General features: G+C 40.0%; 3 protein-coding genes, 1 long non-coding RNA gene and 1 pseudogene across 6 annotated transcripts in view; 2 read left to right on the top strand and 3 right to left on the bottom strand.

Annotated features, from left to right (window-relative positions):
* The window catches only part of LOC147850222 (nuclear transport factor 2-like), an 8,090-nt gene extending 1,814 nt beyond the window's left edge, over positions 1-6,276 (bottom strand). Inside the window, exons 1-7 of one of the 2 annotated variants that reach the window (XM_087336485.1) lie at positions 6,091-6,276; positions 2,909-3,006; positions 2,677-2,820; positions 2,049-2,349; positions 1,510-1,811; positions 709-919; positions 468-589 (exon numbers count right to left, since the gene is read on the bottom strand). In XM_087336485.1, the coding sequence (XP_087192611.1) occupies positions 468-589; positions 709-919; positions 1,510-1,811; positions 2,049-2,349; positions 2,677-2,820; positions 2,909-2,962 (1,134 nt within the window). In that variant the 5' untranslated portion in view covers positions 2,963-3,006; positions 6,091-6,276. Of the gene's footprint in view, positions 1-467; positions 590-708; positions 920-1,509; positions 1,812-2,048; positions 2,350-2,676; positions 2,821-2,908; positions 3,007-5,910; positions 5,935-6,090 lie in introns of those variants that run through there. The other variant, XM_087336484.1, reaches the window with a different exon arrangement.
* A 6,413-nt stretch (positions 6,277-12,689) lies between these two features.
* LOC147850221 (KRR1 family protein) lies at positions 12,690-15,619 on the bottom strand. The gene has a single exon (XM_087336343.1). The coding sequence runs from the start codon at positions 15,550-15,552 to the stop codon at positions 12,991-12,993; it is 2,562 nt and encodes an 853-aa protein (XP_087192469.1). The 5' UTR covers positions 15,553-15,619; the 3' UTR covers positions 12,690-12,990.
* Positions 15,620-35,941: 20,322 nt separating this feature from the next.
* Positions 35,942-37,095, top strand: LOC147850220 (uncharacterized). Its single transcript, XM_087336114.1, has one exon. The coding sequence runs from the start codon at positions 36,102-36,104 to the stop codon at positions 36,843-36,845; it is 744 nt and encodes a 247-aa protein (XP_087192240.1). The 5' UTR covers positions 35,942-36,101; the 3' UTR covers positions 36,846-37,095.
* Positions 37,096-48,773: 11,678 nt separating this feature from the next.
* Positions 48,774-57,780, bottom strand: LOC147850218 (uncharacterized; annotated as a pseudogene). The gene is made up of 9 exons (XR_015531684.1): positions 57,618-57,780; positions 57,442-57,472; positions 56,047-56,195; positions 55,766-55,857; positions 52,692-52,777; positions 52,428-52,604; positions 51,168-51,263; positions 50,864-50,986; positions 48,774-49,069 (listed from the first exon to the last, which is right to left on the bottom strand). The product of XR_015531684.1 is annotated as an uncharacterized LOC147850218 (transcript).
* On the top strand, positions 55,352-55,594 carry LOC147850219 (uncharacterized). The gene is made up of 2 exons (XR_015531685.1): positions 55,352-55,471; positions 55,511-55,594. It is a non-coding gene; the product is annotated as an uncharacterized LOC147850219 (long non-coding RNA).
* Positions 57,781-72,089: the final 14,309 nt, after the last annotated feature.

Raw genomic sequence — 72,089 nt, 5'->3', positions numbered from 1 at the left:
AAACAAATGTCGAGCATCAGACGAAAAGGCAATAGCTATTTTAATGGGGAAACCTACAGAAAAGCCAACTAGAAATGAACGTGGATGGGGTTCATGGGGAGAATTAAGCAATTCCTTAAAAAGGAGCACATTATGGAAAATCTAGCCGAAATGAATATGGAAACAAATTTCTAAACAAAACTGCAAATGACTTGAAAGCCAATCCAGATATGAATGTGGGTAAGAGGAAAAATCACAATTTCTAAAAAATGGAGCAAAAAGCAATCAGTCATAAATTTGAACTAGAAGAGAAGCCAATTCCTAAAGAGGGCAAGGGAAAGGCGATTCCTAAAAAATGGAAAAATAGGAAAAAGTACAAACCAAAACATGAATGAGGATATAGGAGAAAGGAAATTTCTACAATACTATCTGCCTGGTATGAAAATAATGGCTTCAAGAGCAAATCAAGAAAAGAGGAGTTTTCTTACCCTCTGGTTGCGGAGGTTGATACCGCCAGATTTAATGGTTCCAAACTTATTGAATTCAATATCAAGCTCTGATACAGTGATATTCAAAGGGAGATTTTTTACATAGATTGAGTTTCCATCACCTACAAAAGAAAATTACGCACCCGAGATTTTGTTTTATAACCTTTAGCAACAACAAACATTAGCAACTTCCACAACATTAAACAAAGATTTTCATGACGAAAAGAAAGGGAAATATAACCTTCATTTTCAGAAATAGCATCTCCTTGTACTCCTTCAGTTGAAGTTATACTTGTTGCATACTCTGACGTTACACTCGGTGCAATGGCAGGAGTGGGTTGTATCGCCAGTGATGATGATGATGATGGTGACAATGATTTCTGCTGAGCTTGAATATGTTTAGCCTTTACTCCAGACGTTGATGATCCTGATGCACCACTACGAACTCGAAGCTGATATAAACATAATATAACCAAATTTGTATGAGAACTACAACACAATATGACCTTCAGAAAAAGTGGAAGCAATATATCGTAGTATTTAGAGAGAGAAGCACCAAATATAACTAACATGGACATTTACACATAATTCCTTCAGATTTTCAAAACATTAACAAAAATACCATGTTTTTAAGAAATTACCAGAATACTCTAAGTTTACAAAAAGTACCAGAATACCCCTGTAAAAGTAGCATTTGTTACACTCCGATATTCTTGCAAACTTTTAAAACTTAGGGTTATTGAGACAATTTGCAGTTTTTCCCTAGTACTAAAAAGCAGCTATATTCCAGCATTGAGAATGGATGAGACTCAGGTAAAAATACCATACCATCCTGGAATGTTAATCACTCATATAAAAAAGTTTTAGGACTTGAACCAGGAGAAAGCAAACTAATATATTCTAGTCATTCTTACATATATTCACTGATAGCACCTTTGTTTGTGTGAACCAAAAACCGAAACAAGCCCCATTGTTGGAGTGAACCAAAAACTGAAACAAGGAACAATAAAACAAAAAGGCTCTAGAATGAGACAATACATACTATGGAGGCATATGATTTTTTTGGTGCATCTTCTTGATTTTGTTCTTCAACAGAATGCAAAACCTCCTCATCTCGAGGTACAGATATATCAACCTCTTCATGAGATACTGCAACAACACCTGCTTCTTCCTTGACCCCTTCATTGATCCCGGTATGCTCTTCTTCCTCTTCAAGATTCTTCGGGCCCTCTCGCTCTTCCAAAATATGCCCTTCAGATATCGTTGCTGGTATGGTCTCTCCAGCAGCAGGGTCAGAATATTCCCTTGCTTGTTGTTGAGGAGGCACTTGCAAATCTATGTCCCCTAATAACAATATTCAGGCATATGCTAGTTAGTCATGAATATCTTTTCAGAATATTTTCCTGGTGACTAGCTAGCCACTCATCCACTAGCCACTCAGGTATTTACAGGAATACACCCAAAAAGTCTCTAAATTATAGGATTATACTAACTGGTAGTTTTTTTAAACCAAGGAGTATTCCAGTAAACATACAAAAAGTCCATCCAGTATTTTTGGTGCTTATTACCAAGAAATGCTACCTTGTAATGGTTGTGGAAGCTGTTGTCCTATGGTTCCATTTGTGGCCACAGCCACAGGTGGTTGGAGAGGCTCTGGCTCACCATCCAAGTATCTGAACATGTCATTCAAGACAAAGTAACCCACCTCTTGTGGAGCTAAGAAGAAGGTCTGGACAAAATTCCTCTTCGCATGTCCTCGTGTCGATAGTGCACCAGTTACCATTACTAACACACTACCATTCAAGGACTCTAAAGAGTCCACCGTCTTTATCTCAGCTCTAAAGTCTCTATAATCCAAAGACATTATCTTCTGGTTGATTCCCTGTGAGTAAAGACAAAGGATTACAACATTGCAGGCCTAGAGTTATGATAACACACATTCTTCATTATGTCTAATCTTATATCTTGAAGACCTCATCCATGTCAAAATGATATATCAATTACGATGTATATGCTCATAACAATGTCACAGAGATGTCATCCATGCAGAAACAAAATGGAAATCTGCATATATATTTGAGTTGTGCCATCTTCCCTTATAAAAATATGTCACAGAAAAATCAGACATGCCAGAAACAAAACTAAACACCTACATAGATCCAGGTCATGGATTCTTGAATATATGAATATATGTTTCAAAATTAATTACCTCCTGGGTAACAGTGATGTCAATCCTGCCACTTGGCCCAGTTTCTGCTCTCGACAGAATGCTGCGATTGGTATAGAATCGATGAACCATCTCAGGAGACAGGTGAAGGACATTATAATACTTGTTCACAAAGGTATTCCCAACCTAGAGAGTGGAAGGAAAAGGATCAGATAAAAACACTTAGGAATAGAATGGCATTATTGTTTTGAATGGTGTACTTTCAGTTACTTACAATATTAGCCGTAGCTCGCATGGCCGGGGCAGCACTAACTGATTCAGTTGTCATCGCTTTGAAGAAGACGTGGAAGGAGTATTCAAGAAGAAGATGTCCTAATCACATGATTGAAATAAATTAGTCAAAATTTGGTATTAGATAAAGCAGATAAATTGGTACCAAAGTTCAAATTCATCAATCCTTTTAACCAAGACCAATCACCATACGGGAGTCCAACACTCTTCCCCTGTTAAAATCTAACCCTAGGGAAGAGTAGTACATGAAGATGTATTGATTCTACAGCCAACGCATGAACGTGAATCCAATCATGTACTGAAAGGGTGCACTAAACTAGTTAGCTATAATATAAGACTGTACTCTAGGAATTGCACATAGACCATGGCCATGTCCAGATCGTAGTGATTATTTTCGGAATGATGCACTAAACTAGTTAGCTATAATATAAGACTGTACTCTAGGAATTGCACATAGACCATGGCCATGTCCAGATCGTAGTGATTATTTTCGGAATGATGCATGTCCAATTTCTAGATTCCAGGGCAAAGCCATCATCCTAGCAATTGTGCATGAAAAATATCAGCACATCTGTGTTCACACCATAACTATCTATACTGCAGACAGCATGAATATTGTTTAGCCTATCTAAACGGATCCATTCATGTCGTGAGTTGGGAAGAAGAAGCTGTGCACAAGGGTAGATTGCCCTTTTCTAAATGTTAGTGTCTCTCACATGGACAATGTCAGCATCCAGACGACCGACTCCAGATGTCCATGAATGCATATCGACCTATTTTTTCATTGATCTGTGCATTCATTCATACACTGATGGAGAGAAAATGTCATGTAGAAGTGTAAGTAGCACTTTGTTATAAATCTTCACCCTGCCAATTATGCCTGGACAATGTCTGTTCAGAATAACCTCAGAACATGGTAATTAGCATTCTATTATAACTCTTAAACGTGCCAATAATGCCCAGACAATGTATGTTGAGATTAGCCTCAGGAGTAAATAATTAAGATCTGAAACACCTCATTACAATACTAGAAAGAGCTGAAGTGAAGCAGCAAGTGTATATCAGATGTTCAAGTTTACACAATATATAAGATGTTTCCGAAGAAAAATAAAAAATAGAAACAAATGCTCATTATATATAGATAGATAAAGATTATTTTGAAATTTCTGGAAAGGAAACAGCATATTATATGTTTTTATTTGGAAAAGTTGGAGAGTTAAAAAGTTAAGGATAGACTACATAAAAAGTTTGTAACTAAAATAAAATATTGGTAATTTGCTGTCATATCCATTTTAGGAGTGAAGTTTAAAATGCGTCTGAAATATTCCAATCCAGTTCAAAAGTTTCGCATTTCAGCCTGCCTTGAGTGTGTTTCACAGCAACTTAGCTTTAAACAGAACTTGCCCAAGTGTGCATCTCAACATAAAAAAAGAACGAGTGATGATTGATCTATCTTCTGTATCCATTCATGAGGCATGAGGCACTGCACAATAATACCTGGCCCTTGATACAACTTTAAACTCTAGGAGCTCTACATGGACAAGATCTATGACCATACCATATGGCATATGGATGCTACTAATGGCCATAAGGTTGTTCAGATGTGGTTTATCTATGCTGAGCCTGCCTTCATAGTTCGATTATTGCACATGGGACACCCAAGTCTTGCATTTAACTCTAAACATAGGAACTGTATACAGATAGGCCCTATGACCATACTATACCTATCCAGACCCCAAACTGGACATATGAACACCTGATTTCCCTATCCCAAACCTACATTTGTAGATCCATCTGTGCATAAGTGATACCACATCCTTGTGCATGGGCAGGTCCTATGACCATACATTATCTATCCAGACTCCAACCGACCACAGGAACACAAGATTGGTCTATCTCAAGCCTACATTCGTAGATCCATAGGTATATAAGGTTGTAAGGAAAAACACAGCCTTGTATATAACTCTAAATCCTAGAAACTGTGAACAGCAGGTCCTATGTCCATACTATATACCTATTCAGACTACAACTGGCCATAAAAATACCTGATTGGCCTAGAAAAAAAGTATTCATTCATGTATAGAAGAAGTTGGATCTTTAGGTGAAGAAGGGTCCCTAAACTACTGGTTCCCCCTAAACTACACTAATCTATCCTGGGCCTTTATTTATAAATAAATTCACATATTGAAGAAGTTGGATGTGTGGATTCACAAGGGGGGGTAACCAACACCGTATATAAATCTAAACCCAAGGAATTGTCTACAAACAAGTTTTGTATCCAAAACATAGCTATCTGGACACCAAACAGATATATAACGAACACTTAAGTCTATCTCTAACCTTGATTTAAGGATCCATTTACATAAAGAAGAAGCTCAATCCATGGGTGCAAAAAGGGTATGGAGCCTGTATATGCCTGCAAACCCTGTGAAATAGTGCACGAACAAGTTCCACATCCAGACTCCCGATTAACCACAGGAACACCCGTTTGGTCTATCTCTGACCCTAGTTTAGGGATCCTCTACATATAGAATACATAATCCAAAGACGCACAAGGGTATCTAGCCCAATAACTAACCCTCTAAACAATAAGAATGTTACATTCCAAGGCATAGCGATCCACACAGCAAGTGGGAATAAAGAGGCATGATTCGCCTATCTCTAGCCTTGATTTACAGATCCATCCACATATAGTGGGGGTCGTGCAAAAGAGTAGCTACTAGCTCTTAATATAACCATGGACAATGTCAGTGTCCATATCATAGCCATCCATACTCCAAAAAATAGTCCTAAAGGTCACCCGACCAAAATGCGGATTGGCTTATTTCAATTCAAATCTTTGAGAATGGTAGCCCTAGCTACGGATAGGGACATATATCTCATTTAGTTTGTTTTTTCTTTACTCCGACTGGCATCTTAAAGTGCATACAGACATTGCGTTTGCTATTAAAACCAAATAAAACAGAAAAAGGAAAGACAACGAACTGAATTTTCAAAAGATCTGACTGAAACCCTCAAAAAAAAGAGAAGTTCGGAATTCTTTGGGAGGAGAAGGAGGTGAGAACCCCTATACCAAAAAATAAAAGGAAAGAAAAATCTAAGAAAAAGAAAGAGAAAATATAAAACAAAGAAGCAGAAGTAAGATACTAAAACGATGAGTCCTACCTGATGAAACCGAATCGTGAAGAGACGGCGAAGAAGACAAGAACAGCAGGTGAGCCTTCTTCTCCTTCTGTGATGAAGAGAAAAAAGAGAAGCGAAAGAAGCAAGAAATGTCGATGCCGATGGAGAGCTCTCTTCTTCTTTCTTTCAGGATTCTCTCTCTCTCTCTCTTCTCTTTCTCTCTTCTCTCTTCTCTTTCTCTGCAGGCAGGAGGAGGGGGAGGAGAAAAGACGGAAGAGCAGAAGAAAGAGAAAAAGAAATTAAGTTTTATTTACTTATTTATTTATTTATTTACTTATTTATTTATTTATTTGTTTGTTTATTTATTATGCATTCATAAACACATTTACTTACATTTTTATTTAGCTATTTATTTATGTATGTTTTTTTATCTATTTATTTATTTATTTTACTTTGTTTGTTTGCTTGCTTTGTTTACTTTTTTATCTATTTATCTCTCTGTTTACTTATTTACTTTAAATAATAGACTCATATTTTAGGAAATTTACTTATTTGACCTTCTTCCAAATTCCTTCTAAAAAAATTTACCCAACACAAACACACTCATCGGGGTGGGGTGGGCTCCAAGCCCTACAAAATGTCCTCCTCCATATTTTGTCACTTACATCCAAAAAAACCTTTACTATATAAATGCCGCTATAGACTCTCAGGTTGAACGCTCGCTCGGCATGGCCTGTTTCTGCTCTCTGTTGTACAACTTCACCAACTAAGCTTCGACTCGAGACTTTTGCTCTCTCTCATGGGCCAATTTTGGTCTTAGAAGACGTTAATATATCTTTCTTTCTTGGACTTCTACGAATGTCCCTTCGTTTTTTCAAAGTCCTCACATATCCCTCGTTCTCTCATACATTTCCCACCCCACCCCCCACCCCACGTCTTTCTCGTCTCTTCTCTATATCATTCATTTTTTATTTTTGTATTTTGTTTTTTTGAAGATGTTATGCTATAATAGTATGCTACCATACAAAGCATGATGATCTTTCCAACTTGAAGACTTGCCGCCACGTGAAGTGTAGACTTTTGGCAGTTGTGAAGCAATGCCAATAACCCTCACATGTGTGGATAACTGAAAGGGGGCTACATTGAACATAATCCATGGGTTGACATTGGGTCTACTAACCTACTGTGTATAAATGAGCCTCACAATGTATTCTAGGATTAGATCTCACTTCACCCGCTAAGTTAAATATATATATATATATATATATATATACTCTTAAAAGCATGTAAGCAAGAGCTCCCAATTGTATCAACCCCACTACGATAATCACACATGAACGTTATGCAAATAAAATATTTAACGTTGTTTTCTCTTTATTGTGTACTCTATGTCCCAAGTAATTGTGTGCACATCCTCTCATTTTCTATAAAATCATATAGACTCCACAAATGTTGCACAATCAACGCCAATGTATCACCGCTTGGAAATATGTTAAGATCCTGCTTCATAGCATACTATACCTATGTTGTTCCAATCAACAAAATATATTTTCTTCTCCATATGACCATATGGGCAAATGAGATTCAAAGATATCAAAGGTGGCAATTGTACTAGTAACAATAGATGCACAACAACATACGAGAATTTTCTCTCACACACAAACTTTACAATGATCAACACCCTGCAACCCCTAAGGTTCCTTTAATTTACTTAGATTTGGAGGGGTTCACACGTGTTTGTCCCAATTGAGCTTTTCCCACTAGTGTTTTATATCTAACCATCTCCCACCAAAAGGCCAACAATTGACCACGAGTTTAAAATGTCTATTTGCATCCTTGTGTCATAGATATACAACCTCACACACATGTAGGCATCTACATGTTGGTTGTGTTTGCCTCGTGAACATTCACCTCCATGTGTTTGCCTCATGAACGTTCCCCGGGGAAGCTGAAGTCCTCCACGGTCCAACTTGAGTAAAAACGCGCATTTACGCAACATCATAGCAAAATAGGGTGGCAAAAAATGTGGTAGAAAAGTGAAATAATTAACATATTGCATAACTAATCTACATTATGATCGACAAAAAGAATAGACCACATTCATATTTTGCAGGTTAGATGCCTATGTCAATCAACTTGATGAATAATGTCTTAACAATATATGGTAACAAACGATATGATCCCCATGCAAGAAACGTTGTGGGAGTATGAAGATGACTACCAACACTCCAATGTAGAAGAAGCATGCTCCATCGATTCATTTTGGGTGTTCAAAGGTTTTGGAGGCTTTTAGGTTCTAAGTTTAGGGTTTTGTCTCCTCTTTTTTCTTACTTGGAGTTTAGTGTTGGAAGAGTGTTGAATGTGAGAGTGGAGTTTCAACCACCTCTTCTTCATCTTCTTCTATTTTTGTTTTGGGATCTTCTTCTCCTTCACCGAGCTATTATAACATGCTATGCCAACGTGTAGGGAAGAAGTTGGAAGACGATTTAGTTCATCAATTGAGGAAGGAAGCTCGAAGTGGCACAAGGTACCCCACATCAACAAGAGGTGACATAGTCGTTGATCATAGTTGGGCCCATCGAAGACCATGAAATTGGGATCCTCATTGTTAGCTCAACCGTTGGCATACTAACAATATTAACCGGCCTAACTCTTGTAATAAACATTGTAATCACTCTTTGTAATTGCGTTGAAACCCTATTTTGAAAGGGATATTCTTGTAAAACTAACGTTTGGTTTTAATCTAGGGTCTATTATTAATACTAGTCAAGTTGATTAGCCCTAATCCATGTTAATCACTTAAGCATCAGTTCAACAAGAGAGACGGGGGGGGGGGGGGGGGTCGGGCTAGATGGATGTAGCTCAATTGGTAAGGTTGCCCAATGGAGACCAAGTGATCATGGGTTCAATCCCTACATTCCATAGTGGCATCTAGTGAAATAAGAGATATCTATAGAGTAATAGACAGGTGAGAAAATTGGGTTTCGAACCCAAGAGGTGTTGCTAGTAGTGTAAATGACTTACCACTAAGGTAAGCTAATTACAATAAAACAAAAATAAAAAGAGGTCGACTTGTGAATTCGGTAAGAGGGGAAGGATTTCCTTGAATGAAAAGTTTCCTCTAATGTAAATTTCTTTGGATGTAAATTTCCTCAAGTCAGATTCCTTGAGTTGCAGTTGCATTGCAACATACTCTAGAAAGGTGGGAGTTCCAATTTGACCCGGACGCTATACGAATGCATATTGGGCCAATAGTTTGATAAATCTTATCATTCAGAACACGCTTCGCATTCTCACTAGGAAGTGGCACCATACCTTGAAGTAACAAAAAGAGACCTAAAATGGCTCTATCGTGTAGGAATGCGGGGGATGGAGCACAATTGTAGCCGCTTGTGAAGTCGTCTAGCTCAAGCGTATAATTGGCAAAGGAGGCCTAGTCAATTGTAGTACATAGATCCTAGTAATCCATGAACAAACATAGCACATTGAGGTCCAATATCATATTCCAACAAAGGACATTGATATTGTGAAATGCACACATGCACACCACATTTCCCCCCTAAGAGAAACAAGACATCGAGGAACAGGACAGGAACATGAGAACTGGCTTGTCAAAGGAGGGGGAGCATCTATTGGAGATAGAGCTCCCAAGTGGCATTATCCATGTTGGCAGGTTTCGAATGGACATCAATGGACGATTTTGGTGGGAGGCGAGGGTTGATCCATGTCGACGCCTGTATGGATGTATTGTAGGCTTGGGTGACGAAAGGCAAGATTTGATCCCAGGTTTTGTGGCATGGATCGATGTAAGCGGCAATCTCCTTCTTGAGGGTCTTGTTGCGGCGTTCGGTGAGGTAAATTGTTTGAGGATGGTATGGGGACGTAAATATCTGGGGGGACAAGCAGGCTATCGTGTACGAGCCCGCAATTGGCGGATAAAGATCAATCACTCATGTGGACTGAGGGCCACTTGGACTTGGCTGAGGTGGGGGACAAGAGAGCTATAGGCGGATAGAGATCAACCGCTCTTGTGGACTGAGGGCCATTTGAACTTGGCTGAGGTGGGGGACAAGAGAGCTATAGGGGGATTGAGATCAATCACTCCTTTGGACTGAGGGCCACCTAGACTTGGCTGAGGTGGGGGACATGAGCGCTAAAGGCGGATAGAGATCAATCACTCATGTGGACTGAGGGCCACCTAGACTTGGCTGAGGTGGGGGACATGAGGGCTAAAGGCGGATAGAGATCCCCACTTCTCCACCAATATGTGAAATGCACATAAGAGATCAAAACCAGACCCGTTAGCTTCTTACTTCTTACTCAATTTATAGTTCATACAAAGGTACCCATTTGGGTTGGCATAGCTAAAAAGGGTTTGCTAAAAGGGTGGGTCAGCTTAGGTACATGCATCCTAAAAAGGGTGTGCTAAAAGGGTGGCACAAATAAACACATGCACACCACAATATAAAGATCGACAAAGGGAAAAAAAGGAGATTTTTTATATTAAAAGAATTGGCACCCCTGTAATAAAATGGTAAAATATGTGAATGTAAGGCTCACTCAAGAGCATGTGGAAGTCAAGGAGGAATGACGTACAAAACAAGTGATGGCGGCACCATCTTTACTCTTTCACCCCCACTTATATGTAAACATCATGTACAACAATAAACGAGGGAGAATATATGATTAAGTTTTCTTTGCAACTAATTACTGTGTTGACTCCCTTCCCATTGTGTATTAATTGATTTAAGTACTAATGTGTTTATATACACTTAGTTGAATGTAAAATCAACCTCAAGAATAACCATCTAACTTACATGTCGAACATTTTGATTTATTCTTGATTAACCCTCAAATATCATTGTAGGAGGTACAATCAATAAAAGTGCGGCACTACAATTGGTTGTAGTAGATTACTGATATTCAACATCCTCCATTACAACCCAAGATGACACTTGATGGCCACGACGAACCACACTTATTGTAGCAAACAAGCATAAGGGATGTTGTTCAAAAGAAGTGATTCTACATCCAACACCAAAAACCAACAATTGACATCATCTATGCAAAACTCTTTTGCCCATGATCCTCAACTGTTATGGCTTATTTACAACAACCTTCCTGATTGCATGTTATGTTGGTTGAGGAACAAAACATGGATCAATGTGTGTATAGGACACCTAGCATGTTATGGCATTTACTTGTGGATCCTAATAATTCCCCCTAGTTTAGTGGTTTTATCACCTATATTTCAAGGAGCATTACCAAGGATATGGAAATTGTAGTGACCCAGTGATGGTAGTGCATGAACATTTGTTTTATCCAAATGTTTTGTCTCAAGGCGGGTTCATACTACCAATGAGAGGCATTCATTGTGCGTGATTGGTAGTTTAATAACGTTTAATAAGAACAAACCTCGAAACCAATAATTTGAGCTACATCCTCAATTCTGAAAGGGATGATGTTCTACGTTGGGTGGCAAGCACAATTGACATCAATTCACTAACTCAAAGGAAAGAAAGTGAGAATACAACCATCAACTTTTGCTCTTAGATATTGTTCAACCAAAAAGAACCAGAGGTCACATCTATTTGAGGCATTAAGATTAAAAGTACACAAGTTATATTTTATCAATTTCTGTAGAGAGACAATGAGTTGAGTATATAGACACAACCTCATTACATAAAACATCAAAACTCTATCTAATATGGGAAAAACATTATTCAAGGCATTGAATAGTCAATCGGCCCCATTTTCATGTTCACAAAACTTGTGGTAAGTAAAGTTACAACATTCTCCTTCAATGATAAGAGGTTGCACAACAGTTCTATTAAAGATTTGTAAATCACATAAAGATGGATTTTCAATATCTAAGGCATCGAAAAACATATGAATAGTGTGCACACAGTCTTCAAGGCTCCCAAAGGATATATAAATAAACACACCATAGAGCATGAATGATCCCAATACAACCAAGCCCCTTTTACCTCAAAGTAGGGAGAGAGATGGCCACACGTTGTCATCTCAAAGAAAACTGCTTACCAATGCTGTATGTGGCACTAGAAAATGTCATGGAAAATCATGCTTACCAATGCTGTACAAGCATCTTTGTACAGATTGGCAGTCAAATGGTGTACAAAAAGATATACTTTACGACTGTGTACGAAACAGGTAACGTATATATTGGAATCATGTGTCTTAGTGATACAAAATTTCAAATTATTTGTGGCAATTGCAAGGGTAGAAAAAGAGAAGACTATGCATAACAGAAATGGAGATCCATTTAGATAGAGGTCAAATCACAATCCCAACTTCATAAAAGAGTGCAAACTTAATTAACCTTAAAAAATTTGGCATCCACTTTATAAAAACAATTGTAATGTTTTTTTTTGGGAAAAAAAACAATTGTAATTACATCTCAAGCAATCAAAAATCTCAGGTAATGATGCTCAATGCATATTTAAAAGATTACATCCCAAGCTTATGAGAATTTTTAAAAATATAAGAACTGAACATCAATTGAAAATAACTCTCATCAATTGTCATTAGGAAAGCATATCTCAAATTGACTAAAACAATGCCATTCAGCAAAATGACCTTACCATTATGCTGAGAAAATCACAGTCCAAGGGACTCATGAATATCAAATGAAATTTACTCTCACAGGTAATTTATAAGAATATGTATGCCAAGACGATTTAAAAGAACCACATTTGGCATGCATCTTGACCTACACTTTACATAAAAAATCATGCGTCCAAAGGACAGATGGATATGGAGACACATATATAGGGGTAGCAGAGGATATGCTTATGTTACTCCATTAAATTGGAAAAATGATTCTCAAAGAGCATAACCTAGAATCAGTCACAGGGTCCTTATGCTTCACTTTAAAGTTATGAAAAAAAATGAAAATGTAAGTCATACCCATATGAGATATGATCAAGTACGCTTCCTTTTCTTTGACGATGGTTGTGCAATCTTTCCATATGCAATGAGACGAGACTCTGAAAGAGAAAGCCCTTTCTTTCGCCGTTTCCTCTTTTTCTTCAATCCCTTTTCCCCTTCGACTACTTGATGAGGATCCAGCATTGATGGGGGTAGAGAAACATTAAGAAGGCCAGGATCATCTTTACTCGGTGTTGAGCTCTTTTCCAAATCCTTTTCCTTCTTTTTCTTTTTGCTTTTCTCACTAACATTGTTTAGCCCATTCAATCTAGGACTATCACTAATAATATTTTCCTTCAAATCCTTCTTCTTTCTACTTTTATGGCTAGCATCATTGAGCCCATTCAAGCTACAATCATCATTAACTATATTTTCCTTCTCTGAATCCTTTTTCTTTCTACTTTTCTGGCTTGTATTGTCAAGTTTGCCTGAGTTACGATCTTCTTGAACAAAACTCTGCGTCTTCAGGGCCTTTTTCTTTTTACTTTTCGAGGTAACATTGACAGTTTCTTTCATGTCAGGATCATCTTCAACTGTACTTTGCCTTTTCAAGGCCTTTTTCTTTCTTAGTTTCTGGCTAACTTGGAAACGCCATTTTGGCTTCCATTCCTCTGTGGTGTAAGGGGCGATCTTTCTCAAGGATACATACTGATTCAAATCTTTATCATCTGCAGCAAGGACTTCTGCTGGTGTAAGACCATACATACTAGGTTTTACTTGCCTATATTTGAATCTTGTAGGCAAGTCCCCTATAATATCCTCATAATCTAGTTTATAATATTCTTCCAATTCTTTATCAAAGGCAAGCTTCTCTCGGAGGGATATTTTGGCTTTCTTCTTTCTCTTCGAAACACCTACAGACTTTCCAGTTCCCAACTCTTCAGAAAAACCTACTTCTTTAAGAGTTGCACCATCTTCTTCTTCTTCTTCTTCTTCTTCCTCCTCCTCCTCCACCTCCTCCTCCTCCTCTTCTCCACCTCCTCCATCATCATCATCATCTTCGCCATCAAGCTCTGAACTGATCAATTTCAACTCCTTTGCTTTCTTTCGAGCGGCAACAAAACCAGTACCTTTGTTCCCAACCCCATAGTCATCCCAACCATTCCCTAAGCCAAGGATCTCATCCTCTGCATCAAAATCTGGTTTCTCATCAATTTCATGGCCTTGAAAGTTCTCATCCACATCTTCAGCTCCATAATACTCCTCTCCAAACGCCTCTCTCATCTTCTTATCATACTCTTCAGGATCAAATTCCTCTTCAAGGTCATCTCCTCCTATTGTTTCAAGTAGCTTTTGGTCTGATTCCTTAGCCCCTGCAACACTCCTAATCCTATCCAACTTCTCAAGTATCTCTCTCTTTTTTATATTCTTCAATCTCTTCAACTCTTCTCTCCTTTCTAAAGCCACTTCGGATAGCCTCTCTTTCTTCTTCAACCTCTTCTGCTTCCTCGAATCATCCTTCCTTCGAGCTGAATCATCTATTATTCTAGAATGCCCCATTACTTGTGACCCCACTCCTTCTTCGAACCGATAATTATAATCAGCTTCAAATTTCTCTTGCTTTTCAAGCTCTTCTTCATCGTCAATGATCTGGCCAACTATCTCATCATATGAAGGAATTTTGTCTTCATCTTCATCTATCCAGCTCTTCTTAAGAAGATACTCTTTAAGAAATTTCTCGCTCTCATCGAGCTTATCATCTCCACCAAAGTACTCTTCTAACCTATGAGCAATCTCCATATCTTCAACGGATTGTGGCACATCTTCTTGGACCTCAGAGGAATCTTTCTTTCGAAGCTTAAGAAAACTCTTACCGTTTCTACCTCCATCTTCTTCTTCAACATCAATCTTTACACTGCTAAGAAACTCATTCTTCAACTCTTCTAGCTCCTCTGCATATGTACGCACATTTTTCTTGTAATTCATCTTTTTTATCTGTTCCTTTTCCTTCATGCCATCTTCATCAAAATCAGACCCATCTTCTATAAGTTGTTTGGCTATGGCATCTTTCAGATACACCGGCTTTTGCTGCTTTTGCAGCTTGTTACTTTTCGGTTCATCGTCGCTCCCTCCGGATTCAGAGAACTTAGAATCTTCATTTTCCTGCGTTTTGTGTCTTTTGTTTCTCACTAACTTCAAAGAACCTTTTTCTTCTTGGTCATCATCACCGTTTCCATTATCATCATCATCATCGAAGAATTTGGAATCTTCCGAGTAGATGGAGGGATCTTTCTTCCGAATCTTTGCAAGGGTATCGAAGATTCTTACCTCTGTGCGAACAGGAAGGAGGCCGTCGTCAGAAGATTCGTCGTCTTCGTCGTCTTCATCATCGGAGGAATCTACAACGCGTCCACTCTTCTTCAGTTCCTGCAAGCGATGGAGAGCTTCTCTCTGCTTGTTGTGTGTGAAACGCTTGGCGTATTCTTGGTTCACTCTCAGAACCTCGCCTGAGACAGAAGACGAAGTACATGTCTTCTCCTTTGCTTTCTCTTCCTCTTCGCCTTCTATTTCTTCTTCTTCTTCTTCGAACAGAGACCTGGCCTTGGACCTAGCCATGGCTCGGTAGGGTTTAGCAGAGGAATTTAGGGTTTAGCAGAGATAGAAGACTGAACCAGAAAAAGAAAAACACTATTAGTCATGAGTCATGACTATGGATTTGGATAATTTATATATATACCCCTGCTCCACAAGTTTCCCTTAATTCTCAAATTACCCTCATCTTCTCCAAGTTCTCGAAACTACTATCGTCTCTATGAGACCCCGACCTGCCCAATTGGACATTACAGGATGTATATGGCCTTAACACTCTCTCCGTATATTTATTCTACTTTTTTAGACTTCAATCACTTACCGTTAAGACCATGGGCATGGAACTGGTTATTGAACGAGGAATCCCAGGGCAAGAATTTGATGGGTATCATGCCCGTCAAAGGCCATTTTGCCTGTCAAAAACATACACATAATAAAAATGCCCGTCAAGTGACATATAAAATTTAAATTTCCATTTTTATGTGAAAGGCCCCTACAAATTATGCATGTCAAATGACATGCTAAAATTCTATTTTCCATGTCATATATATTATATAAACATTAAACATATGCCACTTATTACGGATACTATGAACTTTGAAGTGTGTATAATAATATATTTATACTATATGTTTTTTTTCCAAAAAATTATATGTTTTTAATAACACGCTGAAAATAATATTATCATCATGTAATAATCATATATATTCTCAAATATTTATTCTTTACTAATGATATTAATTGAAATTTTAGGCATATGAGGAGATCATCACCTCAGGAAACATGCCTGAGGAATTTGGACAGGGGATGATACATCTCATTCCTAAAAGTGGTGGGAGTGCCAATGACATTAGTAAGTGGCGGCCCATAACTCTCCTCAATATTGTCTATAAGTTGCTCGCAAAAATCGTGGCACGCTGCTTAGCACCACTTCTCCCTCAACTCATTCATCCGTCCCAGACAGGTTTTGTTAGAAATCAGAGCATCCTAGACAACCTCTTCTCATTTTGGAAGCAGTAGCCCTTGCCAAGCGTACCAACAATAGGGTAATTGTGGTGCTCCTAGATTTTGAGAAAGCATATGACAGGGTATGCTAGAAATTTCTAGAAAGTGTGATGGGGAAACTCGGCTTTCACGAGTCATTGATCAAATGCATTGCAGGACTTTATAGGAACGCCACCAACTGCGTTTCACTAGCAGGTGAAAGAGGCCCTTTCTTCCGAATATCGTGGTCTGTACGACCAGGCTACCCACTAGCTCCATCCTTATTTCTATTATACGCCGAAACACTCTCCAGCTTTCTCAACTCGCGACATCTAAGCCTACGTGGTCTTTGTGTGCCACATTCTCACCAAAGCCTCCTAGATATAGAATTTGCAGGTGACACCGCAGTCTACTTGCAAGACAACTTGGAAAATTTATAAAAGCTAGAAAATGGTTTAGACGTATTTTGCAAGAGATCCAACGTCATGATAAATTGGCACAAATCCTGTGCAGTATGGCTCTCTCATGAAGTACATCCTGCGTGGCACCCAGATCCTGCTTTCAAGTGGATCAATCAAGGAGCGAGCACCAAATATTTGGGTTTCCAAATTGGGTTCAACATACCTTCGGAGACTATGATTACACCAGTTATTCGCTCCATTTGACCAAAGTTAATACATTGGAGTTCGAAAAACCTCTCGGTAGCGGGGCGCATCATAATGGCAAACCAGGTATTACTCACACAAATTTGGGTCTTATTTATCCCCTCTCACAATCAAAGCCCTAATCGCCAAATTTGTGGTGCGAGGACTCCAACCAGGGAATGACTGCTGGAAAATGTTATTGCGATTACGCTTCGCTTACTTTAGGCCACGAAAAGGGACCAATTGGGCCCCCCAAACTGGATGGATTCTAAACATGGATCTCAAACCTAGTTTCTCCCACCAACTGGAGGATAGATTTAGTGCATCCATGTGGAAGGCGTGGTGTGACATTAGACGAGGACTCAAGTGCGATCAACCCAATTCCGAACCTGCCTGGCTCAGTCAACGTATCCTATGGAACCCATGTATTAGGGATGAATCTAATCAACTAATTGGATCAAGTAAGGGGTTGTCATGGGGATACATGTTAGAAGGTCCAAGAAAAAGTATAGAATGTTGGAGACGGTTTATGTCATTGCCAATACAAGACCAAGCCAACATCCTCCATGGAATTAGGGGCGGATGGGATATGAGATCTGAAATCATTAATGCTCTATTGATTAGGGAAGTTGCTCATCAAAGGACGACACCGAAGAAATGGATAGGCTACAAGGAGGAGGGCGCTTTGATCCCAAGAGGTAGGGACACACTGGACAGGATCGAAGGCTCTGAATTGCAGGACAACGAGAAATCAACACAACATAAGGCAATTCAATTCGAGTACTAGCATATACTGGGCATAAATGGATTGTAGACCCTGATCCGATCAAAGTACAACCAGATTGGCACATATGTACTCATGAAAACACATGGCTACGTAAGGTCAATTGGGACCGTTTGCTATGGACATGGTGTGATCCTTACGCGAAGCAAGGAAGCAAACCTATCCCTTTCTTTCAATTCACAACTAGATTGGGTCGCAATATTATAGCCGCTCAATCCGCCCAAGAGCCGGCTGTTGCAAAGGTCTGGCACACATATCATGTTCCTTACACAATTATCACCAAGTTTTGGCAAGAAACTCTGGAAACAACAACACACGAGGCAAATCGCCACTTTCCAATGGCTGCTAATTCATAAGTCACTATCAATTGGTGCATGGTAGCGTGGGAACCTCAGCTCTTCTGATTGTGTAGCGTGTCCAACTGTATTAGAATCCATACGACATGCTCTATGGGACTGCCCAGAGTCCCATCAAATATGGCGGGGGGTTGGCCGCTTATTGCAAGTATGCTAGGTGTAAGGCTCAATCAAGTGAGGGAATGTATGTTGGCTATCATGGCAAGCCCCATTTGATAGATATGAGCATCAAGAAGAGGGGATAACTTTGGTTATAAAAGCACAAGAGGTTTTTTTTCTCCACCATCGGCAATATCCACTCAACTCCTATTAGTGCCAAATCTCAAGTTGTGTTGGACTTGGTAAGCCCAATAACTCTTTGGATTCTATGGAAAGAACGGTGTAGACGGGTCTTCTCCAACCAAAGCGCGCAACCAATAATGTTAATGCAAGAGATATGGAATGAAGTTGTAGCCACTCTAGAGAGCCAATATGATGGCCTCAAGGGCGACTCTGATAGAGTTGAAAGGCAATGACTAACCTTTATCAAACAATGGTCGTCCTCTCCCTTTCTTGAGGCAGTGGGCATCCACATAAGATGGACCTATCGTGTCCCTATTGGGATTTGTATATAATAATCTCATCTGTAAAATCTTTATAACTAATGGAAGGAATTTTTTTGGGAAAAAATATTATTAATTAATTAATTAATTAATTAAACAATAACATTTATTAAATACTTTAAGAGTGTAAAGTCTAGGTATGATTTTTAATGTTTTAAGTTTTAAGTTAAAACTAAATTTTTTACTTCCCTAAATTTTTGAGTTAAAACTAACCCTTTAAAAAAAAAAAAAAAACCTATTAGTAAAAACATTAACACATTATTTATTTTATGTGTTTCATTATCTTTGTGAGGTAATAGTTATGTTTATTTGTGCATCTTTGTGTACTTTCTATAGTAATGAAATAAATGTATACAGTATAACTATGAACCAACATATAGAGCTTTTCAAGGTTTTCCAAGGTATGGTACGACCCCCGGAGGAAGTGATCATGGACATATGGTTCATGCTTATCAGCTGCCTACAAGGGCAACTGGAAGAGGTTTGCAGCCACTCCAACGACGTGGTCTCTGCCAGTTTGCGCTTTTGGCAGAAATGGCGGAACACACCTATGGTGATGCAAGGCGGGAGTGGCCCGAGGTGGAACTACCAGCCCCCATGTAGGTTGTTTCCTACTCACCTGCCACCCGCTCTTCATTGTAGGCCCAAGAGCCGACTCGTACTAGGCAACATTGAAGGGCATCACCTTGGATATAGGTAGCTTCTTACATTAAGTTAGACCGCAAGGCATTGTAAGTAGGCTCATCTTTTTTTACTTGATCGGAGGAAGACTCCCCGATGTGTATAAGTCTCCTTGTAGACTCTCTATGTAATAATCCTTCCTAACTAATGGGAAAGTAGCTTCATTTTGAAAAAAAAAACATATAGAGCTTTCACAAAATCATTTATTTCTCTAAGCACTGATACTACATTCAAAAATATATGTTAAGAGTCCATCTCTTTGCCCACCATTTGCATCTTTTCTTCCATATGAATTGCCACAAATTCTCTTATGGGGTGTTGATGCATGAGTGAGATGACTTGGCAACTTTGGTTATTATGCCCTAAACAAGTTCATAAGTTCAAGTAACGCACGTAGCTACAATGTTCTATCATCAACCACATTTGACTATGCTTTCCATGCATTGTGTATCTGGCTCAATCCCTAGACAAATATCTCTCATAATCACATTTGGAACTCTCAATTGCAATTCCTTAATTACCTTTCTTGAGCATTAAGGGTTGCCACTTAATTCGACACATAGAACGTAATATTCGTGTTCGTGGAGGCATCCAAACGTTTGGAAACGAACACGTTTGAAAGGGGAAAAATGCGTGGTCCTTTTTTTCCCCTTTAAAATTTTTTTTTTTTTAAAGATACGTTGTCGCTTCCTCTCTCTCTCTCTCCCCCCCCCCCCCCCCACACACACAGAATCACAGTCTACATACTTTTTTGGGTGGGAGGTGAATGAACTTTGTAACCCGAATTAATTAGTAATGAATGGATCCACAAAGGAATGAATGGCTTCCCAATTCTGATGCAATATGAGATCTTAAAGGGGGCATTTCTCTGACGAGGATGTAGGAGACACTCCACAATCTCATTCATTGGTTTTTCTGTTGCACCAATCCAATGGGGGACTTTCAGTGGGGTGTGGGCAAAGCTCAATTGGAAGAAGAGAGAGAAAATGGGTGGGGGGGTGGGCTATGTTTGTATTATTATAACAAAAAAAAAGAGAATTAGCAAGAAAAAGGCTGAGAGAGAGAGAGAGAGAGAGAGAGAGAGAGAGAGAGAGAGGATCATTCCTGCAGAGGGGAGAAAAGAAACACCTTTTTTGTGTTTTGTCTCTTTTTTGTTCACTTGGGATTTTGATTAATCAGATAATCAAAAGAACGAGAAAGATGCTTGATTAATCATCATCATCATCATCATGGCGACAGACACATGTGATCTATACATACTTGCACACTAATTTACGGCTTCTCAAGAGCATCAAAGAAAGAGGTTACACCCCATTGGAAATTACAATGGAAATGGTTGATAAAGAGGAAGATGTTGAAAGGTTATTGAACTTGCAAAAAGAGCGAGAAATTTTACATACTGAAAATTCAAATGATATCCTCAATAGTATGCAAGATGAGGACATTGAAGACAGTTATGTTGTTGGTAGTAATGAGGCACATTCTAGTGAGAGTCCTCAAACAAATTACTACGTCAATTGAACTAGTAGAATTTTTTGTTACTGTCATATTTTCTTTGTATTCTCGAATATAAGCTTTATGAGTTTTTGAATCTTTGATGATAGTTTATAATGATAGTCCACTTGTTGGGATTGAGAGTGAATCAATATATAATATAGGCCATATTCAATCCAATCAAACGCATCAATCCAATCCAACTTGGGATGATTTACCATACACGTATGATTGAATCATTCGCGCACACGATTGCACGTATGATACGTATGGTTCATTCTATGATTCCACATATAAACATGAAAAATGTTTCACTTTTACTTTTGTAGTCATATTTGACCCCCAAGGATGATAATACAATCTATATGTTTCTGAGTCTTGACAATTGAGATAGCTTAAATCACAATAATCATTTTTTAGCACTCCTTATGATAGGGATATTACTTTAGTTTAAGGATAACTCATGGTTCATGATGTTATTGTATAGGGTTTTGTAAGTGAGTACAATGCACAAGTGTGCAGGGGAAGGATTATGCGTTTTAAAGGGGCATGAGGACAATGTCCGAAGGATTATATACTATATATGGGCCCGTTCATATGTCATATACTTTTCAGACACTTGCAAATGATCTCCATCTAATTGTGCTCATTTACATTATATTATACCAATCACGCCCTATACAAGGAGATCATGAGTTTAACTCAATAATGATTGATTTTCCTTACGTTAGATTGTTGGCATGCATGCATCCTATTGTTGGCAAAGCAAGCGCTACTGGGTGTTTATCATGGATAAGCATGTCGACACTATCTAGGTGTTCTCTCACTAATGAAAATCTCTCTTGATCTCACATAAACTTAATCATACACAAAGAAGTTAAGTTATTAACACATGCTCAATGGCTAGTCAATGCATTTAATCACTTACCGAAAAGAAATATAAGAAAGCAAAATGCAAAAAAATCACAAAGATAATGTCGCCAACAAATTTATATGCTTCATTCCTCAATCACCAACTACTTACACAATTGTATTAGGTTTAGGGCTCAAGAGAAGAGAAAGTGAGAGCTCAAGTTAGCTAAAAGAAAGAATTGAGAAGGGGAAGTAAAAAAGCATAAATATTCATTTTGTATACTTCTTTTTTTTCTTTTCTTTTTTATTAAAGATTTTCTTCAATAGTATTTGTTGGGAAAGAGGTAAATCCTAACAATATTAAGAAAACAACGCTTGACGGTTACAACTTGAACCTAGCTACCCAGGAGGTTACAACTTTTTATATACAATGGTGTAAAATAACCTAGGACCAAATATCGAACTTTGTAGAAGGTGTTGAAAATTGTTGATATTCAAGAAAGATTCAATGGAAGTCGATAGTGCCATTGAAGCCCTTGAGTTGACATTGTAAACAGGGGCAACTTTTTCCATAAGTGAAGAAGCTTTTTCCTTCTCTTGTTCATAGTGTTTGGGGAAACCATGCATATTATCATACTGGCCATGGACAATTGCCAGCAAGTTCTCCCATATCTCAAGCAACACATCTGAGAGATGAATGTTTCCCGCATCGTAAAGTCGGTTACATCAACATTTCCATAATTCTCATAACGTTACTGAGTGTCATGATATGGCAAGACTCGAACCCATGACCTTAGGTTATATGGGTCGAGCTCTTGACCATTAGATCATCTATTGTAATACATAGGATATTATTTTCATTTACATTTTATTATAGGAAATTAGTGTATATTCCAGATTTCTCTGGAACATTCTAGAAGCTTCAGGATTACTACTGAAAACACTATAAAAGAGGGCACTAGGCATTATGTTGAACCAAATTGGTTCAACGCCAGTCTTAAGCTTTTTAGCCACCATTGTATATTCTCTTCATATAATACATATCTTTCTTATCATCACACACACACACTCTCTCTCTCAATCTCTCTCTTTCTCTCTATCTCGCTCACTTCTTCCTTCTCACTCGAAGAAGTTCCACACCTCTCATAGTACTAATCCTTCGTTTAGTACTAATTCTTTCTCTGTCTCAGTACTGTTCATGACAGTTTGAACCAATTTCCCCTACCTTCTGTCTCTCTCATTTCCTACTAATCTTTTATTCCTCTTTTCTTTCATCCCATGGCCACTGTTAGCGCTGAAGAATATCAATTTGTTTTCTCGGAATTTCAATGCTTGAAGGAGAAGTTCCATGCTTTGGAACAAGAAAACCAACGGTTGCTGGGGGATCTTCAGCAAATCTCCTTAGAAAAGCAGCAAACGCAACAACATGGGGAACTTGCGTTACACGTGCAATAACTCGAAGCAACCATCGTAGCGATGCAACAACAAGGGCCCGGAACACAAGGGATTCATAAAGAACCCAAGATTGGCCTTCCCACGAAGTTCGATGGAACGCGATCGCAGTTTAGAGGGTTCCTTAACCAGGTATGATTAGTTATTCAAATGCATCCTTCCTGATATCCCACCGATGCATCACGAGTGGGTTTAGTAGGCACTTTGTTAAGTGGCTCAACGTTGTCATGGTTCGCTCCACTATTAGAAAAGGAATCTCCGTTACCCAACAATTTTGAAGAGTTTCTAGGTGAGTTTAAAGCATGTTTCGGAGATACTGACAACATCAGGACCACAATCAACAAAATCCGGCGATTACGCCAAGGTGACCGTCCAACCTCCGCATACGCTGCAGATTTTCGCCTACTCGCTGCCGATATCCCTTGGGATGATCAAGGGTTGATGGAGCAATTCCGTTATGGTTTACGCAACGACGTCAAGGATTTACTATTGACCTTCCCCGAAGAGCCAAAAGTCCTTAACAGAAGCAATCAGTCGCGCAGTGAGATGTAACAACCGCCTGTCATGATATGGCAAGACTCGAACCCATGACCTTATGCTACATGGGTCGAGCTCTTGACCATTAGACCATACATTGTAATACATAGAATATTATTTTCATTTATGTTTTATTATAGAAAATTGATGTATATTCCAGATTTCTCTGGAACATTCTAGAAACTTCAGGAGTATTCCTTAGAACACTATAAAAGGAGGCACGAGGCATTATTTCGAACCAAATCGGTTCAACGCCAGTCTTAAGCCTCCTAGCTACTACTGTACATTCTCTTCACATAATATATATCTTTTCTTATCATCTCTCTCTCTCTCTCTCAATCTCTCTCTCCCTCCCTCTCACTCACTCTTTCCTTCTCTCGAGAGTTCTTCACCTCTCTTAGTACTAATACTTCTTTTAGTACTAATTCCTTCTCTGTCTTAGTACTATTCCTGATAGTTTGAACCGATTTTGGTCGATCTTCCTTTCCTCCTCTTCCTTTCCTCCTTTTCCTTTTATCTTCTTATTAATCCTCTTATCCTCCCTAGTAAAATGGAAATTGTTAGTGCTCAGGAATACCAATCTATTTTCTCGGAGCTCCAATGCTTAAAAGAGAAATTTGTAGCACTAGAACAAGAAAATCATCGCTTGTTGGGGGATCTTCAACAAATAGCGCTGGAAAAACAACAACAACACGGGGAGCTGACACTATGTGTACAACAACTCGAAGCGACTATCATATCATTACAACAACAAGGATCAAGCACTCAAGGGATTCACAAAGAACCCAATATCGGTCTTCCTGCAAAATTTGATGGGACCCGATCACAGTTTAGAGGGTTTTTGAATCAGGTACGTTTAGTGATACAAATGCATCCTTCTCGATATCCCACCGATGCATCATGAGTGGGACTAGTAGGCACTCTCCTTAGTGGCTCAGCGTTAGCATGGTTTGCTCCATTGTTGGAAAAGGATTCTCTATTATTAAATAGTTTTGAAGAATTTATAAGTGAGTTTAAGGCCTGTTTTGGAGATACTGACAGCATAAGGACTGCAATCAACAAAATCTGGCGATTACGCCAAGGTGATCGTCCAGCTTCCGCATATGCTGCAGATTTCCGCCTACTCGCTGCCGATATCCCTTGGGATGATCACGCATTGATGGAGCAATTCCGTTATGGCTTACGCAATGATGTCAAGGATTTACTCTTGACCTTCCCCGAAGAGCCAAAGTCATTAACAGAAGCAATTAGTCGCGTCGTGAGATGCGACAACCGCCTCTTCGAACGATGTTCGGAACGACAAATCCAAATTCTGAGGGCAAGATCAGAGCCTACCTATGCCTCAATGGTAGCGAAACCTTTTCCGAGGGAGTCATATAATGCGCCTCCAACAAGTACTCCAACTCTGATGGAAATTGACACCACACGTCGTCGTGGACCGTTATTGAAAGAAGAAAAGCAACGACGCCGAGCAAACTGACTATGTCTTTATTGCGGTGGACCAGGGCATATCGTGGTAAACTGTCCCCATAGGCCAAGAAGGCAGGTAAACCAAATAGTTGCTAGTTCTAATTGTACTAAACCCGAGTCTATTTCAGTAGGGATATCTGATAGTCCTAATAGTACTAATAGCCCAAATCTAGCGAACAAATTTGATGTCCTTAGTCAGTTAGAAGAAGAGTTAAACGACTAAGTCCAGCCAAAATAGGAGCCGTTTGGTTGGACAGCCCTAGATCTGTGGAGCCCATTAGTGGTTCCATTCCCTCTAAGCAAGTTAACAATGTGTTCGTAGCCCAAGTAACAGTTAGTACTAAAAGTACTCCTCCAGTACATGTCTTAGCACTTCTAGATTCCGGAGCTAATTCTTGCTTCATGGATAGGAAATTTGCCCAAGCTCATCAGATATCTCTCAGAAAACTTCCGTGTCCTGCCCTTGTAGTAGTCATCAATGGTCGTCCCATTGCCTCAGGAAATATCATAGAAGAGTCAGAGCCCGTTAATGTTGTCCTAGATAATCTAGCATGTGTCATATCATTTAATATAATTAGCATCCCAGAACACCCCATTGTCTTAGGATTACCATGGTTCAAATTACATAACCCAGACATAGATTGGCGGACAAGAGAAATCCGGCATCGAAAAGCTCGAGGGTCTACTCATGAGATTGCAACGATTTCACTACATCAGTTGCGTGAGGAAGGATGCAAGGAAGAAATGTTCCTCTTCGCAATATCAGTAAACCCCTCCAGCACCACTAAAGAGGATTCCACCGTTCAACTTCCAGAGAAGTATCATCAGTATGCCGATGTGTTTGATAAAGTACAAGCCAGTACGCTTCCTCACCATCGACCATATGATTGCCCCATCGATTTACAACCGGGGAAAGAGTCACCTTGGGGACCGATCTACAATTTGTCACCAACTGAACTGGAAGTCCTTCGAGCCTATATAGAGGAGAATTTGGAGAATGGTTTCATACGACATTCGAAATCTCCAGCCGGCGCACCCATTTTCTTCGTCAAGAAAAAGGATGGCTCACTTCGGCTCGTTGTAGATTACCGTGGCTTGAATAAGGTTACAATCCGAAATAGGTATGCACTCCCCATTATCTCAAGTCTTTTAGAACGGATCAATGGTGCCAAGTTCTTCACGAAGATCGACTTACGGGGAGCCTATAACCTCGTACGGATCCGACCAGGAGATGAATGGAAGACCGCGTTCCGCACCAGATATGGGCACTTCGAGTATACGGTCATGTCGTTCGGCCTCACTAATGCGCCAACAATCTTCCAACACATGGCAAATGATATTTTCCGAGATCTCTTGGATGTGTGTCTAATCATCTATTTGGATGATCTACTGGTTTACTCAAACACCCAAGAAGAGCATGATTCTCATGTACTGTTAGTACTAAAACGACTTCGAGAACATGGTCTCTATGCAAAGCTGGAAAAATGTAGTTTCGGGTGCAACCAGGTGGAATTTCTCGGCTATGTCATTTCCTCAGAAGGCATCTCCATGGACCCAGCTAAGGTCAAAACGGTGGTAGAATGGCAGACTCCGCGTTCGGTGCGGGATGTGCAATGCTTTCTAGGCTTTGCCAATTTTTACCGGAAGTTTATAAAGGATTACTCAAAGCTCGTTTTGCCTCTTACACAACTTACTAGGAAGGGACAATCGTTCGTCTGGTCTGAAGAAGCAGACATGGCTTTTGAGAATCTTAAACAGGCATTTACATCGGCTCCGATTCTAGCTCACTTTGATCCAGAAAAACCATTCATCATCGAAGCGGACGCATCGGATTTTGCATTGGGAAGCATTCTATCACAACGAGGTAATGATGAAAAGCTACATCCTGTGGCTTTTCACTCACGCAAGTTTGATGCCGCCGAAATCAACTACGAAATTCATGATAAAGAGCTATTGGCTATAGTGGACTCTTTTATGCAATGGAGGCATTTTCTAGAGGGATCTTCTCATCAAGTCACAGTATTCAGTGACCACAAAAACCTCGCCTATTTTCAAGACGCTCGTGTGTTAAATCAACATCAAGCTCGGTGGGCCCATTTTCTCACGCATTTCGACTTCAAGATTACATATCGACCTAGGAAACATCAAGGGAAAGCAGATGCATTATCACGGCGTTCGTACCTAGCACCGTGTCCCAGCGAGCCAGCTTTTGATAACCAAAAGCAAGTAATCTTGGGACTGGCACGACTGCAAGCAACACAGGTCTTTGGCATGCCCATGGATTCCCACGTTATCGATATCATACGTGCGAACCTGAAGACAGATGCTTTCGCCCAAGCTATACTAGCACAAATTGATCCCTCTCGAGCGTCGTGTTCACAATCACAACCACCAGGTACAGACTATCGGCAATTCAAATACCATGATGGATTACTCTTCTTTAAAGAACTTTTGTATGTTCCTAATGGTTCTTCCCGCCTTCAAGTAGTACAAAACTGTCATGCCACATATACAGCTGGGCATTTTAGTAGTACTAAAACATTAGATTTAGTACAACGATCATTCTGGTGGCCCTGTATGCGACAATTTGTCGAAGATTTTGTTCGGACTTGTGACACATGCTGCAGAGCGAAAATGCCAAGGCATCATCCATATGGTTTATTAGAACCATTACCAATTCCAAGCAAGCCGTGGCAATCCATTGCTCTAGACTTCATCACAGATCTTCCAGTCTCTGAAGGGTTCAATGCGATTCTAACAGTGGTAGATCGATATATGAAGATGGCTCATTTTTTGCCATGTACTAAGGAAATCTCTAGTGAAGACACCGCCGAAATTGTCATGCGTGAAGTATGTCGGTATCATGGACTTCCTGATAGTATCGTCAGCGACCGTGGACCCCAGTTCGTGTCAAAATTCTGGAAGCACCTTTTTAAAATGCTCAAGGTCACTTGTAACCTCTCCTCCGGCTACCACCCACAAACCGATGGCCAAGCCGAACGAACAAATCAAACGTTGGAGCAGTACCTGCGGTGCTTTCTCAGCTATCATCAGGATAACTGGGCAGATATTCTCCACTTCGCCGAATTTGCCTATAATAACTCTATCCACGCATCGACTAAAGTTACGCCATTTTATGCTTATACGGGATGTCACCCCCGGTGGTGTGTACTTGAAACCCCATAAGTGTCCACAAATCCGTGCGCGGAGGATCGTTTGGAGCGGTTACGCAAGATACAAGCAGATTTATCTACTCATCTCCAGCAAACTCAACAAACACACAAGGTCTATGCGGATCGTCATCGACTTCCATCCAGTTTTAATATTGGAGATCGAGTGTGGTTGCTACAATGACACATCAAGACTGCTCGTCCATGTGAGAAGTTAGATTATCGGCGATTAGGTCCTTTCCGTATTATTGGACAGATTAATGATGTCGCTTTTCGTCTCGATCTACCTCCTCAACTTCGGATACATCCGGTGTTTCATAGTTCTCTCCTCAAACCCTACCACGAGAGCACCATCCCATGACGTCTTATCCAACCTCCACCCCCGATCGAGCTTGAAGATGGGCCGAAGTACGAGGTTGACGCCATCCTTGATTCCAAGATTGTTCGCAACAAGCTCTACTATCTAGTCGATTGGCTAGGCTATAGCCCCAGCGAACGTACTTGGGAACCGATCGAGAATGTGACCAATGCTCGTGCTCTTCTTGAAGACTTCCATCGTCAATATCCACACAAACCAAGTCCTCAATCCAAGACGACTCGTGACACTCGTCGTTTTAAAGGGGGGATAGTGTCATGATATGGCAAGACTCGAACCCATGACCTTAGGTTATATGGGTCGAGCTCTTGACCATTAGATCATCTATTGTAATAAGTAGGATATTATTTTCATTTACATTTTATTATAGGAAATTAGTGTATATTCCAGATTTCTCTGGAACATTCTAGAAGCTTCAGGATTACTCCTGAAAACACTATAAAAGAGGGCACTAGGCATTATGTTGAACCAAATTGGTTCAATGCCAGTCTTAAGCCTTTTAGCCACCATTGTATATTCTCTTCATATAATACATACCTTTCTTATCATCACTCTCTCTCTCTCTCTGTCTCGCTCACTTTTTCCTTCTCTCGAAGAAGTTCCACACCTCTCATAGTACTAATCCTTCGTTTAGTACTAATTCCTTCTCTGTCTCAGTACTGTTCATGACACTGTGGTCACTGTTTTACAAATTTGGACAAAATTGCACCTGCTTTCAAGGTTGCTGAAAGGGGACTCACTAATATCAATATTCTATTATGTATTGTCATTGTCTCGTGATCATCATTTGCCTCATACAACATCAAGCTGGAATGTAACACTCCCCACATCACTGATCCCCATGAGAATGGGCAACCGACATTGATTGTTAGGAATAAAGACATGACGTTATTCCATACTTGTTGAGCGAAGGGACAAGACCATAGGACATGCTTGGTAGTCTCCTGGGCCTCATGGCAAAATCCACATTGTTGCAATTTGGGTGCTATATTCCCTTTCAATGAATGACAGATTGGTAGTGTCATATGCAATAATAACCATCAAAAGAGAATAAATTTAGTTGGCCCCGTAAATGACCAGATCCATCTCCCCAATAGGTTCTCAAATGCCAAGTTCAGACACCCCAGTTGGTCCAATGTTTCTGAGTTGCTGGTATCGTTACATTCTGAGAGAGTAGTATGATCTTCCAAGTTTTACTGAGTATCGAAAGAAGGGAACCTTTGCGATCTTTTCCCCCAAGGAGTGTGACCAAAGCCAACCCCCCGGATCCCATGTTAATCTTGCAACAAGGTCTTTTGCATATAACCACAATATATCACACATATGAGCAATTGAAGGATAAGGATCAAGCATCCATTTCTTTCCAGTTTTAGCAACCACTCTGACCGGTGCACATCGCAAGTCTTGTAGATAACTGCAATCAAAGGTATAAGATTGCAATCTATTGTTGTCTAGGACCTCAAAATAAGAAATGTGCTCGTTAGGTGAAACACCCTTAACAACAATCAATGTATCCTTTGTGAAGCATCCAAACCATAGATGTTCCTGCCTCGGTTGGAAGGTTGTAGAAAACGAAGAATATGCTACTAATATGCTAGCAGTCATTATCTTATTTTTTATACTTCATTTAAAAAAAGGTTCTTGCTTATATTTTATTTTAGCTCATTAATGTGTGTCTTTTGTTCTCGAAGGTTAATAGGGCTTTTTGTGTCCCTTCATGTCTCACCCACGTGTTTCGCATTGGAGGGTGTTTGTCCAACCATGCTTAACAAAGGCAACGCGAATGAGTTTTTTATAACCACACGCCAACGACTTCATTAACATAAAGAGCAAGCATTTATGTTTTGCACTATTATGCTTATGTCATTTGATCTCACTAATGACCCAAGATTCTTTGAATAATGAATCAAATGTTTTTTTATGGAAACTTTATGGTTTCTTATGTCAAGGATATTGTCAATTAGAAATCGAAGTGGCTACAATTTATACATTATCACCCTTTTGTATTTGTTAAGAAATATCATCATCTTATGCCCCTGTTCAAAAAGTTTGATATGCTCCTAATGCTTAAAATGCTTTCCATAGAATCAATCCTTCATTAAGAAGGATAAACTAATCACAATTCTATTTATCGTTGCAATTAGTGCTATTTAATAATATCATCACAATTAATTATATCAATACTAATCACAACATTAATTGTTCTACTTTCTTATTTTTGCATCACTAATCATTATGTTAATTAGATATTCTATTAACGATATAATATTATAAGTTGGCCATATTAATTAATCCTAAATTAATTAGCCTGCGATAATACAAGCTCTCCAACTACATCTTTCTTAACAATCAATGATTGTCAAAGGAATGTTTTTTCAAAAGATATTTACGTGTGAATCTTATAAGCACAGTGTTACGTGTACACCCTACTTTTTGACCAAGGGCATAAGGTGATACTTCTATAAAACTATAGGAGGGATACTATCTCCATACAAGGTGGTACTAATGATGCCACCTATTCTTCCATTATTTATAGTAACTTAAAAACAAGGGTAACCACAGTCTTAAATATATATACATATATATATATACATATATAAATATTTCAGGACCAAATTCATCAACCCTACTTTAAAGAACAATTAGTTGATTTAGCCCCTATACATACACCAAAAGGAACCACATGGACCACTATTTCTATTTCATTCCCCCAAAAAAACTTTTGACCTATTTACATATTTCATATCCCCATTTTTTTTTTCATAAACCAAATTGTTCACTTGAAGGCTACTTATAACAACATCAATTCAAATTGACTTTTAGGTGCCATAAACTTTGCATAACTCAAATGTAGCAACATCGGCGTTATGTGGGAATAAATTAGGTTTTTCCATACGGTATTACTATTTTCTTACCTACAATCAAGTTCTTTACGGGAGACGTTCTAATATTCATATTGTTTTATAGAAAATGAGTTTCCTTATGAGGACCTTCTTTGCGAAGGTGAGATGATTACTCCTTCCTATTTGTTTCTATAATAAGCACATGGTTTTAGGGAGATTTTGCATTCTTTTGGTGAGTCTCACAATTACCTCATGGCTGCCTACTTCTTACTAGGTTATTTTTTAATCAATGTGGACCATGTGGATGGCCTGTTATCATAAAGTCTTTGTTCAAGACCCACTAGGCACCTTTAAGTAATCTCCTCAACAATCTCAATTTGATTGACTCCAAGTTAGGGATACCCCACTTAAAACTTACATTTTTTTACTTTGGATGTTTCCAAGAATTTTAGTGTCTACTCAGCAATTCGTACATTTCTTGTTGTTATCTTTTTTGTTTTCACTTCACATCAAAGTTTCCCAACTAGTAGTACAAGTATTAAAAAAAGCAAAATCATTTTTAATTTCTCTCCCATTTCTCATGCATTTGGGAATATTCACTTCCTTTAGGTTCCTCTTTTCAAGTGTCTCTCCTACAACTCTTGTTGGCCTTATTTGCTACTACTATTTGAAAGTGCATTGCTACTTATTTGTTGTATGGACTCCACAAATGCTTGATATTTGCTCTAATCATGCGTTAATGTGGTGATTGTCCAACCAATTTGTTGCATCTTCATTACGCATACCATTATAATTTAACACTAATATAAGAAGCCTCATCACAAAAGATGGGGCAAACAACTCTCATGTTTTGCTCTACGTGTGTGCTAATGTGATGATGGTGCACTCCTTCGCTCACAAACTCTTCATTATGCAAGCAATTATAACTTGGTTGTTAGAAATGAAGCTTCATCACAAAATCTAGGGCAAACAACTTTCTTACACTAACATATATCCAAGGTATTGAGAACTTGCTCTTCTTCACATGTTGTCCTCGGATTCTTGAGTCTTGAGCCTATGGTGATTGCATAGGAGAAGGAGCCTAGGTTTCCAATTAGTATGAGGTCATTGACAAGTTTATCAAGAGCCAACATCAGTTACCCTCCATCCATTCCTTTAAGATCTTAAGGAAAAACTCATTTCTAACAAATGAAAAGCACAGTGAACCCATTTACTTTTGTGCACAAGTTGTGTCGTGTTCCATGCTGATAGCACGAATATTCTACAAACATAATAAGCATGACATTTAGTCTTTCTATTGCTGAAAGTCTCACAAATGATTGAATGTATGGAAAAATATGGGTATTTGATCAAAGGAGGTTAAATGCCTTTTAGGTTGTAGATGCATATATACATGTTTCAATAGATTCCTAGAGCTCCACACACTACGATTGTTATCCTATTTTCTCACATGTATGTAAAGGAATTTGGAAGAGGGATAGAATCATATAGATTCAGAAATATTGGAAGTAGATATATATATATACGTGCATGAAAGTACATAAAAGGGTGTTAGACAACAAATGATAATATTGTATATTTCTACTATCATGAATGAATACAAGAGTAATATATATGTAGATTTCGGTAATAATTGTATTTTAGCAACGCCTAACTTGCTTTGGCACATTACTTGTATGATGCAACGTGACTATTGTGACATTGAGAGCAATTTGACAACAATGACATTGCCTCATTTTATCAAATCAAAATTTTGTGTTTGAAGGATCATGCTTTCTTTGTGGTATTTTCTACATTTAACATTGTATATAACTTGTTTCAAATTTTCTTTTTGCAATAACTTTTTTTATGTGACACGTTTACCTTACTCGGTATGGGAGTGATTTGAAAGTGACAGAAAATGCCATTATGATTTTATTTGGTAACTAATTATTGTGTGAACAAAAGACGTGTGAGTAATGTAGCATAGACAAGTAACAAAAGCAAGGGAAGGGGAGTGGGGACTCAAGAGGGGAGAAAATTGCTATGTAAACACCATTCAATAGTAATGAGTTGGTGACACTGGAGCTAGTTTACCTTTTTATTGTGTCCCTAACAAACATTGATGATATAAAGGACTTGTATTAGATCAAGAAAAGGCTCTATATCTAGTCGCTTGTACGAATATGGGTAAAGGTAATAATTTAAAACTGAATAGGACTAATAGTTGGTAGCAATACATTAGAGGTTGTTAAAGATGAAAGATACGGTAGAGATGCATTCAAATTTTTACTAGCAACAGAAACTTCCTCCCTAGAAAGAAAGGTAAAAGATCATCACTACAAATTAAGGGTGTTTTTAGTAATATGAAATTTTTATATGGTACAATGAAAATGGTTATAGTGGTATCACGATATTGCTCGCGATTGCTAGGAACAAAGCACATCGATGATGACCCTAACAATAGGAGGCTATCGATGACGTAGTGAAGAAAATTTAGCTTACTAGCAATTGAAGAAGGAAGAATGTAGTGATTTGAACGACTCGATGGTAAACTTAGTAAAATGGCAACGTGTCAACAATGAGCTTACTCTTACTAGTTGCAGATTGGTGGAAAACATGGAAGTTGTTTTTTTCTGTATAAAATAAAGGTTGTCAAGCTTATCGATTTGAACAACAGGAGTAGGACGATAGCGTTATACATACGCATGCATTGAGGTAATCCTGATATTTTAAATATCTATAATCGAATTGTGCGGATTTATCTCTTCGAGGAGTTGCCAAATACGATAGACTTCTTGATCTTTTTCTTTTTTTGGGGGGGGGGGGGGGAGGTTGGTTAATGGTCGGGCACAATCCAACATCTAGTCTAGCTAGAGTTCTATGGAGGGTACCCGTGGGGGACAAGGGGCAAATAGAGAGAAAATGATGAGCTTTCTTCACTCGGGGTACTAGTGTGCGGGATTTGTTTTACTTGGACATTGAAGCCCATTCATTCTCGACGTGCCAAGGCCTGGTCTAGGTCTTAGTCTTTGTCTTGGACCTTGGTCCTACAGTGTAATGGGAAAAGGGGGGTTGGTTAGGCCATGTGGGCGGGCGGGCGGGCGGACAAGCTTCATAGAACGGAAGGATTGGATTGGCCGATTGGCCGATTGGCCGGCCGAAAAGACGTGACTTGGAGAATTGGGCTGCCCTCACTCACGTGGAGGCCATGCAATCAGGATCTGCCACGTGGAGTGATCTTGACGCGTGGCGAGAGGTGATTGGGTGAGAATCACATGCAATTCGTGCCTTATTATTCCTCCATTCTGTCTTTTTTCTTCTTCGTCTTCTTTAATTTCAAGAGAAAAAAATAAAAAATGGCGAATAAAAAAATAAACAGAAGAAAATAATGGGGAAAAAAGGAAATGTGAATGAATTAAATCAATTATATAATATTTATTAAACCTTTAAATTAAAGGGCCTGTGTTTCGTGGCGATGGGAGAGAGAGGAATTTGGAGACTCTAATCGAGGCTGTCGAGGTAAATATGCTCTCCTAATCATGCTTTTTAATCTCCGTTTTCTAGCTGCTTAATCATCTCATGCTGATAATCGCTTTAATCCATTCATGCTCGTCACCTTAATCCCGACGTCTTAATCCGCCTACTAATTAAGCTTGCTAATCAACTCCCCCTCAATCCACTTCGCTCCGCTGCATCAATCCTAATCGTTCAAATCCAGTTTTCAGTTCCGTCCTTTAGATTTCTAATCGCATCCTCAATCTACTTTTCCCCGTTTCGATCAAATTTAATCTTAAATCCCGTCATTAAGCTTGTTAATCACATGCTAATCACTCCCTCGATCCGGATCTTACTTTCCTTCTTTTAGGCCAGTCCGCGAAACTTATCAATCACATGCCATTCACCACTTTTGTTCCGGTTTTTGGATCTGTTCGATCACTGCTAGATCAGGCTTAAATCATGCCATCCAAATCACTTCCTTTAAATCTTGTCCAGTAGATCCCACATCACATCCTAATTCTTTGCTGCTAACGGTCTCGTGCCTAATCGCAGACGCTAAGCACTTCCGCAATCCCATTACTTTAATCTAGTTCTCGTGGGATAATCTTCTTTTTGCAGATTTGACATAATTTTTCTTTTTAAGTTAAAAATAATAATAAAACAAAAAGATACACAGATTTTTATTTTTATTTATTTTTTTTGTGGCAAAAAAAAAAAAAACAAAAACAAAAAACAGAAACAGATTCTTGTTTTGGTTTTGTGGTGGTTATCAGTGACAAGCTGAGAGAAGGAGAGAGAGGGAGAGAGAGGGAAGGAGAGGGAGAGAGAGAGCAGGAGATCCATTGAGAAAAATGGGGTTCCAAATACTGTCCAACATAATGTGTGTGGGGCTCCTTCCTATGCTCCTCATCAACATGGTGCTCTCCATAGCCACGATCCACCGAGCTTCCTATCATCTCCTCTCGGACATGTTCCAGAGATTGCTTCGGCTCGCAGCTCTCGGGGGGCCGCCTCCCCATCCCGCCATGAATGTGACAGATTTCAATGAATCAAATACAGAAACCACCACCACCACCACCATGATGGATCCATTTCCTCCTCCTCATCGCCAAGAAGTCCTCGAGACATACCCCTACGATGATGATGAGCTCCGCCGGTCCCTCCCTCTCTTCGTGTACGACCCGAGCGACCCGGACCACATCAGGCCGGGTTCGGACATTGGCGCGGGCACGGGCACAGGCACGGCCGGAGGAGGAGAAGGAGGAGTACGCGTGCCGGACTTGTGCGGCCGCGACTGCTCGGTGTGCTTGTCGGAGTTCCAAGAAGGTGAGGAGATCCACATCCTCCCTAGGTGCAATCATGTTTTCCATAAAGTATGCCTCTCTAGGTGGCTAGACCACGACCATACGACTTGCCCTTTGTGTAGAATGTCGATCGGTCGTGGTCTTGGTCTTGGTCGTCGAGAAGTAGAGGAGGAGAATGCAGAGCAATATCTTCGGCATAGGGAGAGAGAGCTCTCCGAGGAGCTCATATTTTGGTTCTCATCCAACTTCCATGGTTCGATAGGTTTTCCAAGCTTTTGGTGCCATGCCTAGGAGGAGGAGTTAGTAGTTGTTGTAGTTGTAGTAGGTAGTGGGTGTATATTGTACAAAGAAAAAAAAAACACAAAACCAAAACCAAAACCAAACGAATTACCTCTCTTAATCCACGACTAGTTGTTAATTCCTTTTTGTATCCAAAGCTTGACATGAGAAAACATGGTTCATTTTGGGCTTTGTATGAAATTGATCCAAGTGATCATTGGAAGAGGATGAACATGGTTAGTAAAAATGTAACATTTTCATATATGTGTTTGTGTCTGCGCGAGGGATGTTGAGAGACACTCACTCAACTCTTCCTTGGACTCTTTAGGTTATCTCATTTAAGTTTTATGGTCGGGTTAAAACACACGATTTTAACCTTAACTATGTTTGAACATTGAATTATCTTAGAAACGCGATCTCTTAAAGACCGATCTCTCATGTTGTGACATAGGATAGCTTGTGCCAAATCTAACCTTGGCCAAGAGATCGAAATGATACACATCTTAAGTTTGTCTTGTCAAGTTGACAAAAGGAACATTTTCTCATTGATGAAGAGGTTTCTTCATGAATTTGGTATGGTAATGTGATTAGTTTACATTAAGATCTTTTCGAAACTTGTCAGAAAAACACATTTGTTAATAGTTTAGGAGTAAAGATCATATATAATATCAACCAAGGCATTGAAAAAGGGGGAATAAATGCATTCAAGTCTTAGACATTGTTTTGATGTTTAGAACTTGAAAAGTGTTGCAGAAGATCCTTCTTAATGGCGCACAATTAGTACTTTGGTTAGTTTCCTGTGAGTTTGGGCGATATTCCCTCTTTTCACACATAAAATAAAGATTCAATAAGCCCTAAAAGTTGGGGCTTATGGTGTGAAAGTTATACTTTGGACCGACTTCCTTGGGTTTCATTGTGCTAGCCTCATAATTCAATAGTTTGGTTTGAATCAATTGTGACTCCATAGAAACCAATGGCTTTAATTAAGTTCACACGGGCTCGAGGTGGGTGTTGTTCAAAAATGCAATATACATTGAAACATACAATTTGTCCATGTTGCAAGAAAGCCTTAATGTATAGCAAAATAACATGCCTTTTTAAAATGCGCATATTTTGAGAACTAAGGGCTTAGGGACCAATATGCTATGTCAAAAATGTCTTCACAAGAGGTTCTCACATTGATTGCATCGTTATTTGGGAATAATCTCGGGGAATATTAGATGAACAACAATGATGAGTTTAAGGACTTGAGGTACATAACCTCATAGTATACGACTATATTACTCGCCCTACATTTTGTTGTTGGACTTTAGATCCATATTTTAACATACTGTCATTAGTGATCATTTCCTAAAGTGTGCTCTAGATAAAGGTGGATTTTACACTTAATTTCTCAAGATTGATCATTTCACAACCTTGTGATGGACATGTGTGATTGGCTTACTCCAAAAGAGTTGGATTCGATTTTTCGCCCATGCTTATCCCAAATTGGTGAATAATTGATTGCCTATTTTGAGGGGACTCATATATTGGATCACACTCATCAAGATACAAGATGATATCATTGACACATGAGCATAAATGTACAAAATGAATATAACTTGACTTTCGTATTGTTGGCAAAAGAATTATTTATCATTCCACGGAGGCTAGCCAAGGCTTCCTTTATAGTATATTAGTCATAGACAAGTGGAAGAACTTAAAGACCTAGAGAGACATTGCAAGGTAATCTTGATAAATGTCAAAATCCTAGCTAGTTTTGTGAATAGCAATGGTTTTCAAGTTCATGCACAAGCCAATGCTTTTTGAATTTTGTTCTGCTATCCCATGGCTTTCTTAAAGTTTAACATTAATCTTAATGCTCATCCAGAATTTGTGAAGGGCTTAGTTACCCTTGATGTTACAAAGTTAGAGAAATGATCTAAAATATGGGTGTATGTATAAATTTGATATTGAGGGGCTTCTTTTGACATGTAACATAACTTTTGGTATGTTCTCCACATTTATTCACGCATTAGTTAGTTTCTACCCTATCAAACGTGAACATATTGTTTCTTTTAAAAGATGAGTAATACGATGGAAGATGCGCAAAGCACAAGATGAAGAATCACAATCCTTTACCTTTGTCCCCTAGAATTGGATGTATAAAGGAGGAAATGTGTTTTCCAAGGCAATTCGTCTCATATGGATTTCAAAATATCATTTTTCTACCCTACCCTAGTTAAAGATGATAAATAATATCCTTTGTGAGGATGTGAGAACCTTCTTGAACACCATGTTTATCATGACACAAACTAACAAAGCCATTAATTAGCTTTGACTTTGTAAGAGGTTACATGTTCATAATTTTGCTCTTTATATGTCTATTCCAATCTATTATTAGCTCACCCTAGGACACCTTTTATTCATGGGTACAGCAAGAGCATGCATCCTTTAGTACTACCCATGTTTTACAAGTCCAAAATTTAAATGGATGATACTTTAAAGTAAAAATAATTGGTGAATGTGTCCTTTTCATATGTAGAAATTCATATCTTAATTAGTTTTATAAGCAAATTGGCCCTACAAAGATTCATAATGGTTGATTTGCCCAATAATGATTTATATTATAGGGCTGATATTAAAAATGAGAACTCATCAAGATTCAAAAAGGCAACAATATTCGAATCTTGTTTTGAAAAAAAAAACAATGTTCGAATCTTTTGGAAAGTATGGCAACCATAAACCATGGTAGGACACACAACACACTTCACAAATTACAATGATAAATTTATACCGATAACTGTACTCATAATAGTTCACTCGTCATATAATTATGTTTGGTAATAGAAATTGTATGAGATACTCTTATCACAATTATCATCATATTGAGTGGAATAATATGATATTGCCATGGTACTCATGTTGAGCATTAAAATGTGTTGGTAAAATTGGACCAAATTTTTTATTAGTGAGCCTATGCTATAATAACTATCTCAACTAGGTCTAGAGAGAGAAATTGTTGTATGTATTGGTAGTGATATTTCTCAAACTACTAACAACACTTTCATTATTGAGTCTATTAAAGCTTCACCTTGTGGCTTTCTAACATGTTATTCTTAAGGACCTAGGTGTGCATGCATGGCTAACTCATGTTTGAAATGGTGGTTGATGGTTTAAATGGTGAATCCGCACACAATATGTTGTATTCGTGTGGAGCACCTTCATTTAGCGTCCTATAGTATGTCAAGGCACATGGTATGGATGACTTGGTCTCAAGGTAACATCCAAAATGTCTATCAAGGAATGCGCAAACTCATCTAAAATACATTCCAAGCTATAGGGCTAGGAAGAAGATAAGAGAGTCTTAGGTTAATATTAGTATTGAACATCCACTATTTGAGTATCCGAACAAAAATTCATGTAGTCATATGGATTTGCTAGACATGGAAAGCCATGATGATGAAGCGCCATGTGAAGAAACTTAATGCATGTTGTCAAGTTGAGGAGAAAGTTCACCATCAACGGAAAAACAAAGAACCACACTAGACATGTTTGATGACAACGCCAGAAGAAGTATCTACATGACAATGTGCAAGAGGAAGACAACATTGTTTAAAACAAAAGAAAACCTATATCATGATTGTTGAGAATCAAGCTCAACTTGGTCTAGTGTGTGAACTCACCTTGAGAGTGAAGAGACACTCCAACGGTCAAGAGTCACCATTATGTCACCACTTTGTATTCTAGCATTTAGTATGAGTCATAGAATCATATTCTATGACACATAACTTATGAGCTTTCACATTCCCCATTCTCCATGAGGCTTGTAGTTAATGAAGAGAGAGGGTGACTACATAAAGCACCCTCCTCCCACCTTGTATAATGTTGAGTCTTTCTCCTTTGCTAATATACTTAACCTTGCGTATACTCTGTCTGTCTCTCTCTCTCTCTCTTATACACACATACACACACAGTTTACACCTATTCCGCTTCACAAGAATCCATCTCTTGATTCTTTACATGGTATCAGAGCGATTTGGTAGCTCGATCTAGCCCATTCGCCTCATCGTGATCGTGTGTTTTGCTCTATGCTGACGACCAACAACCGGCTCATAGCTATCGTAGCTTCGCTACATAGCTCGCATTCGAAGAGAGAAGAAGAAGAAGAAGAAGAAGAAAAATCGATATAATGAATACTCAAATGGGGAGCGCTCTCCCTACCGAGAAGTTGGATCGAAACAACTTCGCATCATGGGAGTACAAGATGCACCAATACCTTGTCGGACAAGGCTATTGGAGCTACATCAAAGGAGTGCATGAAGACCGACCCGCCGAAGCGGCTCCCGCATACGCGACATGGGAGCAAGCCGCAAGCCACGTGATGTATTGTTTGGCGACATGTGTTCACGACCACATGCTCGGTTACATTCGAGAAGCCAAGACGCCGAAGGAAGCGTGGGAAAATCTACGAAAGATTTTCGCCGCCAACACGACCGCGAGGGAGCTTCAACTCCGCCAAGAGTTGAACACCATTCAACAAAGGGACATGTCCATCACGACATACACCTTGAAGATCAAGGAGCTTTGCGACTCGCTCGGCTCAATAAGCGTAAGTATAGATGATGATGAGATGGTGCAAATATGCCTCGGCGGCCTCGCACCACGGTTCGACGCGATGCGAACCGCCGTTCTAGCACGGGAGAAATCTCCCTCCTTCTTCGAGCTCCAATCAATGCTATTGGTCGAAGAAAACCATGTGCGTACAAGGAGCAATGAGTCGGAAGGCCACATGCTCTACACGCACTCTAATGGAGGCAGAGGACGCGGACGAGCGAGAGGCCAATTTGGCCAAGCACAAGGCGGACGAGGTTCGACCTACGACAACAACTCCCAATTTCGGCCGCAAAACGGAGGCCAACGAGGAACCTTCGCAAGAAGGGGGAGCTTCCAATCCGGCCCTAGCCGTCAAAACGCAACCGAATGCGGATATTGCGGAAAGCTCGGCCACCACGAAGAAGAGTGCCGAAAGAAGATGCGTGAATCGGCTTCCACAAGCCAACAACTCACGAATTACGCACACAATTCCGACTACAAAGAGTATAGCGGAATGTACGGGAACAACTCCGACTACGAAGATTGTGGCGGAAGGTATGCATGGAACTCTGACCGTGGCGGAATGTTCATGATGAAACATAGAGTAAACTCTATGTCGGCCTCTACCTCAACTAGTGCCCTCAATTCGGAGGACGTATGGTTTGTAGACTCCGGAGCCTCAAACCATATGACATCCCATAAAGAATGGTTTCTCGAACTTCGAGAGCCGGAGCGACCCGGTTATGTCGAAATCGGAGATGACACTACGCACCCGATTCGGCACATTGGCAATGTTCCGTTCGGCGAAAGAGGTAAGCAAACATACATTAAAAATGTCTTGCATGTTCCCACCATCACAAAGAATTTGGTCTCGGTCGGCCAAATGGTTGAGCAAGGGATGCAAGTACGATTCGACCAAGAAGGGTGCTTCATCGAAAAAGAAGGCCGAATCATCGCACGTGGAAGAAGAGAGGGCTGGATGTTCATTCTCGATTCGCACGAGATGAAATCCGCCATGTTCGCGAAAAGCACGAAAGCCGACTCCGACATAGAGCTATGGCATAAGCAAATCAGCCACATCAATCTCAACAAACTCAAAGCAATGAGATCGAAAGGAGTCGTTATCGGACTCCCGACATTCAAAGAGAAGGAGATTGAAGGTGTATGCGAAGCGTGCCAATTCGGCAAGCAACACCGACACCCATTCCCGAAGGAGTAGAATGTGAGCAAAGGCGTACTCGACGTAATTCATTCCGATGTATGGGGTCCGGCCCAAACGACGACATTCAGCGGATGCCAATATTACGTGCTCTTCATCGACGACTTTTCTAGGCACACTTGAATCTATCCGATGCGGCAAAAGAGCGAAGTGTTTGAACACTTCCAAAAGTTCAAAAATGAAGTCGAGAAAGCCACGGGCTGACATGTATGATGCCTTCGATCGGATGGCGGCAAGGAGTACTTCTCGGATGATTTCACGGAGTATCTCCGAAAGGAAGGAATTCGGCGAGAATTCACTTGCCGACACACTCCGCAACAAAACGGAGTAGCCGAGCGCAAAAATCGGCACATCCTCGAAGTAGCGCGGGCCATGATGAACGAGAAGCATATGCCCAAATCATATTGGGCCGAAGCGGCAAATACGGCCGTCTACCTAATGAACCAGTGCACAACATCTGGCATGCACGAGGTCACTCCGCACGAAATATTCTTTGGAAAGAAGTCGAACCTATCACATGTTTAGATATTCGGCTCCATTGCGTACGTGCACATCCCCGACGAGAAGCGTCAAAAGCTCGACCCGAAGTCGGAGAAATGTATCCTCGTAGGATACTCACTGGAGCAAAAGGGGTACAAGTGCTATAACCCCTCAACTCAAAAATCTCGGGTAAGTCGAGACGTCGTCTTGGACATGTCCGCATCCTAGTACGCACCAGAGACAACTTCGCCTCCGACTCCGCTCGACCCGGAATCCATCGAACAAGAGATAGAGGATGAAGATCATCTTACGCGCATGTTCGAAGAAAGTCTGATCACGACCCGACTGAGCGGACCACAAGAGCCTTTGAGCGATCAAAGCACATCACGGCCTAGCCCGAAGATGGACAAAGGCAAGGCGAAAATGGCGGAATATGAAGACGATCGCTTCGACGACGATGAATCGACTCACTCACTCGACAGTGAGTTTGGCGGTTTCGAGGTACCAATCGGAGCCAAGAAAGCCCTCATCTCTGCAAATAAAAAGCTCTGCCGATCCACTCGTGAAAAGAACCTCGTAAGCCGATTCGGCTACAACGATTACATGGCGTACCATTACGCCTTTATGATGAAGGTAGCGACAATACGGGAGCCGGAAACCTTTTCGGAAGCCGCGAAGGACCTGCGATGGATCGAAGCAATGAACGCGGAGATGCAGGCACTACGGAAGAACGAGACGTGGGATCTCGTTCCCACCTCACCACACAAAAAGGCGATCGGATGCAGATGGATCTACAAGGTGAAGTATAATGCCGATGGCTCCGTAAACCGCTACAAAGCTCGACTCGTAGCGAAAGGATACGCTCAGACGCATGGCGTCGACTACGAAGAGACCTTTGCTCTGGTGGCAAAGATGACGACAGTACGGACCGTAATTGCGAATGCCGCGGCGAAAGGGTGGCACCTCCATCAAATGGACGTCAAGAACGCCTTTCTACAAGGCGAATTAGAAGAGGAGGTGTACATGATCCAACCACCTGGCTTTAACTCGAGCACTCATCCAAAAGTCGTATGCCGACTCAAGAAGCCACTCGACGGCCTCAAGCAAGCACCGCGTGCTTGGCATTCGAAGATAACGCAATATCTTCATCAAATCGGCTTCCGTATGTCAAAATCGGATAACTCCCTCTACATACGAAGCGATTCCGCAAGTCCGATCATCATCATCTTATATGTGGATGACCTAGTCATTGGAGGTGAGCATCTCGTCGAAATCACTAAGGTCAAATCCCTCCTTTCCGACAAGTTCGAGATGACGGACATGAAGGAGCTCCACTACTTCCTCGGCATCGAGGTAATTCGGACTCCAACCGGAATCATGATCTCTCAACGACACTACATCCTCAACTTGTTATACAAGTTCGGGATGGCGGAGTGCAAATCCGTGGCAACCCCGCTCGATCGTAATCTCAAACTAGATGCAAACTCCGGCACCAAAGCGTGTGAGCCGACTCAGTATCGGCAACTCATCGGGAGTCTCATCTACCTCACGATCACACGACCCGATCTCAGTTATTCGGTCGGTCTCCTTAGCCAATTCATGCAAACACCGCATGATACTCACTTGGATTGCGCTAAGCGAGTTCTACGATACGTAAGCGGCACAATGGATTGCGGCATCCTCTACAAGACCGCGATGCCAATACGACTCAAGGGGTTCATAGACGCCGATTGGGCCGGCTACAAGTTGATAGAAGATCAACCTCCGGATTTGTTTTCTCCCTCGGCAGCGGAGCAATATCCTGGAGTAGCAAGAAGTAGCCTACCGTCGCTCTTTCGAGTACGGAGGCGGAATACAGGGGCGCAGCCATAGCTGCGTGTGAAGCCGTATGGCTCAAGAGGATTTTGAAAGATCTGGGCGTACCCATCAAGGATCCGACTTCCCTTTACTGCGACAACATGAGCAGTATCTATCTGGCTTGGAACCCGGTGTTCCACGCACAGACAAAGCACATCAAAGTGCACTATCACTTCATCTGAGAGCGCGTTCTGGCTGGCGATGTCGACCTACAACACATAAGCACCAATCTTCAAACGGCCGACATCTTCACTAAAGCCTTAGGAGCCGACAAGCTATGGCAATTCATGACCGATCTCGGATTGACGATCCCTGATCTGCCAAGCTTGAGGGGGAGTACTGAAGACACTACGCAATAACGCGTAGATTCCGCAACCACACACCGTAGCAACAAAGAGCCGATCTACCGCGCAAAACCGCGAAGAAAGACACAAGCCGAAGCACAGACTTCGTAACTACGCACAATGCAAGCTGGAGCACGGATTCCGCAACTCCGCATAAAGCGAGTTGACGCGGACTCCCGAACGTGAATTGAAGCGGATTTCGAATACCGTCTGAAACCGACCCGACTTGAGCTTGAGGGGGCGTGTTGAGAATCAAGCTCAACTTGGTCTAGTGTGTGAACTCACCTTGAGAGTGAAGAGACACTCCAACGGTCAAGAGTCACCATTATGTCACCACTTTGTATTCTAGCATTTAGTATGAGTCATAGAATCATATTCTATGACACATAACTTATGAGCTTTCACATTCCCCATGCTCCATGAGGCTTGTAGTTAATGAAGAGAGAGGGTGACTACATAAAGCACCCTCCTCCCACCTTGTATAATGTTGGGTCTTTCTCCTTTGCTAGTATACTTAACCTTGCGTATACTCTCTCTCTCTCTCTCTCTCTCTCTCTCTCTCTCTCTCATACACACATACACACACAGTTCACACCTATTCCGCTTCACAAGAATCCATCTCTTGATTCTTTACAATGATCCATTATGTTTATGCACAGAACAAACACCATTGAGTATCAATGAGTGGTTGCTTAAGCCATCAGAATAGAGGAGAACCTATTCAACATAGTAAATGCATAAATATCAATCAAAAGCATAATATTATATTCATAAATTTGTAATAGAATACTATTATTTTAGATTAAGTTGGAATTTTCATGTAGGCCATCTTGGTTTTTTCATGTCTATAGCACCATGTATGCATGTGGCCATTCACCTATATTTTTTATGTTTATACAAAATACATTTCGAAACACATGCAAAAACTTCACAGCATGTCATGTCCATGATATATGCATGTATATAAGTATATTCTCATTACCTTATTGTCATTCGGTCACATTGGGCATATTGTTATAGAGGACGGATCATGGGACAATAATATTTAGAAATACGAAAAACAAGTGTGTTCCATCAATATATTAGATGAGTGGCACGATAATAGAAAATTTATATACCACTTTTCACACTCTTCATAGGATGAAGCCGTCTGAATACAAAACATGAGGCAAACTAAAGAAGCATAATGAAGTATACATGTGCATCAATCTCAACTCAAGCCATATACCTTGGTTAAGCTTATTGGTGCCCCAACACTAGTTTAATATTAGACCAATGTAGCCTACAACTAGAATCCATCATGTGCTAAACAAGAATCATATTGACATAAGCATTTATAGGGCTATCTAGCCTCCTATACCAAATAACAGTGCGTTCACATGATGATAATGCCCATGTGATGTTTATGGGTATACCTTCATCCACTACAACAATGTTCTTTTACTAACGCTATTTATATATCACAATGTGATATGTGTGACCATTCCAAATACTAAATATTTCTGCGAGACATGGCGGTGCAAAAATAAAATATATCCCTAAATCCACAAATAGAGACTAGGAAAATTGAAAGATGGCAATTAGGAAGTATTATTCTCATTTGGTACGTTTGGAAGGCTTGGTGCTTTGATGATATTCTAAAATATAAAGAAATGCTTGTAGAAACAATAATAGGATTTGGGGAGAGATTGTGCATAATCTAAGAGGTTCTTTGGATAACACACTGGAATGGTTTTAATGTACACCAAAATATTTATTTAAGTTGACAATTAGAACTTAACCTCGGTTAAAAATGGTGGTAATTACATGTATGCACGTATCTTCATTTACAAGCTTAGGGCATTTCTTAATACTAATGAAGTATCTTAAAAACCAACCAACCAACTTTCAGTTATAGAATTACGGTTGTTTATAATTGTATTTTGCCTTGGACAATTACATGTAGGGACCGTTGTCACGTAAACACCGTGCGATATGCTACTCGAGAAGAACCACTTGAACTAGGAAGGGTGTGATGATATGAGGTAAGACTTAAAACCCTATCGTGAGCCGTCTCATGTAGATTCCCTGTGAGATAGCATTGTTAGGATCAATGGTTCAATTTGAGTTGGGGGCTCATTAGACTTGACGACTTGCTAATCTTGAGGCTCATTAGAAAGGGCTCGATAGACTCAAGGGCTCACTGGACTCACAGTACACTCTCTTACTCAATCAATCACTCACTACAACGACCAAAACACAAAATGATTAACAAGAAAATCCCACAAATGATGGTAACAATGGTTACAATAGGGTCACCAAGGTGACTACAAGTGAAGTTAACAAATGACATCAATGAAGCTTCCAGTGATAACCCAAACTTTGTGGCATCGAAGAGGCCTCATTTATGATCAATGACAATGTTGCCCTATGTTGATATAATGTCCTTGTGTCACTTTGAGCTTCCTTCCTCGAACACGCCCACACGTTGTGGTGGCTCGGTAGCAGAGAAGAAACCCCAAAACAATAAGAGAAGAAGGAGAGGTGGTCCAACTCCACTCTCAGTCACTCCCAAACCCTAAAACTCCAAGTAGATCAAAAAAGAAGAAAAAGAAAAAGAAAAAACCCTAAATTTAGAAAATGGATGACCTCTTGAGCTAGTAAAACCCTCAAACGCCAAAATGAAACCTCCACTCCCCTTGTTATATTGATAGAGGTGCCATCAATTACATTTAATGCTTACCTAGACTTTTTCCATAAAACATGTAAATGGATAATTCCTTTATGTAGTTACTAGTGACCATACTTGACTTTACACCCCTTTCTACATAGCCTATAGCCTTACCATTTTGGCTATTCCCTTTTTATTATCATATCTATGTTTTTTTATGTAGTTATTCACATTTATGTGATGTTGCCGTTTCCCCCTCTTTCCTTATTTCTAGTCGGGCTAAGACATATAGCCCCTAGTTGGCCAAGGAAGCTTTGAAGTGTGTAATCACCATCCAATAATCACTTTCCACTCCCCCCAACCACAAGACAAGTTAATGATATTTCTCAAATACTTCTATAATACTATTAATCTAAATGTTTTCAGAATTTAATCTTTCCAGGCCATATTCTAAAAGATGTATGTTATATCTAGATGTACGGCATTCAAAAATCAAGGTTGGCATGGTAAATACTAAAAACAATATATCTTTTACGTCCAATCAGAAACAAAAGAAGGCGCCAAAGAAAACTATTTACAGCAACAAATGGCATACTATCAAAATAAGTGCATTGTCACCTTCCACGGTTGTTGGTTGCTATTCTTTCTCTGACACCTTTGTTTCAGTCTCCTTTGAACATGATAGGGTTAACCTTGAAAGCTTCTTTGAAAGGAAGTTTCAAACTATAAGGAGATGAAGTTATTTGAAATGAGTAAAATACATGCGTTGTACATATGTTTAAAGTTCAAAATTACAATTCCATCAGATCATCGAATAGTGAAATGCAGATTTGATACATGTATAATACACAATATAGAATGTGTTATATCAAATGGTCATATTTTGGGATACAATACAGCATGCAAAAATTGTCACGTATAGCTGGAAAGAAAAATGATAATGCTCCTTCCCAACATTCTTGACCAAAGAATTGCAATGATTTTGCAACCCTTCTTTGAAAGGCATGATTTTACTTAACGAATAAAAGCAATCATCAACCTCATCCTAACAGAATTAGCTGCCATTCTCTTTCCCTTGTGTTTCTGATCTTTTGGAGCTACTATGGAGTACCTGTAGCCAAAACAGGCAAACAAGATGGAAAAATATAAACAAACCATATATTATAACATGCAGCAGAATTTGGCAGTTGCCAAAATAAACAAATAATAACATATTTATGATATTCTTGACTAAACAACATAGACACACAAAGTCTACCCTTAAAACGTTTACTATAATTGTGGACAATCCTTCCACAGCAGAATCACATATAACAAACTTAACACACTTTTCAAGAAAGCATATTTGATGAGTTTTGCGCTTAAATATAAAACAAAAAACAAATCCATGGAATCAAACAAGTGGCTCGAGATGAAGATAATGCCTACACAGGGATTATACTTAAGCGAGCTGAGCAGAATGACAGAATAACACCGTAAACTTAGTTATGTAATCCTGATGGTTAAAATTATATCTACTAGGTATTGCTCATATAATATCTATAAAAAACGTGCACATACAGTGTTCATCTTTCAAAGCTCAGCTCCTTATTCCTTCAGTCTACACAGTTCAATTGAGGTTTTGCACCTTTCCACATGCATAGGACCTATATATTACTGATGGTAAACCTCAATGTGAGGTAAAAACCTTGCAATAAGATGAAATAACCAGAAAGTCAATATATCCATCTTCACTATAAGAACATTTTCAATGAAAGAAACCATATATGATTCTCAATCAGTTCTGAGACACAGCAAGAATATAAGATAGATAGATAGATATTTTTAGTGTCCATAGAGAGACCAATATTTTGACCCATGGGAGCTAAGTACAAAATTTTTACCTACGGGAGCTAAGTACAAATTTTTTCTTAATGTGTCTCCTTCCTAAGAAGAGATATTCATACTTTGAAGCACCAAGTCTCAATGTGTGAATAAAGCATACACATATAAGCTCTACCTTCTAGGTGTTCTCTTTAGTGTGACACTCATCACCCCCTCTTAATATACTATCATAGCTTGACCGTATTGCAGTCAGTTGTTAGACAATATGTATTGTCCAGAAAGCCCAAAAATATTCTGACAAATGCAAAGAAATGTGCCACTGGCTGAATAGCTTAATGCATGTGTGACCCACAAAAAGGCATCGTACACAGATAGATTCTACTCCTGTAACCTCAAAATATTAATTAGAGGCTCGTTTTGAGATTGAATAGGTACATCAACAGGGAAGGCATATACAGGATAGGTTTGAAGGATGCTCAAGGAGAAGGCATAGTCACCTTTCTTTATTTCAGCTACAACCACTCATCTGCAGTTGCCTGGACAAATATTTGGGATTGTATTCACAATATTGTGTACGGGGGGCTTTTGTACTAACTTACAATGAAATGTTTGAAAATATGCGAATAATAAATAGCTGTAACGATGGTTAGGAATGCTGGGTTTGTAATATGTGACGACTTTAACTGGGATATAGATGGGATGAAATGGAGAAGTGGAACTCATTTTGAGTGCCCTTTGATGGAGAGAAAAACTTACAAACTCAGTTTCCTAGGTGTTGATCAGTAAACAAATTGTGTTATTCTAAGTATTATGTGTCCTTTTTAAGTATCATTCAAGGCCAATTAATCAAGTCCCAACTTAAATATTATGTATACATGTGTTATTTGATAATAAAAAAGATATCACAATTACATTTCAATGATTAAAAACTCCCAAGATTGACTTAAGGAGTATTGAATATGTAATTTATACATTCACATCATTTGAGATTTGAGGCACTGTAGCAATTTTCCTCAACAAAACTAGCAAAAACAAAAACACTTGTAGAAATCCAAGAAGAGAAAACATTCTGAAAATTTACCTTTTTTAGAAGTGCGTCATTTTCAGCTTCCAAACGTTTTATATCTTCTTCTTTAAGATCAAACCATTCATCTATCCATAAAAAACATCGCTTATGGCTCTCCAAGAAGAGTGCTCTCTCAGCCTGGAAAGTTTTTACCCATTACATTAAATACACATTTGATTGAAACACTACTGAATGAAACATAAGCATACTCACATCTTTCTTTGGTATGGTTACAAGGCCAAAAAAAGTGTGATTATACCTTATCTGGTACCACGGCAAGGAAATTAATGTGTGATTTAAGAGATCAAGAATACATTACCCCAAGCAAAGCTTGCTCCATCCGATAACCGAACCCCCAATATTGGGCATCAACTGTAACTAGTTTGTACGCGGTCATTACTGGACTACATGTTTCCTACAAAGGCAAACATGCTTTTAGAAGGAAAAAACCAAAATTCTGAATTCTACTGCTCACAAAATATATTGATATATAGAAAGAGAATGTTTGAGGAGTCCTTTGTAAAGCATCTTGGACTTCTGATCCAGAAGAGTATGTAGAGATATCTCAAGCACACACCCTATTCTGAAAGGATGTAGCACTTTCACAGTAAATGATAGGACAGCGAGATAAGACTTTTCAACTTGGCCCTCCAGAAGGCAACCTCATTACAAAAGACCATGTGAGAGACCTACCCCACAATCAAAGCATTACATTATGAGATTATCTCACTGTTGATCCTTCTTGTTAGGAAAAATGATACTTCGCTCAACATGTGTATGCAGGAAAGCACAGAAAGACCCATACATACAAGAACAAAATTGTGTCATTCAGTTGTTATGGATGATTAGGATATGGAATGTTACACATCATAGAGGCCGTTTCCTTATGCAAATTTAATTGAGCTTCTAAAGCTCTCAAGGGCACATAAATTTACTCAACTGGCAGAGGACAAGTACTTGTCCTAGGATTCGATATCCCTTCATAAAAATGATTTCTGCTTCAGTTAGCGTACTAGAAGTTGATAAGAACATTTAATTGAGCTTGTAAGCTCTCAAGGGCATATAAATTTGCTCAACTGGTAGAGGACAAGTACTTGTCCTAGGGTTCGAAATCCCTTTGCAAAAATTATTTCTGCTTCACATAGCGTGAAGAGTTGTCTCACACAGAAACCTTCTCAAGATGGTAGTTTGGAATACTAATGAATTCTCAGCTAGAAGTTTGGAATGCTCAAAGGGGTTGCGTTGACACTCTCTTCGCTGCATTAAACTTTTAGGGAACCACATTAAGGAAAAGTAATAAATCACATTCTTAACAGCAATATATTTACAGGCCCAAATTAAGGAACGCACAAAGTTCAAAGATGGTTCTGTCTGAAGTAAAATGTTAGTATGCTTGTACGCAATAGGATTATAGGATCACACATTTATGAGCTATAATACTATATTAGAAAACCAGGCAAGAAGACAAAAGAACATCAAAATTACATGAAGAAAATATTGCTTATTAAGAAACTTGATCCAACACACCCAATGACAAAGGTCACCCCATGTTGCATTCAAACAAATATTGATTTCTCACCTGCCAATTTGGTAATAAAGGCCCTCGTTCAGCCTTTCTGGACCAAAATGAAGATAGGTCAGTCAAGGATCCTCCAGCTATCATGTAGTTCCAATAGTCATAAGAAGAAGATGGAGAAGCTATATCCAACTTTTCCACTTTCCGCAAAGCTAGTGATCGATCATCCAAATTGTGCACCTAATGATTCAAGTTTGACAGCATCATAATCTCAAAAACGGAAGGTGATTAAGTGACTTGTAGAGATATCAGAAACTATATACTCACATTTGGTGAGATCCCATTGTCGGCAACATGCACCGTGTCAATAGTAATCTTGAATCTAGTAAAATATGTACACTGAATTTACGACACTTCAGTTTGAATAAAATACCACAAAAGACAAATATATCCTGGAGATAAAACTATAAAAGTACCTTTAACACTGGATAATCCACGAGACATGTCATTCAATGTCAAAAAAAACATTTATTAGCTCTCTTTTTAGAATGATATATTTAATTATATAGTTCATTAAAGGAAGTACTTTTTTTAAGCTCTCTATTAGAATTCTATTTGGTTGTATGCCATATCCAATTAGATCACTGCCTCATCACACTTGTACTAAAAAATCAAGGACCTTATCACCTTGTACTGAATGTGACTTTTTCACTTTGGAGACCTCTCCATTTTGGATTGGCCCATGTTAGGGAACATCTTAATATGTAACACATAATTATATGTAACATCTTAATATGTCTATACATGTAGTAATATAGTACATACAAAAGTTTCCTTGAGAAATATCTTTTTAAGTATTCTTTAAATAAGTCTGTCATCCCAGAGAAAATTCCTCTCCGTGTTTTCCATTTTATAGATCTAGACTCTCCTTGTTCTCTTATATCCAAACATCACATGTCCCTAAAGTCGAGATTGAGTGTCACCATCTTATTATTTTGAGTGACAATAGTAGTATTTTTGGCCCTTATCGGGTTGATGCCTTGAGATTCAGCTATGTATATGCTAGTTTGCTGCTTTATATACTCCCATCCCCAAATGTTGTATAAACAACAACTGTAAGACAAGACTATCTACTCAAGGGATTTACTATGATTCACCGGGAGGGTTCTTCAAGCAGTGTTCTACCTGAAGGCCCATGCTCAACCTCTTACTTATTCCTCTTTTGATGATTTTGCTTAACCAGGTCCCGACTGTAGGATGTAGACTCACCTATATCGCATAAAATTTACCATTGATCACAGGGGGAGTGAAAATTAATTATGATGCTCAAGCAGTTTGAAATTAACATTAATTAGCAACAAGTATAGGCCAATTTGGGGTACGAGATACTACAGTGTCATAAAGATTGTGGTTGTGTGTCGCAACCGCCGGGGTTCTGTGACTCAGGGATGATCGTGCAGATGTTGCGATGACAAGAAGGTGAGAAGGCAAGATAGACGCAACGTTGTCGCAAAAAGAATTGTATTTGTAAAAACCCACTTGCAATATTTGTTTGCCAAAAGTTATTTGACAAGACTCAAATTTAGCCTCTCCCCTCTTGGAAGTAACGCTTATCAAATCAACCACGTCAACTCTTTTCTTTCTCTATTGATTTAACTTTCTTTGTCTTTATATTTACTATTTTTATTCTGCAAAACTTGTTTACCATAAAGAAGTTGTTTTGGCAGGACTTGAACTCACGACCTTTATTTGGGAAGAGGTGTTTGAGAGAAATCACTTCACCAATCTTCTTCACTTGGCATTTGTCTTGGATTACGCAGGCCACCATCTTCTTGAGCGACCTCTGCATCCTGCACCTTCTCTTCGTGCGAGCTTCTTTCCTCGCTTTCCTCTCTTCGTCCTCTTCTCCCCCTCCCCTTTAGCCACCATGGGAGTGGCTTTTATACGGGGTTCAACTGCCCTGCCACCCTCCTTGAGGCGGTTTACAAACCGCCTCATGTAGGGGTGGTTGCGTTTTTTCTTTAATAATTTCAAAATTAAGAAAAATTACAAAATGGTTTTATTTTATTTCGAACTTTCCCTTTCGATATAATTATATTTTTTTCCTAAAAAATCTTGAAGCTAGCATCAAGATACTTCTGGAGCCTTGGGCTTCTGAAGTATGATTCACGATCTATAAATCATACACATTCCTTGTCACAAGCTCCAGATGGAAAATGTCTTTCCCAATATTTTTAACATTGTTTTGATATCATGAAACCTCAGTTTCACGACACCAGAAAGAATACATATATCATAATAAGCAATCTTTAGAATAGCATGACAGTATACAAAGCGTATGGAAGAAGATAAATATAAGATTATCAATAAATTACACTATGATGCATTCTTTGTTCTCTCTTGATACATTACGCACCCTTTAGGAAAATTTTATAAATGTTTTGGCATGTCCTTATCCACCCATTAAACTTTTAACACATAAATATTGGCCAATTGACTAACAACCATTGTCATTCTATTTAGGTACTACAAATACCTTGATGAACATTTATTGTTCCTATCTTACATCTTATTTTATGTTCTATGGCCTCCTAGTGTGTACACACCCCCTAGATGGCCAACAATTAGAGATCCTTAAGGCCTCCAACTATACAAGTGTGAACATACATCTTAGGATATTGTACTCACAATCCTTTCCTATAGAGTGTTGACTTTTTTAGATGATCCTTAGTTTGTATACCAGTATTAGAATCTAGCCATCCGAGATTTTGGATGACATTCCTATAGCTTGCACAAGAGAAAAAGAGTGTTTTGACACCTTGGTGGTTGTGTATTATCGGAAATTTGTACTTTTGGCTTTGGATCCCAACAAGAATACATAGACATCAGGAACCAGAGATATCTGGGACTCTTCTTGCTACACCATAGAAGAGTTTCCCTTGAAAGAGCCACAGCACTCTCTCGCACGAAATGGCCATCACCTCAGGGACATCGTCTGCAACCTCACTATCTTAAAAAGGTAAACGCCACCATTGCCCATCATAGGAGATGGAGGTCATGCTTGTGGTCTAGAATATCCAATGAGGGACATACTGAAGACACCTCAAGTTTGGCATTTCAGAAGGGTCATACTGAAGACACCTCAGTTTTGGCATTTCATAAGAGACAATCCTTTGGTCTCATGGGTCAATTCAGCATTTTGTAGTCAATAATATGAAATTCTTCCAATATTCTTTATCTATTCATTTCAGAAAAGGATATACAATACCCTTTCTCGCTAATTTGCAAAAAATTAATTAGAAAACTACACATTATCCAGAGGTGTTTATAGCCAAACCATTGATCAAATATACATTATTAGGCATTAGAAAAGATGAGTGAGAATGCAACAATGGTGATACCTGCTTTGCATTTCGGATAGGCATTCCAACACTCTTCCTCAATTTTCAGACAATTCGGTGGAGCTAGGGCAGTTATCCACGACGGAAACTTACTGCAATTAACAACGAACAAAAGTAGATAAGCAAAAGGATCAACATACAAAGAAAGAAAGAATGGTATATTGATGTCTCTAGAAAACTTCCTATGATACCTAGTGAAACCATTCCAATAATTTATATTAATACATCAAAGAGAGTAAACAAACAATAAACACTTTCTAATGGAATGGAATGGTTTGTGCCTTTCCAAATGATAGATTTTCAAAGTGTATTGACCATCCCCAAACTCATCATTCTTGAAAGGCTTGTTTATCAGTACTTCCACTCCCTCACCATCACCAGTGTTCTCTCTCTGCATCTTTGTCACCATATACATTTGTGCCAGTCCATACTGTTCCATCAAGTCAATGGAGATCATTATTAGATCAAGTCTAACAAAAAATCATTAGAAGCACTTGGAAAAAAAGAAAAGAAAAAAACAAAGAGAGAAATGTTATCCTTGAGATCAATACTGTATGAAAGTATTAAGAAAATAAAACAAAATTGTCAACAGACATCATACTTTAATATACCTATTGGTTCTTATCGATGGCTTTATCATACCCAATCCATCTATAGATCATATTATATATATATATATAGACATATATATACATACATACATGTGTGTGTATGTGTGTATGTATGTATATATATTAGGAGTAACCTGATTCCCTAATTCAATATATTAAATGTTCCATTGAAATTCAAATTTCAATAATGAATGCTTCGTTGATGTTTAATTGGACACAATTAAATCAATGTTCCCATATGGAGTAATTTGATCAATATGAATTGATGCTCATTTGGGGAGAATTTGTTTAATGCTTTAATGGCTGAACATAAACAGCTTCAATGAAGCTATACAATTTTAAAAAAATCACTATTAGCATATATCATTTTGGATGTGATAAGGATAGACTTGCCTTTTCAGGTCTCTCCTTAACATTTTTAATTTATAAGTATTTTCGAGCATTAGTAGTACCAAAAGATAGGATTAAGAAACCAGAATTAATACTAAAATGAAAAGAGTAAACTCAGAATTTTCTTTTCATAGCATTCATGTGAGCTATAAATTCAAATTTCAATTTAATAAAAACAATCCGTCAACTGTAGAAGAGAAAAAAAAACACCATTAAATGAGAAGATAAAAGAGATGAACAGGAAGAAAAACAATATATCAAATTAGCATAAAATGAGAATAATAAACCGAGAAAAAGAATAAATAATTAAACAAGATTTAACAAGGACTTAATCCAAAAACTAAACAAATAAAAGAAAATGGACTGAAGAAAAAAGGTTTTGAATTATTCAAGAATGCAAAAAAAAAAAATTAAAATTTCAAGATTTAGCCTTGGATTCAACAGCAATAGGTAGTAACAAAAAAACCATAACATGCAAGTAACAGAAGATTAAGAGGAAACCAATAAAAACAAAGAAACAATATTTAAACATGGATTTGATGGCAAAGAATAAACAATATTTAAACAATATTCAAAATACAAAGAAACAATATTTAAACATGGATTTGATGGCAAAGGATAAACATAAAAAAAACATTTACCAATAAAAACAAGAGATAAGTAAGAAAGGAATACCTCGGATAATGACAAGGGCATAACCACTCGGCTGTCCAGTGATTTTTCGGAGTTAAGGAGAGATCCCTTACTCTACAACAGGAGAAAATATGTAACAAAACAAAAAAGAAAGGAAACTGAAAACAAATTAGGGCATATAAATCAGATGCAGTGAAGAGAGAAAAGACGAAGGATACAATTCTGTGATCTGAACCATTTTGGTAGGAAATACAGGAGAAGAAATGAGGAGAGAACAGATTCAGATTCAGATTCAGATTCAGATTCAGGTTCAGGTTCAGGTTCTGATCCTCATCCAGAGGCAACGACGCGGGCTGCTTAATTTCGTGTGCTTATTGCTTTGACGCTGGTTTTCTTCCGTCTCTCTATGAGTATATAGTCTCTATGTACATATTTTCCTCGTGTCCCTGTCTGATCTCTCTCTGTCTTCTCTCTCTCTCTCTCTCTCTCTCTCGTGCCTCTGAGTTTCAAGAGTGGGCGGTTTAGACTTGGGAGGATGACGTGGAGCGGACGGAGGTGCCACGTGGACCTCTTCTTCGTCCACAACACGATGGGTGACGTGGCACCTGAGCCATGTTTTGAAGAAGCGAGGGAAACCCTCTCTCTCTCTCTCTCTCTCTCTCTCTCTCGTGTCATGTGTGCATTGGACCCGGACACCTCACGCTATCCTCGAGAACCCCCCGCTCTGGCAGGAAGACGGTATGGCTTGGTTTCGTGTGCCCCACCACCACCACCACCACCATGCTTGAACTTATGTACATCTCCTAGTGTTTTTCCATTTGCAGGTGGATATGGTCTCTTGCGCCCCACGTGATCGTTTCATGTTGGGGCTTGGGGAGGATAGTACCTAACGTTCGAAAACCTTTTTCTCCTATTGCTTTTTTAGCTCACCCTCGTGAGTCGTACCCCCATTTTGGGTGGGGTAATTGAGAACACAACGTCATTGGTAACTTTTTCACACATCTTTGCTAGTCCCCCCTATCGGTTCTCTCGTAAACCACGTCCCACGTTTGCGTGTCAGACTTGTGAATGAGTTCACGATCTCCAAATAGTTGACACGGCCATCTCGACTTCCACCTTGATTGGAGGACCGCACGCAAGTTGTGAGACGAGGAAGTCTGTTATAATGAGATTGCCTCGACCATGGAGGGAACCAAGAATTCTCTAATGTAACACCACGGACAACGCCAAGAACATTATCATAATTATTGTCAGTTCGTACATGGAGCAATATAACTCGACTCTTAATTCAACCTCACATAAAACAAATTTCGTTCGATTTCTCCACCGTGGGTGAGAATACATGGCCATCCTTATGCACAATAAACTCTTGTGCATACAATGTCATACATATCGCAAGTTGACCCAATCCATCAGATTGGCTAATAGCAATTCACAATGGTTTTTGTCTGCTCATTGTATCCTCCTATTAGACATTATATAATCATGCACACATGAGCGAGCGTACATATCAAACTACTCTCGTACTAACAATCTCACAACCCCTTGGTCACAATGCCACAACATGCACTATGACTAAACGAAACCAAATATATGATTTATCAGGGTGTGCAGAAAAGGTAATTTGGGGTAATCGTTGGCAAAAGGGAGTGGAAGCAAGAATGTGCACCACATGACACTTTCATCAGACATCTAATGATGAAGGCCGAATGGCTTTAAGCAATAGGTTGAAATTTTAAGGTATAACATAATCAATATTTTCAAGGTGTTAATACACATACATATATGATTGGAAACCTCTATTTTTTTTCCAAAAAAAGAGCCACTTTCCCATTAGTTAGGAGAGATTCTTTCAAAAAGGCTATACAAGTATATAAGTTGGGGGCTCACCCCCCAGTCGAGTTCAAGAATTAAGACTCTCTTACTTTCTACTTAATGTAAGTATGTATCTAGAGCTATAAACTAGTGACAATCATTGGCGGCTAGCACAAGCCTGATCCTCTAGTTGTAATAAAGTTTAATAAGGGATTGATTGAGTTATTAAGTGTCATTTAGTCGTAAACTAAAGTATCTTTCTTTTCATACCATAGTTATATTTAGTGACAATGCACATTTTCACCAACCCATGCCTTTTGATTAAAAAATCAGTAGTTGCACCACTTAAGAATGTGGTGGTTGAATGCATGACGACAGAGATTGATCACATAATTGGGTTGTTTTTTCGTGAATTCTTTCTCAATGAAACTTTCTCTAGTAGAAAGCAAGTTGATTACCAACACAAGGCATGTGCATCACGTCCACAACTCTTTATGATTAGAACCTCCACACACACGCACACACATTCCTAATATACTAGATGCCACCATGGAATGTAAGCATCAAATGCATGACCGTTAGCTCTCGCTTTATCTATCTATCATGAATTACTATAGATCTTAAGCGTGAATATCTTTGTAAATATTTTGGCAACATAGTCACATTCATTCTCTCACATACATGATTCGAATAAGTAAGAGTAATGAAGGCATCTCATGAAAGCTCATGAAAGTAAGCATAACAATGGTTTAACTTTAATTATACTATATGTTATCTTAATTCCAACCACATTTAGAGGGTCACATATTGTGGATTCTATTATATGATTGGCTTTGATATCCATAAAAACAAGGGCATTAACATTGTTAATGCATGGGAATTGATGGGATGATAGTTATTTCAAGAATGTGACTAGAAGTTTATCATCTTGTTTTCTAGTTGTTATTGTTCAACAATGGTATATTTCACACCATGTGGATTCAACAATGTTGCTACCTTTGTAATGCGAACATGAATACTATTATATGGGCTCAACCCTAAAAAATGTATGTAGGAGGTATCACAAACCACATTGATCTTTTTTACTCTAAAATATAAAACGTTGTGTCTATGGATCCTCGACACATTGCATTATCGTTTGTCCTATTATTTTGTTTACAATCATGCTTGCATTTGTTGTCCATTTACCATTTATGATCTGCCATGAGGTTTGTTCTCCAAAGATTGACGAAATCCTACTATTGAATTTATAAATGCAAAAACCATGTTCTCAACACATGAGGACTAGGTTATTTACATTTGAATATTAATGTGGGGCCCTCTTACAATTCCAACTTTAGATTGCACTATACACCCATCTCTTTCAACACTCATTATGCAACAAAAAACAACAACACATTATTAGGCCATCATGAACTTCATCAGCCATACATAGAATTCATTGTCTCATATAATTCAATGAAAACCTATTCGATATAAGGTATATGCATGAAATTAGGCATTGTTGTTGAGTGTATTCTTTTTAAGAAAAATCCCATGCATTTCATTGATCTAGAGTCTAGACTCTCCTTGTCCCCTTATATTCAACCACCACATGCCCCTAAATTCAAGATTGACATCACCATCTTATTTTGAGTGTTCATAGTAGTGTTTTTGGCCTTTATCAGGTTGATGGCATAAGTTTCAACTATGTATGCTCACTTGTTGTGCTTTGTATTGTCCCATCTCCAAATGTTGTATGGGATTTATTATTCTTCACTAGAAGGAATCTTGAAGTGGCGTTCTACCCGAAAGCCTATGCTCAACCTCTTGCTTATACCTCTCACTTTGATGCTTGTGTTTCGCCGAATCCTAAATGGGGAATTAACTATGATGTTCAACTAGTTTGACAATGTGTTAATTAAACAAGTATAGGCCAATTTGTAGTACAACATACTACCATGACAATAATTAATATATCTAAATAAACAATCTTTAGAATAACATGACACTATGCAAAATGTATGGAAGAAGATAAATATTAGATATATAAATATTTTACTTAACAATCGGCAACGGTTCGGTTCGATTCAAGAGTGTGAAACTCAAAACGGTTTTAAATTTTTGAAACTTAAACCGAACCATAAACCATTAAAATCAAGCTCAAATGGAACGGTTTTAGATATTTTCAAACCTTTAAATTGTTAGACCCGTGGTTTCGTGGTTCAGTTTCAGTTTTCAAGTTAGGAATCTTAAAATTTGAAAGATTGAATATTGAAAATTATACAATTTTAAAATTAAAATGTGAAAATTTGAATATATCAAAATTAGGCTTAAAATGATCCAAAAACATATATTTTTTAAACCATCAAAATGAAAACCGTTAAGCTGATAATGGCTCAAACCAAATTGAAACCAAACTGCTTACTAAAACCTAAACCTGAACCAAACCATTAAGTTGTTAAGTTGTGGTTTCAAGGTTTGGTTTGGTTCAAATTGAACCATTGCCGATTGCTAATTTTATGCTATGATGCATTCTTTGTTCTCTCTTGTGACATCCTGCACCCTTTGAACACATAAATAATGGCCAATTGACTAACAACCATCATCATCCTATTTAGGTGCTACAAATACCTTGATGAATATTTATTGTTCCTATTTTACATCTTATTTTACGTTCTATGGCCTTCTAGTGTGTACACACATCACTAGATGGCCAAAGTTAGAGATCCTTAAGGCCTCCAACTATGCAAGTGTGAACAATTCCTTTCCTATAAAGTGTTGATTTTTAGATGTTTCTAAGTTTGTATAAGAGTATTACGATCTAGAAATCAAAGATTTGTTGTCATTCTCGTACCTTGCACAATGGAAAAAAGTGTTAAAGACGCCTTGTTCGTTGTGTGTTATTGGAAATTTTGTATCTTTGGCTTCTTGCTATAGCTATGGTTTCATCTCAGACTTGTATTATGGTTGTTTGATTATTTGCGAATCAATTGGAAATAAACCTAGTGGTGAATCCTCACACCTTTTTTGATGAGGAATCACCCATGGAGTTGTTGGATTAGGATCAATTGATGGGGGGACATCATCTTGTAGGTAGTATAATTTTTGCTCTCCTTTTCATATTGGAGAGAGAGAGAGAGAGAATATATATCTGCCTAGATGGATGTAGCTCAGTTGGTAAGGTTGCCCAATGGAGACTAGGTGGTCATGGGTTCAACCCTTACATTCCATAGTGGCATCTAGGGAAATAGAGATATATATGAAGTACATAATAGAGAAGTGAGGAAATTGGGTTTCGAACCCAAGACATAGTGCTTGTAGTGTTATCGACTTACCCTAGCTTACCACTAGGGTAAGCTAATTACAAAAAAATAAGAAGAGAGAGAATATGTTCTTTATGTGTTTGTTGAGACTTGAACTTTGCACCCCTTGAATTATTTCCTCAGTGGAGTGTTTGTTTCGCCTATTGCCAATTGGTAATTCAACATGTTCTACTACCAGTATAGTGGTGTCCATACTCCATTGTGACATCCATTGTAAGTAGTGTTTTCACACACATTTATACGGGTAGTGGTTTCCTTACTCAATCGTGGTACCCATTGTAAGTAGTATTTTTCATACACATTTGTATGGGTAGCGGTGTCCATACTTCATTATGACACCCGTTGTAAGTAGTGTTTTCACACACATTTATTTATATAATTGTGTGTATGTGTGTGTTTTTTTTTTCCCAAAAAAATACTGCTTCGCATTAGTTAGCAAACAAAATTACATCATAGAACTCTCAAAATTCCTCTCAACAGCCCTCACTCTGGCCTTCCCACCAAAGCGGACATAGTCCCCACCTCATTTTCAACAAACGTATCCAAACAACTCTAATAACCTAGTTATTTGTACCATAACTATACAAATTTACAACACCTAGACGTTGTTGGAAACTATTGGGGGAAACAACCATCGGGGTGCTTGGTAGTGCCATTGAGGCCCTGATGATGATCTGCCGACCATAGGAGAATTACCCCATTTCAGCAAGAACTTTGATCGAGATCTTTCAGCTGCATCAGATTCCCCCTTAATCGAGTCGTATCGTCCCCGCAGCCAAGAGACCAACTCAAACCAGATATTTATTAATACCTCACCACTAGGGATCTTTTGTTGTTGAAAAACAAAACTTACAACGGTTGGTCCAAATGTGCCCGACCGATAAACAAGCCACCATCCTCCATATCTCTTCAAAAAGTTCTGAGTTAGTGCCAGGTCGAACTCCAGCCCGTTGAAACACCTTGCCACCTTGCACTATAAATCCATGTCCGTGAGGGTTTAACTGTTCAACCCAACCTTCCCCTGTTAACTTCAGCCCCTGTACGGACCCCCATACAACTCTCCCATTCACGCCGCATGCTGCCACTATCCGAAGACTTCTACCCCAAATGTTAATAGCCTCGTTACAATTCCAAAAACAATGAGGAATTGATTCCAAAGGGTGACCACAAATTTTGCATCCAGCCTCACCACCACGACACCTAAGCCACTCCCCCACTGGTACAACTTTGTGACTAAGAAGCCACAACCAAAGCTTTATTTTTTTTGGCATATCGAACGCCCATAGCCTCCTCCAAAATGACTTCAACCAGCCATCAGAAATGCCTTTATCCTTCTAGCTATTGCGAGTTAGGGCACCCATCAATTTAGATCCAATGATTTGCCTTCCTAGCTTGGTAGTGTACTCGAAAAACCGTTCAAGTTTGTCTGTTCCCGGTTTCTGCCACCACACCTCTAGTGGATCCCAATCCAGATCACATATGGGCTTGTTGTCAACTATCCAAAGCTTACAATCAGATTGCAGCTTCCCAGGGTCCAGGTTTACTTGCCACTTCTTACCTTCTAGCATTGCCACTCGTACTGCCAACCACTGGCCATTTTTTGCCAAAGCACTTAGGTTGCCCCACCACCGATACTCATTAGATGGGCACCTGCCTCGGATAACTTGTGCATCGTCCTCACCCACAAACCACCCAAACCAGACCCCCTCTTCTTCATTCATCCTAGCTAGACCATCAACAGCCTTATCTATCAAATGGGTAATCTTTTCCAGCCTACCAGTAAATCTAGGGCTACCAACCAGTCCCTCCCTTCTTCTCCTTTTGAACTCCTCCCAGTCTCTTACTGAACTAACATTGTACTCTACCATTTTCCCCCATGGCAAGTATTTTTTTTGACCAAGCATCATACCGTCATCACTTCGAATCCTGGGGTTCCAAAATAGAGGTTGACGGAGTTGTTCCTCCATCGTTTTTGGCTGCATTAAGACAAGCCCCTCTCTTAAACTTGACCATGCCCTCATTATGGAGCGGGCCACCCTATCCTCCATGCTAGTAGGTTCTTTCAACGTTAGGCCTGGACTAAACAGCCACCACGTCTTTGCCGTCCAAGGGTCGCCATTCCTCGGACACCAGAGTTTAGCTCTGTCTCTAAGAAGCAATTTCCACAATTCTGGTCCAGGTTGGAGACTTCGCACCAAGAGCTTGTTGGAGACAATGTCGTCAATGCGGAAGATCAAGAAGCATTCGATTCGTGCTGAATACCTGCGTATGACAGTTTCTGAGATAGTTGCACAGAGAGAGAGAGAGAGAGAGAGAGAGAGACTTAAAAAACGACTTTCTATTTCCCAAAGTAATAATACAACATCCAACCTTACAAAAAGGTTACAAGGTCACTATATATAGTGACCGACTTAGGGCAACTACCCTTTATGCTAATTACATAAATGTACCAAAACGGGATAGTGTGAATACGTCCATTATACACATGTATTCGACACTCCCCCGTAATGGGCGTATACATGGGTTATCTAAGATTATAGGTATAGACTTAGGTTCTCGGACATATCAGCTTTGTTCGAGTCGGCAGGGTCCGAAGGCAGAAGACCGAACTGGTCGGGTCGGAACAGTTGAAGCCGATCATTAAGGAACTGATGTCGGTTGTCCGAAACCATCCTGTGCTGTGTCCGGCTCTAACCGGACTGGTTTGTCGTTACGCCCATCTGATGCCGAAGAGACCGAAAACGGTCTGCCGAAAGACACTTGGTCATTCCATCTGCGACATTGTCGGTTGTGGATATTTTCTCTAGACCGATTTTTCCTGAAATGACGCAGTCCCGAACGAAGTGATATCGAACGTCGATATGTTTGGAGGCGTTGTGGTGAACCGGATTTTTCGACAAGGCAACAGCACCTTGACTGTCGTTGTAGACAACTGGAGCCGAGTCATGGTCGACTTGTCGAAACGTGTGCGCCAGCCGACCGAGCCACAAAGCTTCTTTTGCTGCGTCGGACGCAACTACATATTCTGCTTCGGTCGTTGAGGTCGCTGTGCACTCCTGAAGTTTCGACTTCCACGAGATTGCTCCATTGCCGAATTTGAAGCAGTATCCGGTTGTTGATTTCCGACTGTCTACACAGCCGGCGAAGTCCGAGTCGGTGTAACCGACTACGCCTGAGGTTCGGTTCGGACCGAAGAGAATGCCGTGGTCTTTTGTGCCAGCCAGATATCTGAATACATGCTTGACTGCGTTCCAATGCGATCGGCCAGGATTGTGCATAAATCTGCTAACGACTCCTACGGCATGAGAGATATCAGGCCATGTCGCGACCATCAGGTACATAAGGGAGCCGACTGCCGGTGCATACGGTACCGACTTCATATCTTCCCCCTCCGGATCGGATGTCGGGCAGTCTCGCTGAGAGAGCCGAAGATTCATGGGGAGCGGGGTTGAAGCAGATTTGGCTGATTGCATGTTGAAGCGTTCTAAGACACGTCGGATATAGTCGGTCTGAGACAAAAAAAGATGTCGTTTATCGCGATGCCGACTAATCTTCATGCCAAGGATGTGTCGTGCCGGACCGAGGTCCTTCATGGCAAACTTCAACCGCAGTTGCCGAATGAGATCGGCAAGTTCGCCCGCGTGGCGTCCGGAAATTAGCATGTCGTCCACGTAGATGATGAGGAAGATGGGTGATCCATCGTGAGCTGTGTTGGTGAAAAGACAATGGTCCTCATCGCTTTTGGAGAAGCCGATCGATTGGATGAAGTCGTCGAACTTCTTGTACCATTGTCGCGGTGCCTGTTTGAGGCCGTATAGACTCTTCCTGAGTCGGCAGACTAGATGTTCTTGGCCAGTTGCCACGAAGCCTTTTGGCTGCTCCATATAAATTTCCTCGTCAAGATCACCATGGAGGAATGCTGTTTTGACATCTAGCTGAATCAGCTCCAAGTTGTCGGCTGCCACTACGCCGAGTAGGAAACGAAGGGTTGTCATTTTCACCACTGGTGAAAAAATCTCGTCGAAGTCGACGCCGTATTCTTGTCGGAAGCCCTTCGCAACTAGTCTGGCCTTGTACTTTGGGGTGGTCGAATCAGACGTCTCTTTTAGTCGATAAACCCACTTGCAAGGAAGAGCACGTCGGTTCCTAGGTAATTCGACCAGCTCCCAAGTCTTGTTTGCCCGAATGGAGTGCATTTCCGACTCCATCGCCAGATGCCAGGTGGCTGAATCGACATATGTCGATGCTTCTTCGTAAGACGTCGGTTCGCCGGCGTCGGTGAAGAAAATTCCAGGAGAATACCTCTCCGGAGGTTGCGACAGTCTCTCGGATCGTCGAGGCATGATTGGACTGGTCGCATCGGGTATCGTGGTCGGATGGTCCGAAAGCGGATTGTTCTGCTGTGCCGAGTCGGAGTTGTCCGAGTCGGTAGTGTAAGGTTCAGCTACCCGTGAAGCTGACCGTGTGTTGAGAGCGGGGCCTTCTTGAAGGGTCGGCACATCGGAAAATGTTACCCTTCGGACTTCGGTCGGTTTTTCGACTGATGGATTCATAGCCGACTCGTTGAACACAACGTCCGAACTTCGAACGATTTGTCTGCGTTCGGGGTCCCAGAGTCGGTATCCCATTTCGCCGTCGGATCCATATCCAAGGAAAATGCATTTCCTGGACCGAGGTGCAAGTTTTCGGCGATCATCTTTCGGAATAAGGGCGTACGCCTCGCATCCGAAGATCCTCAGCTTGTCGTAATTCGGCTTACTGCCGATCCATAGTTCCTGAGGAATTTGAAGTCCTAGAGGTCTACTTGGCGACATATTGATTATGTGTACTGCCGTGAGTAGAGCCTCTGCCCAGAAGCCATCCGACAGTCCGGAGTGTTGGAGCATGGAAACTGTCCGTTCTTGGATTGTCCGATTCATGCGTTCGGCAATCCCGTTTTGCTCCGGACTGTGTGGTGCCGTAAATTCACGTCGGATGCCGCGTTGTCGGCAGAATTTGACGAATTCTTCGGATTTAAACTCTCCCCCATTGTCTGTCCGAAAGCATTTCAGCTTTCGGTCGGTTTGATTTTCTACCATAGCGAGCCAATCGGTGAAGATCGAGAAGACCCGATCTTTGGTGCGAATTGGATAAGCCCACACCTTTCGAGTCGAATCGTCAATAAATGTGACGAAGTAAGAGGCACCGCCGAGAGACTGATGCGGCATTGGGCCACAGACGTCCGAGTGGACCAAATCGAGAGGTCTCGTTTCTCTTGGTGCTGATGTCGGGTGTGATGCGGCTGCTTGTTTGCCATACTGGCAATGCTCGCAGAATTGATGGTCGGAGAAGGAGAGTTTGGGGATGTATCCGGCTCTAGATAGGTGCGTGATGCCGGCCTTGCTGAGGTGTCCTAATCTTCGGTGCCATAGTGATGACACAGGAATATCCACCAAAAACAGGTTACCCTCTCTGAGCGTAACATGTAACGGATACAGGGAGTGTATCTTGGGTCCTCTAGCAAGCAGGAGGTTCCCCCTGTGGAGTGTCCACCCTCCCGAAGAGAAACCGGCACGAATGCCGTCTTCATCTAGTTGTCCGACTGAGATCAATGGCCTTGAGAGCTCGGGTACATGTCGGACATTGTGGAGTACAAGTGTAGAGCCACCTGCAAGGTTGAGCTCTACTGTGCCAATTCCGATGATGTCACAGTGTTGTGAGTTGCCGACCCGAACTGAGTCGGAGTGACGGATCGTATATTGCCGAAATTGGGATCGATGAGGAGTCACGTGAAATGACGCACCCGAATCTAAGAGCCATGTGCTCGATTCTTCAGTCGTGAGTAGAACTTCTGATCCGACTGGATTTTCGATTGATAGTATATTCGGGTCGTCCGGTAGTACATCAGCTGAGAAGCTGACGTAATTGATCTCCTCATGCCGGCCACTCTTCTTGTTGTTCTTGTTCTTGAGTGCGCGGCAGTCGGCTTTGATGTGTCCGGGTTTCTTGCAATAGTTGCAGATTTGGTTATCCCGTGACTGGCTCCGTCTTCACTGATTGTTCGGCGGCCGTGAGGAATCTCTTCCTCGTATGTTCGATCGGTCTGTCGAACCTTGTACTACGTAAGCGTCGTCTGTTGAGTCTTTGGCGAAAGACTTTCTCCGAGCTGCTTCGGTCAGGATTGCGCTCGTGACTTCGGAGTATTTGACAGCCGTGGTTGACGCGTTGCACACGGTTGTAACGAAGGTTTCCCATGATGAGGGAAGGCTGCTCATGAGTATCATTGCTCTGAGTTCATCCTCGATTGCCGTCCCCTGTGACGAGATTTGGGAGCTTATGCTTTCGTACTCATTGAGGTGTGCTTGAACCGAATCGGATTCTTTCATCCGCAAGTTGTAGAGGCGCCGGATCAGAAACATCTTCGTTGCGGCGACCTTCTTTTCGTAAGTGTCCGACAGTGTTTTCCACAGTTCGAATGCTGTCGTACACGATTGCACCGTAAAATATACCGATTCCGATAGGTGCATCCGAATCGTGGCGCGGACAATTCTGTCCAGCTTCTGCCACTCAATTGGTTTGTATCCTTCTGGAGGTTCTTCATTTTCGATGGGATCGATTTGCCCCTTGACTATGAGATAGTCCTGCATTTGCTCCTTCCAGAAGTTGAAGTTCGATCCATCGAACTTTCGTAGACTCATTTCTGACGAGCCGGATGTTGATGCCATCAAATTCGGTTTCGGTTGACGAAGCTCGGTTCGGAGTTGACTACGAACCTTGTTGGAGTGCGGCCGGTTGGCTCACCCGAAATCGCTCTAGTCGGATTTGAATCCGATTCGGTTCGGCTTCGGAACTTGCTCGAATTGACTCCGGTAGCTTGAGGGACAGAACCGACTGGTCTTCCCGAATGTTGCCGAGTCGGAGTGAGCCCGGTTCGCTTCGGATATATATGCCGAATACCGATTATTGAAACCGATTATCTGGACCGATTCTGCTTCGGTTGACTGCAGCAACAAGAGAGACGGATCCAACTGATCCTCCCGAATGTCGATCAGCCAGATGAAGCACGAATTTGGGGTTGTTGTCTTGAGACCGATCTGCACCGAGTGGTTACAACGAGCGGCGTTTGATGACCTCTTCGGATGCCGTTTAACCGAATGGAGCACGATCGTGTCAAAGTTTCACAAGGGGATTTCACCTCGAGCGGTTACGATCACAAGGAACGGAGTACAACCTGCTGGCTTACTCCAAGCTAAGATGATCTAACGCGATGAGATGCAAACCTGGTTTTTCTTCTTCTTCTCTCTTCTTCGAATGACGCAGGAAACCGAATGCTGAGACGACGGCCGACAGCGGATTGAAGGACCGACTACTGTGCAGGCTCTGATACCAGATGTTGGAGACAATGTCGTCAATGCGGAAGATCAAGAAGCATTCGATTCGTGCTGAATACCTGCGTATGACAGTTTCTGAGATAGTTGCACAGAGAGAGAGAGAGAGAGAGAGAGAGACTTAAAAAACGACTTTCTATTTCCCAAAGTAATAATACAACATCCAACCTTACAAAAAGGTTACAAGGTCACTATATATAGTGACCGACTTAGGGCAACTACCCTTTATGCTAATTACATAAATGTACCAAAACGGGATAGTGTGAATACGTCCATTATACACATGTATTCGACAGAGCTTACCAAGTAAAGCCTTACTTTGGTGAACCGGATCCACCAGCCCAAGTCCACCTTGACTTTTTTCCTTGATCAAACAACTCTAGGCCACTTTAGCTGACGCTGTCTCATGGTCTCTACCTGACCAAAGGAACCCTCTCACCATTGCCTTAATATTTTTGATGCAATCTTTATCTAACATCCAACATGCCAACGAGTGCCACATGGTGGCCAACAAAATGTGGTTTACCACAACCACTCTACCTGCAAGGGAAAGCTTTACTGATGTCCATAACCGAAGCTTTTTTCTAATTTTGTCTTTCACTTGCTCAAGCTGCTGGTTTTTCTGAATCTCTACTCCCACCAAAAAGCCCAAATACTTAACCTCCCTTCCATTAGGAACCCATTGAAAAACAACATTAGGTTGCCAATGCGGCCTGGAGTTTGGACTTACCCAAAACCCTCTACTTTTGTTCCAATTAATTTCCCCCCCTGATGCTTCACAAAACAACTCAATCCGTTTTTCAGCCTGCTGTAAATTGGCATCATTGCCTTGCAAATAGAGCATAGTGTCATTTGCATACATGGAGTCCAACAAGTCCTTGCAAGCATGTGGGACAACCAAACCCCGAATTCCTGCATCAGGTATTTAGAAAGAAAGAGAATGCCTCTGAAATAAATAAATAAAGATAGGGGGCCAATGGGCACCCCTGCCGGACAGACTTGCATAATGGCATTGATGGGCCCCGTTGCCCTAATACCAACACCCTACTCAAGCTTCCTTTGTAAAGGGCCAACGCAACTGCTCTCCATTTTGAGGGTAGTCCCAACCGCTCCATGACTTTGTCTAAAAAAGGCCACTGTACTCTGTTATATGCCTTCTCAAAGTCAAGCATGAGGCATGCAATATGTTGATTGGTTTTCTTCGCCAGGGCAATCGCTTCCCAAAAGGTCAACACATTATCAATTATACATCTATTTTCCATGAATCCTGTTTGTCCAACACTAATTAGCGCATGTATGAGGGGTTTGACCCTCTTGGCCAGCATATTAGCAAAAATCTTATAGATTGTGTTGAGTAGCGTAATCGGTCTCCATTGCCTCACATCCGTAACTATACCCTTTACCTTAGGAATTAGAAATATTAGTCCCTCTTTAAACTGTTCAGGGAGGTACCCATCATCCCATGCCTCATTTAGTCCAGCAATCAGGTCAACCTTAATTAGTTCCCAAAAAATTTCATAAAAATCTTTTGATAATCCGTCGTCGCCTGGACAAGATGTACTACATATACTTGCCAAAGCGTCTGACACCTCTTCTTCCAAGAGTGGCCCTGACAACTTAACTTGTGCAACCTCTGAAATTCTTGGTTGCATTCCCTCCAATACAAATTCTGCCAGTGAAGGCTGGGCTGGGAGACTATAACTATTTGATAGTAGCCCACTATAGTGAGATGTGACTGCCTCCATGATCTCCGATACATCTTCTGACAGTGAACCATCCTCCTTGATCAATTTAGGATTGAAGTTACCATTTGTGCTTGGTTTTTTAAACTTAAAAAATTGTTGGTTCACCTTGTCCCCATATCTACTCCACCAAGCTGCTGAACTCCTGAATACCATCTTATTTCTTGACACAATCAGTCGTTGTAGTGTTTCTTTAGCAGCCTCAAGACCTGATCTCGACCAAAGACACTTGGGATTTTTCTGAAGCATTCTTTGGGCAGCCGCTATCGATCTTCTTAGTCTCACCTCTCTTTCCTTGGACCTCTCAAATCTATTTTTAGTCTCTTCATGCAAATACTTTGAAGTTTCAATAATCTTTCCTCGAAGATTATCCAAAGCACCGCAACCAACTAGATTATTTTCCCATATACTCCTTATCTTACTTCTCACCTCCACATCCTCAAAAAGTTTACTACTAATCC

This window comes from Azolla caroliniana, unplaced genomic scaffold, assembly GCF_043228905.1.
Source record: "Azolla caroliniana isolate FFs.n. ecotype wild unplaced genomic scaffold, voAzoCaro1.0.p SCAF_21, whole genome shotgun sequence".
In the NCBI taxonomy this organism is placed as follows: Eukaryota; Viridiplantae; Streptophyta; class Polypodiopsida; order Salviniales; family Salviniaceae; genus Azolla; species Azolla caroliniana.
Note: the sequence above shows the minus strand (reverse complement) of the source record. Positions and strands in the feature narration are given on the sequence as shown.

Coding starts and splice junctions, on each gene's coding strand:
- LOC147850221 (XM_087336343.1), bottom strand. CDS start 15,552: ATGGCTAGGTCCAAGGCCAGGTCTCTGTTCGAAGAAGAAGAAGAAGAA.
- LOC147850220 (XM_087336114.1), top strand. CDS start 36,102: ATGGGGTTCCAAATACTGTCCAACATAATGTGTGTGGGGCTCCTTCCT.